Source organism: Beta vulgaris, chromosome 7, assembly GCF_026745355.1.
Source record: "Beta vulgaris subsp. vulgaris cultivar EL10 chromosome 7, EL10.2, whole genome shotgun sequence".
NCBI lineage: Eukaryota > Viridiplantae > Streptophyta > Magnoliopsida > Caryophyllales > Amaranthaceae > Beta > Beta vulgaris.
Genome location: NC_079208.1, coordinates 50,177,666 through 50,248,994, shown reverse-complemented (window position 1 = coordinate 50,248,994; position 71,329 = coordinate 50,177,666). Strand labels below are relative to the sequence as shown.

The window sequence follows — 71,329 nt, the reverse complement described above, 5'->3', positions numbered from 1 at the left end:
ATAGAGAGAATAAAATAAAATAAAGTGGGTGTTTGATGAGTATGGATCCACCTCACTAACATATATTTTTCTTGTAAGATAAGGAGATCTTGACCAACTAAGGGGAATAAAAGGGATCTCAACTTGCCTAGGGTGGGAATCGATGCCAAGTCCTTTTGGAAACGATAGAGAAACTCTAATCACTAAGCTCTAATCATTAGACTAACCATCACTCTCACCTCACAAACGTATAGAACTAATATTATTGCTAATTTGAATAATATCAATACGACATTGAATAAAATAAGTAAAATAGTGAAATAATAAAATAATCAAAATGGGTTTTATGTATGTAAGAGTATTATTACTACTACATGATATAATCTTATAGAAAAATGATCAAATAAGAACAATTATCTTTTAAAAAAAATGCAAATACACTACGGCTATGTTTAGTTCACCTGAAATTTTCTGATCTGAACTTATCTGATCTGATATGAACTTATTTTTTCTGATCTGATCTGATCTGAACTTATTTTTTCTGATCTGATCTGAACTTATTTTTTCTGATCTGATATGATCTGATCTGATTTACAAGATTTTATCTTTTATAAAATATATTATTACTATTATATTATTACTTTGTAATTCATTATTATGCAATACATTATAAGATCTTATTTATAGTATTACTATTATTATCATTTTATTTCTATTACAACTTTTACACAACTTTTATTAATAATAATAATAATAACTATTATCATTATTATAATAACAACAATAATTATAATCATAACAATAATAATTATTACTAAAAATAATTATATAACCCAAGTCATTAATTTATAAGAGCACTTATATAATGTTTCACACTTTCCCTTAAAAAAATATTTCACACTTGAGAAGTCGGCAGACTCAACTCTTTTTTTTCATATAAAATAACATAAGATATATAAACAACTATGACTTACGCAAGAAAGAAATAAATAGTGTGCAACTTCAAATAGCTTGAGAGATTTGGAATTCGGTAGGAAGGGGTTCGGATTCGATGGAGTTTGATGAAAACTCTACATAGTGGAGTTGAATCCTAACCTTATATTTTTAAATCAACGACTCAAATTTTATGGAAAGAGATAAGGAGGGGGAGGGTTTTTGGGGAGAATAGGGGAGGAGTTTTGGGAAAGAATATATAAACCATTGATTTTAAAATCAATGGCTATGATTTGTCAAACTCTACGTAGAGTTATATACTAACTCTACTGGATCTAAACTCGGTAGGAAGAGGTATACCGAATCTAAATTTATAATTTGTATCTCGCACTTAGCTTATTTTGAAATGTAATCCGAACTTAGTAGTTTCGTTGTCATGAATTTGAACTATCATATTTTATATATTTCTTATTTTTGCATCAATCCTATGTTCTTAACACGTGGCTTTTAATTTTCTATTATTTAATAACAACAAAATAACTTAAAATAATAATAGCAATGATATTTATAATAATAACAACAAGATTAATAGTAATTACCAATATTAATAATTAATAAGTACAACAACAACAATAATAATCCTTCTGAACAAATGTACTAGTAAATAATAATACTCCCTTTGTATTTTTTTTTTATCTTTCTCACTTAGAATCTTGATACTATTAACAATTAAAGAGAATCTTTTAGATTTTTCTCAATTTATAAGAAAAAAATATAGTCATGCAGGGTCTTGTTGGATTAGTCTCAATGAGTACTTTATTAATATTTAATTATTATAATTTTTACTAATATGTAATGAAAGATATTTAATAGTAATAATGAGTTATTAAATATAAGCATTATCTGATCTGATCTGGTCTGATCTGATCTGATCTGAACTTATTTTTTCTGATCTGATGTGATCTGATTAGATCTGAAATAAGGAAAAATAATGTGAACTGAACATAGCCGTAGCCATAATTTGGTAAAGTTATACTTATAGATTAATCCTCATACATTATGATGAGATATGTAGACTAAGGAGGGACACCAAAATATTAAAAGCCCCATTCTACCCTTACTAAATAAATCAAATTACATCTAATCTCTATTTTATAAAAAATACCAAAAAAAAGAAAAAAAAAATACATAATATAACTGACTCCTTAATATCACAAAAAAAAAACAGAAAACAAAAAAAAAAAATTATGACCTTAATTGCTGATCAAGAAAATAAATTCCTTTCCCGAGTCGTAAATAATGCACAGGTTACATGTCTGGAAGCAACATTACACAATAATCTGATTAATCTCCACAGCTTCAACAACAGATGGTTGTATCTTTGTTAGAGATATAGTCATAGTTCGTTATCGAACACACCTTAATACAATCATATTATATTTCTCTCGCTCCTCTCTTAAACTTGTCAATCTTGCATTTACTTTTACCCAAATATGTCCTTTGCCGCTTTGTTGAACATGTATTGGACCTGTGTATGTATAAACAAGTTAAGCTTGCAATTCTTCCTGTAGACTCGAGTAAAAGGCTATAAACATAGAGGTATATATTAAGAGAAAATTTGCCGACATAACAATATCAACCTGCTTAGATGAAAGACCAATCTTCTCTAGGTCACTCAGCTGCAACAAATTACATTGAAAAAGTTTTAAACTCCCCCTCAAGCATGAAGAAAACAATACAATCGAAGAGATTATGATCTTTTTTACCGATTGTAGTGGGCTAGATTCTCTAAGCTCGACAATGTATTCAGCTCTTTTTACTCCAATACCCTGAATGCACACAGATGGAAGGAGAATATCAGCCATGATCAGGAATCAGAGATAAGTAATTGACAATTTTTAATGTACTTCCAGACATACCTTCAGCTCCACCAGTTGCTCCCTATAATTAACAAATTGGTCAAACCTCAACAAATCAATAACCAGGTAATAATACTTCTATCAATCATCATACTTGAAGCAAATCGTACCTTGTTGCAGTATTCAGAAAATCAATATACTCCTGAGCCAGATAGCTCTGAAACATGAAGTGGAGATATGGAGTCAGCCAAGTTACTGGAAAATCTGCAAAATATGTAAGACTTATGTAGCTCCGTTACCTTAAGACTAGAACTACGTGCATAATATTTCTCCATTGGAGTATCAAAGTCGGACATTCCTCGGGTCACCATGAACGGGGTTTTTGGATCGCTCGACCCATGGAGTAGTGAAAGTACACAGTCTCTTGATGAGACCTCCTCAATTGGCATTCTAATTATATTGCAATTAACAGGAGATAGAGCTTTCCTCAGCGGACTCTGACATGGTTGTATTTTTGGCCTGTTAGGCGGAGACTGAATGAAATTTCCGACTTTATTACTTGTCGCCTCATCCTCCTTTGAAAGCTCATCTGTTCTAAGTATAATGTCATTCATGAGCTCAGGTGAACAAGCTGTTGATTCAGATCTTGTCGAATTTGTCATATATTGCTTTACATTATCCTGAGCAACAGGCTCTTTTGCCTGTCAGCCAAATTTGCAATTATAAGAAAGCTACTGACAAGTATACCTAAGATTTGGAAGTATTGTATGACAAACCAAGCAAACCTCAGATAAGCAACAGTAAGAATTCACAAAATATTGACTTGCAGATTTTCTGTCCGGTTGTCCATCTTCAAGAAACGTCAGAACCTTATTGGTTCGACTTAGGTTTAACTCTTCTAGACCCTGCAATGCTTGAGCACAATCACTCTGCAATAACCGTGCAGATATCAGTGAAGTACTACTTACAACTTCAAGACAGCAAATTATATGAGCATACAAACAGAATACTAATACAATTAATTTCCATCTTACTGCAATTTGCTTTTGCAAAGTAAAGGAGATCATATGAGTTGGATCTTGTTGAATTCCATTGATTAACACATGCAAGTGTCTCCATTGGATAAAGAAGAGAGACTAAACCACTTATAAGTTTTGGAGTTACTCCTCCTATCACCAATTGGTTTTAGGATGGAACCTCATTGGGCTTGTAAGTGGGCTAAACTCTCCACCTTATCAGGTTGCCTAGGCCCATTTCATATAATCTGAAAATTAACAGATCTGAAAGTTATAAAACTTCACACTTACATCATCTTTGCGAAGATCACATGTAGCTTCAGTATCAAACAGCTTCCTTTGAGGCACATACATTAAGCTGGAAAATGCAAATTATCAACTGAATAAGATAATGCAACATAGTTTTTTTAATCTTCCAGATAAGAAAAGAATACAACGAATGTCACCTGTCTTTCACTGTAGCTCCTTGATTTGCAGCTTTTGCTTTGACAGAGTTACGTGATACTGCTTGTTTCTTCATAGAGCTCATGTAACCAGGGGACTTAGGGAAAAAGGGTGAACTAAATGCTTCCTTTCTTTGAGCACTCTTTGCCTTTCCTTTAGATTCACGCCATGCTTGCAATTTCGCTTCCATATCAATCTTAACCTTTGGGGTTTCTTGTTTTACAGAAAGTACATTAGAGACTTGGCGTGAGCGAGCTGCTAAGCTAAGTGTATGGACTGCTTCTTGATAATCACCTGGATTCTGCCACAAATAGTAAAAAATTTCAAACGAGACTAATACTTCAACCGAGGACTGTAATACAACAACTACACAACCCAGTTTATATCCCACCTACAGTAGGATCTGAGTATGCAACCTTTCCCAGTTATCCGTTAAAAGGAAAACCAGTAGAGTTCATTTCTTATAGACCCACAAAAGAATCACTATCTACAATCGAAACTCAAAAACTGACTTTGTTATGCTTAGGACTAACTTCTAAAAAAAAATGCCTGATCATAGATTTAGCTTCGTACCAGACAAGCTACCATCAGCGCACGACTTGTTCCTCCAAGGGAACCCTGTAATATGCGAGTCAGTTTGGTTTCTCTATACGGAACCCAGGCTTTGTTGTTATTCAAAGCATAGATGACATTGGATAAAGCAAACAGTGACTGATTAATCTTAGCACTCTCTTGCAACCTGATTCCTTCATTGCCAGACCTTCTGTTGTCTTCATTACCTGAAAATAAAACAATGCCCAGTATAAATTTGAGGAAATTCAATCGCACTCACATCACTTATATCTTCAGCACACTTATTTGACCTGCTAAATCAATGAGGTTCAGCTTTCCTGTTATACAGGCCTCCTGTCCTTGCTCCGAAGGTCTAGACAATGTGACTACAAGCACAGCATGGCTCCTACTAGAATCATCATTGAGACCAGTGTGAGCAACTTTACGTCTCTTGATTCCACGAGCAAACACATCATGGAACTCGGACATTGAAGTCACCAAGACTCGGGACAACCCTTTTAGGTGGATTTGTCCATCTCTATCATCTAAAACCGAGATCTCTTTTGCTTTGAGCTCCAAGAGATCATAGCACCTATCTAAATACACTTCATAATATGATATCTCAGCAATGCTTCCTGTTGTTTGGCACAAAGATAAGATTCTTGACATGGCTAGTGGCATTAACCCTGTCTTCACATCAGTCCCCTGCAACAATCTCCAATGTCATTAATTTCAAGAAAAAAAATATAAATTATGTCCCTTTAAGACTACTTTAACCTATTATATTGACCTTTCTTTTTCATTTTTGGGGGTTGAGGGAAAGGAAAACTATTTCCATCTCAAGTTGCTTCAAAAAATTTCTCAGTTCACAAAGCATTCATTAATCTGGCCTGTTCTTCCCAGCTTATTTTCATTTCAGTTCAGATCAGATCAGATCAGTTCAGTTCAGCTCTTGACAATACTTTTACTCTCACATATCACTATTCATTTCAGTTCAGTTCAGTTCAGTTCAGCTCAGCTGTTTTATGCCGAGGAGAACAGGCCCTAATTCGATAGTGGGAGAATAATAACTTGGGGGAAAAAACAAAAGATTAATCTTATAGAAAATCATACTTCCACCTTCATTATGTCTCAATTTGTTTTCCCCCATTCAAAACAATAAATCATTATAACATTAGTATTCAATCAAGAGGAAAACTTAAGGTGAAGGAAGTTTCGAATGAAAGTAACTCAAAAGTGGAAAGAATACTGCTATTTCACATTTTCACTTTGAATCTAGAACTCACATTTTGGTTAAATTATATTTACAGGATAAAATATAGACTCAAATTTTCGGTTAGCAGTTGAAATACCTGCATAGTGTAAGTCTTTCCACTACCAGTAGCGCCATAAGCAAAGACAGTAGCATTGCACCCATGAAAAATTCCAGGAATTAACGGCTTCACTTCTTTCTCAAAAATGCTTGTTACATTGTTATCTTCTTCACCAAAAAATCCATCCAATTTGTAGCATTCTTGTCGACTAAGCACAAAATTTCCACTACATCAAAACTCTAAACTATATATAAAAAAAAAAACAAAAAGAAGACTGAACTAAAACTTCAGAATTTCAAGAAATTGACCGTTGGGCATCACCGTCAATTTCCAGCATCTGGTTTCAATGATGTTAAACCCTGACCTGGATTGCTGATCTTTGAGATAAACTGAAATTTCATCATCAAAGGCACTGTCCGTGGCGAGAATCGAGACGCACGAAATTGGTTCTTCTGTACTTAAAGCAATTTCATGAGGGAGAAAAGGGCGTACTCGGACAATTACTCGAACATTTGATGTGGTTGTGCTCGATCTTGAGGGTATTGCAGGGATTGAAGAGTTTGAATTGAACGCCATCCTCAATTTCTATTTGCCGGAAGAAGATGAGTCAGGGAGGTAAGAGAGAAAGAGGAAGTGTTACAAGAGTTTGAATCAGGTAACCGTTTGGTTTTTTGAAATACTAAAGTTGTTGGAATTCTTGACGATGAATAAAAAATGGCTCATGACGTTCAACCATTTAATTTTTTACTGATGCATGCGAAAACAAACAAAAGGTTAAATCACTCGTAAAATTGAGAAAATTACGTTATAAAAATCATGCAAATCACTCAAATAATTAGAAAACTTTATTAAAACTTAAAATTAACATATAAACTAAAACTAATAACCTAGAACGTCAATACGTACAAAAATATTTACAAAAATTTACTTATAAATCACTATTCTAAAAAAACATTCACAATTAATGCTGGGTCATGATAAAAAATAGAGGTGTATTTGTAGTCAAATAAGAATTTAGAAGTTAGACGAGGAAAAAAATTATTTACTTTTTTATAGTGTTTCCTATATATAATGAAATTTTTACATATATTTTGACCTATCTTTTTCTATTATATAATAGCGATTAATTATCAAGGTAAAAAGGTTTATGTAAGATATTATTCAAGAATTAAAGTACAACATATCTCTATTATATAAGGGAAAGGAGAGCTATGGTGTCCCCGAATAAAAAGACTATGTTACCCCCTTCCCATTCTTAATTACAAATGCACTTACAAATCGAAGGGGACTTCAAACAAAAATACCAAAAATATAATTATAACAATCACTCACAAGTCAACTAAAATCATAAAATTTCATAATTTACGTTAGCAAATCACTAAAATGAGGAAACTTTACAAAAACTTAAAAATTCACTTACAAACTACAACCTATGAAAATTGACTTGAAATCAAAGTGTCCACTTTCCTTACAATTTATGAAGTACTGTACTTAATTCAAAAATCAACTAAAAAATTATAACATTATAAATCATAAATAAATTCAATAAAATTTCTATTTTGTTCATAGAATATAACTTTGAAAAGTAAAAAAAAAAAAAAAAAAAAAAAAAAAAAAAAAAAAAAAACAAGAATGGTGAGAGACTTAAGTGACAGAAAACCAATCAAATTTTGCAACTAAAAACAATTATACTTCGTATGTCTAATGTTCAAATTTTGACTCTTATGCCGAAGAAAATCGAGTTTCTGTTTCGAAAAAATTCAAGCACACATCGCGTGCAAAATATTCTAGTTGTATATAAGTTCACTATATCTCTATAAAACTCATTATATGAAGTTAATATTAATTACTGGCCCTAGGCACACTAAATATTGGTGTGCACCGGGTCCATTTAAATTTTTTAAAGAGAAAAAATAGCTACCTCCATCTTATTGGTAACTTTTTATCTTAAAGGGGTCACTCTTACCCAAGTGATCCATTTAAGTAAAAAAGGTACCCTCATTAGTTGTTTTATAATAAAGGATATTTCACTTGGTATCACTGTACTTTGGGCTTTTCCATTTGGTACCCAATTTTTTTTTTTGAATTCTATATGATACCACTGTAGTTTAGACTTATTCTAAACCGTAACATTATGTTAAATAAAATATTATTTGGGGGTTAAATAGTGTTAGGGGTTTGTCTAATTTTGCGTAATTTTGGGAGTCATTTTTTTTTCTTAACGACCAAATTTAAGGTCCAATTTGGTAGCAAATTAAGTAGACATTTTCTGACACGTAAAACGAGGTTCTAGTTGTTTGTCTCCTATTTCGACTTCAATTTTAACCCATAAGAACCAAAATGACTTCCAAATCTTAGTTGAACTATTGTCGATGTACAACGCACGTAGACGAAGCAAACTACTAACCTTATTTTGTTGGAGTTTAGAGTTCAAACTCTTAAGTTTTGCTTCAAAAGAGTATGAGAAATCTTTATTTTGCCTTTTGTCCCACATTGAAAAAATAGATAGGAAGAGTAAGGTTTATAACCATTACTCTTAGTTCCCCTTTGAGTTTAGTAGCAATGAGGCTTTTAGTGGCCTTGTGGTGATGTGTGGTTACCACACGCGCGCCGGATCAGGGTTATGGACTTTAGGGAATAAACTTAACTTAACTATTGTTTTTTGGGTAAAATATCTGTCAGCATTTAATGACCGTTTTGGGTAACTAATTAAGTTATTGTTTTCCCTAATTTCTCTCCTAATTTGCTGCCATTAACATCCCTATTTTCTCCACGTTTTTAGCCTTGATCTTATCACATTTGATTCTCCATTTTTTCCTATCTTAGACCTTTTAAAAGTAGGAGTTCAAACACTATTCAAATAAATAGTGTTCTGAGTCACAAAATGGTGAAATTCACTATTCCTTTTGAAGTCACGTGCTGCTCACATGTCCTACCTAAGTTGCATGGCACGCATCAGGCACGTGGTTGCTGGCTTCTCATTCTCGCAGCTTCTCTAATTTTCCCGCACCAATTTTTTCCGCTGTTCTTCGCTTCTCTTTCTTCTCCACTTCTAATCTCTCACACTCACAACTCCACAAATCTACAAATCTACAATCTACAATCTACAATCTACAAATCTACAATCTACAAATCTACAAATCTAAAAAATGGTGAAATTAACTACTCCTTTTGGGTTTCGATGTTTGCTGTTGAGTTTTTGGTTCTCTCGGATTTCTGGGTGTTCTCAAGCAAGACGCTGGCGGTGTGTTCGGTGTGCAGGTGAAATGGAGCTCGAATTGTGTTTAAATGGTCAGTTATACAATCGCTAATTGTTTAGTGCTGATTGTTAAACCATCTCAATTATAGTTCGATAATTTTGTTCACTATTTATGGTCTTCTGGTGGGGGGGGAGGAATTAATTTTGCATTGTTAGTTTAATTCTGTATTTCCGTATCCGTATTCCTCATAATTATTATAATTATGCTTATTATAATTATAATTATTAGAATTATTAGTTTAGATTTGTTTTTCAAATATAATCATGAATTTAATTTGCGCTGGGGAGGTGGCACAGCAGGACTTCAGTTAGCTGGTAATTGTTCCCCTTGTGTTCTAACCAGATTCTAACTAGGCAAAAAGCGAATTAGTTCCTCATTTTGAGGGTGAGGCCATACCAGGGCAAAAGGTTGTAGTACAATGCTCTCTATATTAAAATTTTTAAAAAACCATTGCCCTAGGGTTTCATCTTTCTTGCTCCACTATAAATAGCTCACTTTAGAACAAGCTGCCTCTTGGTCTGTGTCTTCTTCCTCACAGCTTGAAATTTCGTTTGAAAGTGGTAGGTCATTGCTCTGCCTTTTCTTTCTACTAGCAACATTCTATGGCTGAGCATTGCTATTGCTTCTGATTATCTAATCATCTAATCATCAAGTCAACAAACACGCAGACAAATTTGAACTTGGCTCAAGCACACAAACAAATAGAACTTGGCACAATAAATTAATGGATACTCTTGGACAAACGAAATAATGTGTATAAAATGATCAAACTTTATTAGCTAATTACAAAACTGACAAGAAACAAGCAAAATATACGCACATGTGTGTCGGTTGAATCAAACTTCCCAAGATTTGGCTTCCATAGACTCTGTTTTTTTTGGTGTTTGCCTTCTATAGACTGTGTTTTTCTTTGTAGATGATATTTGAGTTGCATAGATTGTGTTTTTCTTTGTATTCAATTTAAAGAGGGATTAAATGACAGATGCTGTTTGCATTCTGGTTATTGTTTGCTATTTCATGCTGTTCTCCTTCCCTAAGGAATTAGATTAGGAGATTCAATTATCTAATGTTTTGCGCTTTTCAAAAACAGCTTTCCCGACCTTGGAGGTGTTGATGTGGAAAATCCTCTTAGTATATGTTTTATTGGCTTGTTCAGTTATCTAAGCTTCGGGAGTTGGTGTGGAAAATCTCAGCTTTGTAACAAACTCTCTAATGCATGTTTCCCGCTTTTTAATAACATCTTTCTCGATCTTGGGGGTGTTGGTGTGGCAGATCCTCTTAGTATATGTTTTTCCTTTGCTTGGTCAGTTATCTAAGCTTGCTAACAAACCATAAGGTTGCTAACAAACTCTCTGATGCATGTTTCCTCCGTTTAAAAAACAGCCTTCTCAACCTTCGGGGGTTGGTGTGGAAAATCTCAGCTTTGTAACAAACTCTCTAATGCATGTTTCCCGCTTTTTAATAACATCTTCCGATCTTCGGGGTGTTGGTGTGGAAGATCCTCTTAGTATATGTTTTTTCTTTGCTTGGTCAGTTATCTAAGCTTGCTAACAAACCATCTGATGCATGTTTCCTCTGTTTTAAAAACAGCCTTCCCGACCTTAGGAGTGGTGGTGTGAAAAATCCTTTTAGTATAATGTCTGATTGGTCAGTCAATGATCATGTAGCCAGTATGTGGAGTGCTCTAAGTTAGAGGTCTGAAAAGTGCATGCTCTCTTGGTTTAGACAGGATGCTATAACATGGCCAATTGCTTACAGTTTTTTTTTTTTTTGTAAACTGACAGGCTTTGTTTTTAACTGTAGGGTCCTATCTGATCTCCGTATATCAGCTGTAGCTAAACTGCAAGGCAATTCCTGGTAATTGCTTGCTTCATACGTAGTATTTTCCTCCTCTTAACAAGTTGTAGTTGTGTGGTAAATATTATTTGTTCACCGTACTTTGGTGAAGCTTGTGTGCTGTTGTGGTGGTATTTTGTTGGTTTGTTGTTCTGCTTATTAGGTAGCTTCGATGCTACTTTCCATTCGTTGTTTGTTGTGCATCATTTTAATATTAGTACCTTGGAATTAGAATCTCAGTCTTAGAGAGATATCAGAAGTAGTTGTTTTTGCTACCTTAGGACATATGGTAGAACCTTATTTCCCAGATTAGTCACAATTGACTCTTAACATGTGATTTCGTCAGGATGTAGGAAGAGTTTAGAATGTAACGCTGTGCCTTTTCTGGTATGGTTGCTGTGCGTGAACGCCATCTGTCGTAAATTCCATTGTTTTGTCTTAACAGGTTTTAAGCATGTCGCTCAGTTCAATGCGCATCCCATTCCAGCCTCTGCTAAAGCAGATTACTGAATGCCTGAGCTTCCAGGTCCCTGCCTATGGTGTTCTAGACTCATCTAAGAACAACGCTTGTTGTAGCTGTGAGGCCGGAATGTGCCCGATTCTTTATGTGTATGTTGGTGGTGAGGCTACTACCTTAGATGAATCGTGCGACAGAGCTGCTGAGAAAGCTTGCATGACCTATTAGTAAATATGGTGTCCATGTTGAGGACTTCACAGCTGGGAAAAGCGCATGTTTGATAGATGTGGCCACTTTATAGACTTAAGAGGGTTGAACTAGAAGGTGTTGAGAAAGGGTTCCCTTCAGGGATGCCATTAGAAGTTGAACACCTAAATGCTTCCAGTTCTGTTTGGCACACTCACTTGACTACATGAGTGTCTTACCTATGGTGGTCAAGCACACTCAAGCTCTGTTAACTCCATTAGAAAGCATATGCTTTGATGGTGTTAAGCACACTTCGTGGCTGACAATTACATGCCCTCACAGTGCACATGGAACAGCATGTATCTTTGGAAATGCCTGTGCTTCGTTGGCTGAATCCAAACAAAGTGTTGCAAAGAAGGCAATCACTTTTATGATGCATACATATAACTTTTCTATAATTGATGCTAACTACCAAGCTGCTGACTACGCATCTATTCTGTGTGCTCTTGAAAGAGAAAGCTACTTAACTACCCAAGAGCGTGTGCTAAACATCCAAGAACCTATACACCCTAGCCCTCTGGTTGTAGATCAAGATTGCTTGACTCCGCGCGGCAAACAGTTCCAGATACCTACGATGTATCACTCCTTTCCACCTAAGAAGCGTAAAGCCAGGTCATCATTCGGCAGCGTGGCAAGTACTTAGCAAAAACTCTGCAGTCCCTCTCCTTTGTATTCCCTCTGAGCTTGAAACTGTATGAAGCGCATCAAAGATGGATGCTAGGCCTCTCAGCTGTCTATGTTGTTTGGAATTAGTTTAAATGGGTGCTTGTACTTGCTCTTTTGTATTAGGGAAAGGAACTCATGTTTTATGCTTGCCACTTTAACAGTTGCTTAGAGACATGTCTTAGTCTTTGCCACTATGTTAGTTATGGCTGCTTAAGAAGCATATGTATTTTCTTGTAATGTGTACTTTTGTCCGTGTGGCTCACATGGGTTGTATTATATTTTGCGGATTTCTATGTGAGTAATGGAATCTTATCTATAGTATTGTTCTTTTCTTCATTGCTCCTTCTGTTCTCAGTTTAAGTTGCCTACATAGTACGAAGTTTGTCTTGCTCATAATCCCAAATGAGTGTGATTAGCATTCGAAGTTGGAGTTCTTGATACGTTACGCTTTCCTATGCAGTGATCAAGTACTTTAGCATAACACGCTGTTCACCACAGCGCTTGCCGTAATCTTCACACTCTTGCCTAAAAATACAGTGACTCATTAGTTCACTTTAATCACAGTTTGCACGACTTAAAACTTACACGAACCAAATCTCTTCGTGTAATCACCCCACAGACAACGCAAGTTTCGCAAAGGCGTGGTAGATCTGATTACACTGTCCAATTTGGCACGTGCAGAAATATACTCCCAAAATCTTTTAAATCCTGCATAAAAAAAAAAACCTGATCTAGGCTAAGCAGGTTTGTAGAACCATATTCTTGTGTACATGAGAAAACCAGATTACAAGTGTTATGTTTATTTATGTGGAAATCAAACTAGCTATTCGTTATCTATCTTCGCATTGCCATACTTTAGATTTAATAATCATCCTGTTTCTCTGTAGTATTTCACAAATGCAGGCGTGCTCTTTTCCAGCTTGGCAACGATGCAGCTCTCCATCACGATGTCACCTTCACTCTAATCGACTATAGGAGCCATTACTATGGGTATTTCTACATAACTCTCTTTTAAGAATACTACTTAGAATTGTTAGCTATTTATGGTTCATGTGAATGTATGATGTAGTTGTCTATTCGATGGAAATTAGTATGCCTTGTTTCATGGTGCACTTAATTGTTTACAACGCTCTCTTCTACGAATGTTACTTAGCATGATGTAGTATGAAAATAAGTTTGCCTTGTTCCATAATGTATTTTTTTTTTCCAAGGCTTCCTTTTAAGAATGTTACTTAGAATTGTTAGCTACTTATGAGTCATGTGAATGCATGATGTAGCTGTTTATCCTATGTAAATTAGTTTGCCTTGTTCCATGATGCGCGCTATCTTTTACAATGCTCTCTTTTAAGAATGTTACTTAGAATGATATAGTTGTCTATCCAATGGAAATTAGTATGCCTTGTTCCATGATGCCTTTTTTTTTGTACACGGCTTTCTTTTAAAAATGTTACTTGCAATTGTTAGCTATTTATGGATCATGTGGAATGCATCTTGTAGTTGTCTATCCGATGGAAATTAGTAAGTCTTGTTCCATAATGCATTTGATCTAGCTTTCCAAGATGGAAGTAGATCTTATGCGCTTTGCGCGGTAGTGAGGTTGCAGTAGATTGTCCGCTCTAAGCTGATCCGCTCGAACTACCCTACAACACGTAACTCTGCCTGTCGAATGCACATAAAATCTAACCACCTTTTCTGTGTTTGACAGCCTACTTAATAAGCGTAGCATGTATGTTTAAAGGCTTATCAGATCCATCTGAACAGGTAATATGAAGGTCCCTAGAACGAATGTTACTAAACGTATGCGAGCGTTACAAGAGAATGCAACCGGTGCCAGCTCTCAAGGTTTTCTAAGTTCAAACGTTAACACTAGGCAGTATAACATAACCCGCATGTTAGCTAGCACACCTGAATGTGTGGCACTGCCCAAGCAGCCTAGAGCCAAAAGGCAGAAAAAAAAACAGAAAGTACATGGCAATTCTCCCTACCTTCTGTGTTATGAATTCTTACTTGATATATATTATATGTAGTCAACTAATAGGTATTTTCGGGTGAATCAGTTGGGGCTGCTATAAGTGTTGGCCAGGAGATGCCAACAGCAGCACTGACTTTGCCTCCAGTAGAATGCTGTTCTAAGTGCTCTGCAATTAGATTTTTTTTTGAACCGCTTGGATTTTGTTGTTCAGATGGTGAAGTTGAGATTGCATCCAATTCATTCCCATCAGAACTCATTCGACTCTTCACTTCCCAAGATGATGATGCTGTGCACTTTAGAACATATTCACGCCTTTATAATAACCTCTTTGCTTTCAGTTCTCTCGGTGGCGACTTTGATTCATGCACTCAAAAAGGCATTTACGTATTCAAGTTACATGGCCAAATCTATCACTTTATACCAAATCTGTTACCTACAAACGATAACCCAAAATTCTTACAACTATACTTCTATGATGCTCAGCATGAATCAGAAAACCGTCTGAATCTGTTCCCTGAATTGAGGGCTGATGTGATCGCTATTTTGATGGAAATCATGCAGCACAACCCATATGCTAAATTTTTCAAATCCCTTCGCGAACTTGATGTTGTGGAGGATACAGAAATACGATTAAACAAAGATCCTGTGCTTGACCAGCGCGTATATAATGCTCCAACTGCTGAAGAGGTCGCTGTAATATGGGCCGAGGATTCTGCAACCAGCGTGACTGGTGGGCCCCATATTATTGTCCATGGCAAGGCCGAACGTGAGCACAGGATCATGCACTATTATGGCTGTTATGATCCGCTGCAGTATCCCCTCCTTCGGCCCTATGGTGATTGTGGTTGGCATCACGGTCTTAAAAAAACAGGCAGTGGTGGACGTAGGCAGCGTGCGCTTGCTCAGCAAAACTTTGCTGCAGCATTAGCGACGGATGTAGATACCTTCTTAGCTGGTGAAGCTTCGGGTTAGCTTGATTACTTTGCCCCCTTTTTCTAATCAATCGTCCGAACTAGCTACTTGAATCAATAACCATTGTAATCTATTGCTTTCTTAGTTGCGGCGCAGGTTAAAACGAGTAGAACCCAGATTTCTTGCAGGGCATATTATGCATATCTTCTGCAAATGCGTCCTCGTAACTACATTCTGCGAGCGTGTCGGTTATTCCAACAATTCATTGTTGATATGTATGTGAAGCTTGAAAACACCCGTCTGGATTTTTTTAGGCACAACCAAGCAAAAATTCGGGCAGAGTTGTATCAAGGCATTTTGGATTGCTTTGAAGGTGGCGAGAATAGTGGAGCTAATATGGGTCATAGAGTTATTCTCCCGCCTACCTTCCTTGGTGGCCCCCGTGACATGAAGCGACGTTACTTAAATGCACTGACTCTGGTGCAACGATATGGCAAGCCTGATCTATTTATTACAATGACATGTAATCCAAACTGGCCAGAGATAAAGGCCTGTCTTGCTCCTGGTGAACTTGCCCAACATCGTCCAGATATTGTTGCCCGTGTTTTCCGTGCGAAGTTGCTCAAATTGAAAAAAATGCTTTTCGAGGACAGTGTTTTGGGTGAGGTTGCAGCATACACGTATGTTGTTGAATTCCAAAAACGCGGTTTGCCACATGCACACTTATTGCTTATTATGAAGCCATCTTACAAAATCAAAGAACCTGATGCATTTGACAAGTTTATAAGTGCTGAAATTCCTGATGAGAGCAACTCTCACTTGCGGAGAATAGTTTTAAGCCACATGATGCATGGCCCATGTGGAAAAGCTAACACCGAATGTCCTTGTATGAAACACAAAAGTTGCCCAGGAACATGCAAGTATGGGTATCCAAAGGCATTTAGAGAAGAAACGAGTACACATGAAAATGGTTTTCCGCTTTACAGGCGGAGAAATAGTGGCCAAAATCCTATCATCCGCAAGTTCGCCATGGACAATAGATGGGTTATCCCATATAATCCTTACCTCTCCGCTCTCTTTGATTGTCATTTAAATGTCGAAGTTTGCTCAACCATCCAAGCAGTGAAATACATATACAAGTATGTTTACAAAGGGCATGACAAAATTTCATTTGCTGTGTCAAATCAAAAAGAATCAAAACCAGTTGATGAAATTACACAATTCCAAACTGGTCGTTGGGTCTCGCCGTGTGAGGCTGCATGGAGAATTTTTTCATTTGATCTGTTTGAAATGTATCCTCCTGTGCTCCCCCTTCAAGTTCATTTGCCCAATGCACAAACAGTCCAGTTCAATCCCACGGAACAACTTGCTCGCATTGTGGCAAGTGATGCAAGGTCTCGAACATCGCTCACCGAGTTTTTCAAAGTAAATGCAGCTGAAAGCGGTGCAGCCCAGTTATTATACTCAGAGTTTCCAGAACATTATGTGTGGACTGCTTCTGCAAAAACATGGACTAAAAGAGTCCACAAAAGATTTGTTGTTGGCCGTTTAATATTTGTGGTTCCAGCAGAGGGTGAGCGCTACTTCCTACGCCTTCTTCTAGCTAATGTACGTGGACCTAAGTCATTTGATGATCTGCTGATAGGTTGTCGTACACCCGTCAAAGATAATTCCTGCAAAACCTTCTAACAATGTAGTAGGGTAAGTAGGGTCGAATCCACAGAGAGATGGTCGTTTTAATCTAGTTTTTAAGGTATAGAGAAACTAAACAAGATCAAGAATATGAATTAAAGTTATAAACTAATTAAACTATGAAAATCAAACTAAAAAGGATCTAGGGTAATGGTTCACCATGTTTATAACTATAATCTATCAAAATATCATCAATAGTTCAATCAATCAGATATCTAGAGCACAGATTAATCCTTGGTCAGGCATTAACGCTCTCAAATCAACATATGCTAGTACGGTCGCTCAACATAATCAGATTTGCTAATTGTAGGTAAGCCTCTAAAGAGTACTATCTCTCGATCTATGACTCGATATTAACAATATTTAATCACACAATTGATCAGGTTGTAAGATTAACAATAAAACACTAATCAATTAGAGAAATCAATAACTAATCAAACTACAAATAAATATCAATCAAATCATAGCATATAAACATGGATTCCCAAACCCTAGAAATAAAAACTACTCTATCATGAAATCTAAATCTACCAAGAAAAGCATAATCAAAGAAATAAAGAAGAAAAGAAACTAATAAAAATCATAGATTAATGAAGAAGAAATAAAACTAGGGTTTACAACTAGAAACGAGAGAGAAAAAGAGGAAGAGAAAACTAAAACCTAAAGATGAAAAATAACGTGAAAAGGGGGCGGAGAGAGAGAATAAAAACTTCTAAATAATATCTTTTAACCTAATATGACTAGGAAAGTAATTTACAAGATAAGGAAAGTCTTAATTAAATCATTAATAGGCGGATTAGTGATCCGCGCGTACGCGTGGCAGATTCCAGCAGAAACAGTGCAATCTTCCGGAAAGCATAAATCCTTGACTAGAAGTCTCCTCGGGGCGTGCCACCTATCGTTGGAAAGCTCTTCAAGTCTAGTTTCCAAATCTGCTGGAATTACTCGATTTTAAGAATCACTTCAAAAGTTATGATCAGAAGAGTAGACGTGACTCTTTTTCACATTTCTTCTAATATTTTCCGCTTCGTTTTTGCTCAAACTCGTACTATGACATATCTATGACGATCCTTATGCATTGTAGCTTCCTTCCAAGTGCTCCTAATCCTCAAGCTTAGCTAATCATACTCCAAATACGTTACTCAATGCCTGAAATTCATCAAAAACAAGAAAACATACCGAATAGGAGTAGAAAATCATAGCTTAAGAATATAATGCAATACTGAACCTAAATATGAAACTAAATGCTCTATAATGCAACCTAAATGCACCTAAAAACTATATATAAATATGACTTATCAAACTCCCCCAAGCTAAACCATTGTTTGTCCTCAAGCAAAAGACATAGACATGAAAAGTTAGACAACCTACAATATAGGACTACAACAGGGCTAAACACTCAATTGAAAACACAAGAGATATAATCACTACATAAACCAAGCATCGAAACAATCTCGAACAAAGCCGCATAGCATATCATGTATCGCAATCGACTCTCCAATCATACCACAAACCATCTCTCCCAAACTGGATTTCACCAAAAATGACAGACCTCACTATAATTATGTGCACTCAAATTTCTCATGTGTTTAAGGGTAAAATGACTCTCAACCTAAATCAGTCGACTCAGTGAAGCAAATACTCTTTAACTTTGACTTTTTGACTCACTTAATACTCAACAATATAATACATATGATCAAGAGGATTTTAAGGGTTGTAATGGGGCTGAGGTTAAAGGTATGGAAATAATTTGGGAATTGTGGTGGAAAAACCAAGAAGGGGGAGCATCATATAACTGAAAACATGACCATAAAAGATCACAACAACTCCTTGCAACAACCAACAATCTCCAAATATAATCAACAACCTTTTTCACTCAAGAAATTCAATCATAACCCTTTTTATTTCACTTTATTCACAACTCTTTTTCACTTCTTTTTCATTTCATTTTTCACCTTTTTTTTTACAGACTTTCATTTCAATTTCCAAGCTCACTAAACATATTTTTCATTCTTCTAAACCACAAATAGAGCACTTCAATTCAATACAAACCAAACCAAAACTAATACTCGCTCCCCCAAGCTAGGCTTGGGACAAGAATCAAATGAGGCCAATGGCTTGTAATGTAGGTATTAATCAAACAAAGTCAGAAAAGGCTCAGCGGGGCTAGAGGAAGGATAATATGAAAACAAAAATAACTCTGGAGTTAAGATCATCAAATGAAACGCCTCAATCATATCAAAATGTATGCACTATCAAATATAAGGAGTACCAAGTCAAAGTCAAGATCAATGCAACAACGAGGAACTAATCACACATGAAAAAATATTACTGACATAGATACGTCAGTTTATAGGCACAAAAGCTCACTTAGGTTAAGGTGTCTGCATAGTAATGTTAAATCGAGCCAGAGAGAGATCAATCAATCTTACCACAAACAATCAGTTGCGAAACAATCGTGCTATGAAGTATCATGAACAAGATGAGTGACACTTAACAAATGTAGTAAAATATCAACAAGGTTCTCAAAAAGTCTTAGCAGTAGTCCCATAGATGCAACTAATGAGATGAAATCTAATATGAGATAAATATGCTGATGCAACTAAGAAAGCAGTACAATTTTTTTGGTTACACGTAAACTCCCACTCCTAATAAGCAGTACAAACCGTGCAACATCCTACAAAAGCAATGAAGTCTACACTAAAAAGCAATAAAAGATAGAATATTACTCCCCCAAACTAGAATTTGCCGTGTCCTCACTGCAAGAACCAAAATAGAGAAGGAACAAAGTTGAACCCCAACAATCATCCAACACCAAAGTCACCCACCTATCACCACAAGTCACCAATCACCACTAATGCCACACATGAATATGAAACCCAACAATCGATGCATCATCAAAGTTGTCACAAGAATTCAACAAGTATGTCATCTCAAACAAAAATCCAAGCAAAAATTGAAAAGTCATACCAAGAGTATTAACAATAGGAAATAGAGAGACTTACAACCCAACGAAGAGTCGTATAAGCTTTACAATCACATAGCATTACTCTTGGAAGACCAACTTGAACTATTTGGTTGCTAACTTGCATAAATCCTATAACACCATTAATCAAAATGCAAAGAAGTGTTAAGAGAGTGGGAAGACTAATTAAAAAGAAAAAACAAAAAAAAAAGGGAATTCAAAAGAAAAAAAGGAATAAAAAAAACAGAAAAAACAAAATAAAAAGAAAAGAAAGAGAAACGAGAAGAGAGAATCAGGGGGGATTGGCTGCTGTTGTGCGACGGATTTGATGGTGGTGCAGAGCAGCGGCAAGAAGCTAAGCCGTAAGAGGCGAAGCGGATTGATGGTGGTGAAGCGTAGGTGTGGTGTCGTCTGAGATGGGTGAAGCGTCGGGGGAAAAGAGGTTGGGCACTGGATGGTGCGAGGCTGAGAAAAACAGAGGGGATGGTGGTGCGTGTACAGGCGCCGGGAAAGGATTCCGGTGTGGGTGGGATGTGCCGGTGATTTGTGTGGTGACGATGGTGAAAGATGCAGGGTTGGGGAGGAAAGATCGAAACAGGGATGATGTTTTTTTTTTTTTTTTTTTACTTGTTCCACCTACAACAAACACACAAAACACACCAAAGTTAGCAAAAAACTCAAAAAAGGAAAAAACAAAGACAAAAATCGTAATAAAAAGTAAAGTAAAGAAAAGAAGAGAGAAAATAAGTTAATGTTCGGGTTGCCTCCCGAGAAGCGCAAATTTAAGGTCTTGCATGACCGTTGAAGACTAGTAGATCACTCATAATAGTTCAATGCTCTAAGAAGCTTATCATATGTTCCTGTAGACATCTCAGAGCATATTATATAAGAGTAAAAGGAAAAATGAAAAAAATTAGTACTAAAAATTACTAAAACTACAAAAAGAAAAATCAAAGGAAAATTATATTTACAAAAGAAGTAAAAGAAAAATTGTTAGTCTTTTTACATGACTCAAAAGAAGGAAAAGAAACTAATTGTACATTATTTACATTATCATCAAAGTCATTCAAAAGGGGAGAAAGAAGAAACGATGGAGGATGTAATATAGGAGATGAAGGTATAATGCCAAGTTTTTGAGAGAATGGAACATGAGATCAAAAACAGTATCAGATGGAACCGACAAAGACTCATGCACTATTTCACTCTCAACTTTAGACTCATATGCAGATGAAAAGTTTATCGAAAAAGTGTCAGACACTTCACTCTCAACTATGGATTCGTCAACATAGAGACACAAACTACCAACTCCACAATTACACCCTTACCTTCTACCAAATTATCGTGAGTCAAATCAATGCCTTTCTCTTCGAATTATAATTCTCAACACTAATATCAGTATCATCAAGTATCACCTGTTGGTTAGTAGATTCTGCACAACAAGAAATTCAATAGATTTCGCTATGTTTTGGTAATCATGAGCTAATTCATTTAAATCTTCATGTTGTTTAGCAATATACTCTTTCATCATATTAAAAAGTTCCTGACGCTCTGATGTATTAAGTTGAAAACGATTATTCTCTTCAGGTTGATAACATTGGGTATAATCAGGCACATAAGACTCATTAGGGTAATGAGAATATTCATAAGAATTCATGCACAGATTTTGTAAATTTTGACAATCATATGATGCATCATAAACATAATCATTCGCATTATAATACCCAGAATAATCATACTGCCCTTGATAATTAGAAAAAACATCCCATCTGAACTATAATTATACGACTCCATAACAACACACTAAAACAGAGAGGGAAAAAAAATTATTCACAAAAGGAAGAAAAAAATATATACAGTTTAGTATCACCAACAATAAAAACTAAATAAAATAATACCGTCTCCCCGGCAACGGCGCCAAAATTTGATAGGTTGTCGTACACCCGTCAAAAATAATTCCTGCAAAACCTTCTAACAATGTAGTAGGGTAAGTAGGGTCGAATCCACAGAGAGATGGTCGTTTTAATCTAGTTTTTAGTATAGAGAAACTAAACAAGATCAAGAATATGAATTAAAGTTTAAACTAATAAACTACGAAAATCAAACTAAAAAGGATATAGGGTAATGGTTCACCATGTTTATAACTATAATCTATCAAAATATCATCAATAGTTCAATCAATCAGATATCTAGAGCACAGTTTAATCCTTGGTCAGGCATTAACGCTCTCAAATCAACATATGCTAGTACGGTCGCTCAACATAATCAGATTTGCTAATTGTAGGTAAGCCTCTAAAGAGTACTATCTCTCGATCTATGACTCGATATTAACAATATTTAATCAACAATTGATCAGGTTGAAGATTAACAATAAAACACTAATCAATTAGAGAAATCAATAACTAATCAAACCAAATAAATATCAATCAAATCATAGCATATAAACATGGATTCCCAAACCCTAGAAATAAAAACTACTCTATCATGAAATCTAAATCTACCAAGAAAAGCATAATCAAAGAAATAAGAAGAAAGAAACTAATAAAAATCATGATTAATAAGAAGAAATAAAACTAGGGTTTACAACTAAACGAGAGAGAAAAGAGAGAGAAAACTAAAACCTAAAGATGAAAAATAACGTGAAAGGGGGGGAGAGAGAGATAAAAACTTCTAAATAATTTCTTTAACCTAATATGACTAGGAAAGTAATTTACAAGATAAGGAAAGTCTTAATTAAATCATTAATAGGCGGATTAGTGATCCGCGCGTACGCGTGGCAGATTCCAGCAGAAACAGTGCAATCTTCCGAAAGCATAAATCCTTGACTAGAAGTCTCCTCGGGGCGTGCCACCTATCGTTGGAAAGCTCTTCAAGTCTAGTTTCCAAATCTGCTGGAATTACTCGATTTTAAGAATCACTTCAAAAGTTATGATCAGAAGAGTAGACGTGACTCTTTTTCACATTTCTTCTAATAATTTTCCGCTTCGTTTTTGCTCAAACTCGTACTATGACATATCTATGACGATCCTTATGCATTGTAGCTTCCCTCCAAGTGCTCCTAATCCTCAAGCATAGCTAATCATACTCCAAATACGTTATCAATGCCTGAAATTCATCAAAAACAAGAAAACATACCGAATAGGAGTAGAAAATCATAGCTTAAGAATATAATGCAATACTGAACCTAAATATGAAACTAAATGCTCTATAATGCAACCTAAATGCACCTAAAAACTATATATAAATATGACTTATCATCTGCGAACCGTCGATGGTCACCTATGTGCAACATTCCAAGAAGCAGCATTAAAATTAGGCTTACTTGAAGAAGATGATTCCATTATCGAGTGCATGGAAGAGGCATCTGGTGTTGAGATGCCAAGTGCATTGCGCCGTTTGTTCACGACAATCTTAATATTTTGTAAGCCTAGCAACCCTCTAGCCTTGTGGCACCAGTTCTACAGTAGCCTATCTGAGGACTTCGCGCGGAAGTTCTCACACGAAAAGGCTAAAATTGCGCTACTAACTATAAAAGCAGTTGAACAGCTCCTTGAAGATATGGGCAAAACTTTGGAAGATTTTGATCTGCATGGTTTGAAGGGGTCTGAAAGTGATGAGATCAGAAGAACTAAAGATATTGTTGATGCACTTGATGCACCAATACCAGAGGAGTACAAAGAAGCACGCGTGCATTTGAATTGCAAGCAACAGGAGGCATTTAATTCTATTATGGAACACATTCGAAGGGGGGAAGCTGCCACCTTCTTTGTAGACGGCCCGGGAGGAACGGGCAAGACGTACCTTTATCAAGCACTGTATGCAGAAGTACGTTTGATGAACAAAATTGTACTACCTGTAGCAACGTCAGGTATTGCTGCAGCAAACATAGTCACTGGACGAACTGCTCATTCACGGTTTAAAATACCTCTTGATCATACTGTTTCGAAGGCTTGCAACGTGTCCAAGCAAAGCGGACTTGCAGCGCTTATAAAAGAAACTTCGTTAATCATTTGGGATGAGTCTTCAATGGCTCGGAAGGAAAACATAGAATCGCTGGACCTGCTGTTGCGAGACTTATGTGATCCCAATGTTTCATTTGGAGGAAAAGTTGTTGTCTTTGGTGGTGATTTCCGTCAAGTTTTGCCTGTCGTGCCACAAAAAACTCAAAATGAAGCTGTTGAAGCTAGCCTTGTGTCATCTGCATTGTGGTCCACATTTACGCGCTTTAGCCTCACCGAAAATATGCGTGCACGAGAAGATCAGGCATTCTCTGAATTCTTACTTGATCTTGGGAATGGATCGCTTCAAACTGCTGAAGTTGCATCTATTCGAATACCGCCACAGATTGTTCTTCCATTTGATGCGAATCCCAATTGTGTGGATGAGCTTGTAAAAAGCGTCTTCCCAGAGATCAGTGTAGGTCCATTTCCTGACAATTTCTTTACAGATCGAGCTGTTTTAACTCCTATGAATGAAGATGTTGATGGAGTGAACAATGATCTGATAGCCAAGTTTCCTGGAGAGTCAGTTGTCTACAAGAGTTTTGATATGATTCTTGATGATGCTTGCAACATGTATCCAACAGAGTTCCTAAACACCCTCTGTCCAGGCGGTATGAGTCCGCATGAATTAGTCTTGAAAGAAAACAGCCCGGTTATTCTACTGCGAAACCTTGCTCCAGCTGCTGGTTTGTGCAATGGTACACGATTGATTTGTAAGCGCTTTCTTCCAAACATTATTGAATGTGTGATAATCACTGGTCATCACAAAGGTGAGTATGTGTTCTTGCCCCGCATCAATCTCAGGCCATCCATATCAGCTAACTACCCTTTCCAATTCCAAAGAAAACAGTTTCCTATAAAGCTCAGTTTTGCAATGACTATTAACAAGTCACAAGGACAAACACTAGATCAGGTTGGCTTGTATCTGCATCGACCTTGTTTTTCTCACGGTCAGCTGTATGTAGGCTTGTCTCGTGCACGGAAATCAAGTAAAGTTAAGGTGCTGTCCAGCCTATCTCCACAGGTCCAAGCTACCACTGTTAAGAATGTTGTTTCTTTTAAAGTGCTAGAAAAAGCGGGCATTATATAATAACATTTTGAGAACGGTGAGGCTCACTTCGTTTCATTTAAATGGTTGTATCTTTCTACGTTTCGCTACAACTCTTTTAGTCCTAAGTCATGCTTTTTTCCAGTACATCTGGCATCTAAGCTTAATAAGAGTACAGCCCAATAAACTTAGTCAGACCATGTTAGCTTCCATTGTTAATCTCCTGTGGTGTGTTTGCTTATTTAAACCCTCTTTGTAGCCATCTGATTGAACCATTCGATTCATGTTTGTGCCCTTATTATGCTACACTGCGCTTTACAGATTGCATTGTGGTTCCTCTTACGTAGCTATTTCACTGCCCTCTTAATAGCAAAGTGAAAAAGAATACCTCAGGTAATTCCTTTCACCAATATACAGTTTTCGGTCTTACAAAGATTTTAACAACACCGTTGTAAACGGCCTGTTCCCTTTGTTCTTTCTCCTGACAAACTATTTACTAATCACAACATTGCAAATTGCAGTGGAAGACCTACAGACTCCTTTAATTGACTGGTCCGTCTAGATGTACTTCTATTCCAGCTGGCCTTGAAGAACTACTCTTATGCACCAGCACCTTCACTGCTCTCCGCCAATATTAGATATGTATTTAGCTAGCCTAATTCTACCTAATAGCACACTCAGTGGCACGCTGTATTTCCAAATTGTTACATAACATAACATCTTTGCACTTTGTTTTCTTTAAGCTCTTAAAGAGTGCTTGAATTGCAAGCGTACACCTGCTGCTTTTGTTTCCACTGCAGGTTTACAGTTAAATAAGTCGCTGTTTTTCAGGTGTTCTGTAAAGTCATAGTACTGTTCATATTGCCTTGTGTGCTGTGCTCCTAAGCAAGCGCTGCTGTGATGACCTTCCTTCCTTGTCCAAATTTTCTTTTAAAATGAAATTGAGTTGATACTTGAAGGTCTCAATCTCACAAGGAATGTTATTCAATGTTTACAAGGCGTTTGGATAGAGTGGCTGTGTGATTGATGACTTGATGTGAATCTTAATTCTTAAACATCTAGAATTAGACATCTGCGACTCTTTGACAAGATGCCTTGTCGCTCTATGTGCTATTGCTTGAGATCTTGGAGAAAAAGCCAAGTAGCTTAACATTGTTGATATTACAAAAGTAAGTGTCGAATATTTACTTTGGTAATCTATATTATGCAAGGATATATACCTATTCATGTTTGGTATATATATTATGTTAAAGTAGCTTGACATCCTAATCCTAAGCCATACAAAAACAGAGGATCGAAAGAACGGTTGCTGACTTAATTCATTCATTAGTTCTTAGAACAGTTCCAACACGTTCTCTTTTAACAGTTGAGGGGATTACAGATGCATAATTTGGAATCAGAACTTTAATGTATTGTTTTTTACACGTCTCATTTCTCATAGCCTTCTGTGTGAATGGTAACTGAATTTTCATCTTGACAGGTTGAGAATATTCTAATTATGGGCCATAGTTGCTGTAGGGGAATCTGTGCTCTCATGGGTATGCAGGATGAAGAAGAAGATTAAGAGATCCAGGTCTGTTCAGTTATTATTAGACATGGCCACACTGTGGACTACTAATTTTTATAGCGGTACAAAGTTTTCTGATTCGATTCCTTGATGCTTACTAGGAGCTGCATTAGGACTTGAGTAATTGTTGGCAAAAATGCAAGAATTAGCACCAAATTTGTGGTTTCCAATCTCAGTTTTGACCACCAATGTCGACATTGTGAAAAGGTGCACATCATTGGCAAACTCTAAACTTTGGATAGCAATAAACAACGGTTTAAGTTTCATTCTCTTCGTTATGCATAAATTTCTTCTGCTTCCTTCGTTCTAAAATAGTTTTCTTGCATCATTCAAATTTTAGGGTTTGTTCTTAAGAATTTTAGCTTTTCTCTCAAGAACACATTTCAATTGATCGAGCTCTTTCGACGAGATTTGGAACTCGAATTTCTCAAAAATCACTAGCCATGGCTTCTGTGGAACCTATATGGATGGTTTATATTCTCGAACCATCTAGATCTGTAAGTTCTGATTCAAAATATACAATTGATTTTCATTCTCAAAATGCGCTCCTTTAATCTTAATCATTTTATGCTTCTGTTTGTGTAACAGGATTTTGTTCTGAACTAATAACATTGACTGACCCGACATATGATTGTTTTGCATAGCCAAAGTGGATTAGTATTTTGGAGGAGATTTCAAAATTTTGAATTAGTTGTGTAAAAAACTTGATATAGTTTGTTTCCCATGTGTAGCTAAAGTGGATTAGTATCCTTTCTCATGTTTTGTGCCTTTTCTAATGGACTAGATTTAATAAGATATTAGTCTCATTTCTCAAATAAGGGCAAAATTATTCTGGTGATGATCAATTCATGAATCATATTTAGAGGGCAACTCCTAGATCAATTATCGTGAAATAGGTTTTCTCTTTTTTGTGGATAGCCTTTGGGATAGTAGTTGAGAACATCCAATCTAGAAGATGAAATGCAGAGCATACCCCTTCATGTCTCATATCGCTACATTAGTAATTACGGTGGGAGGACTCATGTTTTATTGAGACTTTCTCCATATGCATATGCTTGAATTTCTCTATTTTACTTTTTATCTTTCTCCTCATCCTCTCTTTCTTGCTTGATTGCACCACTGGATTTATTTTGTTCAAATACAGTTAATGAGAGATTGTAATACTCTAGCTCAATATTTGTTACTGAATTTGTTGGTACTTTAGCTTGACTGACATCAGATTTCATGTCCAAGAGTATGGTAATGAAATTTGCATGTTTTTACATGTGAGATATGTTATGGAGGTGGACCACTCTAGAACAACTGGCAGGTTGAATGTTGTTATTGATGCTACTGTCATAAATGTTTGTTTTAAAATTTCTTATCATATATTCTTGCTGTAGATCATAGGAATCATCCGTTCTTTCCCTTAGAGTCACTTAAGGATTTTAGAGGAGAACTTCACATTTGGAGCTTTATGAGGTTTTCATTCATTTATTTCGTGAAAACTTACATCTTAGTAATCTTTTGTGTCTATCAAAAATCCTATTATTAAGTTCGAAAATTACTTTCACGAAAGTATCTTCATATTTTTAAAGAGTATCTTAAGATTTAAGATAGAATTATAAGAACTAATTATCATCATTTGATCTTGGATATCGAGAAGTCTACTGGGAACAATTGTATAGGAGATAGTACTATAGTCGTCAAGACCTTAGCTATTTCGAAGCTGCAAAGAGTCGGAGTCAAGTGACAGGTACTATTATATATATTAACGTTTGTATGCCTTTTATATGCAGCCAATTGCTGTCACCACATGTGTCCAAGAATCGTTGCCAGTTTTGGTGGTTACTCTGTCTTCTTTGCGTTTGCATTGGGCTTCTGTGAGTACCATTATTGATGTGTTATTCTTAACTGAAAGATTTTATGCACTGTATATTTGTGTTGTCATGGAACTATAACACAACGTATGCATACTTAAAGCTGAATCATATACTATGTAGTAGCAGCTGAATCATATAGGTAATAGCTACTAGGTTATTAACTACTGTATGCCTGTATCCTGGTGTAACTATAAACGCCTGACATATGCTTTTGTATGTCTTTTAGTGTGCAATTTGAGCTAATAGGTTGCAGGAATGCCACCATATACTTCAAGTAGAATCTGACCAGGAACTTCAATAAAGTGATTGTTTTGGCTTCCCTTGGTGCTTGCTCTTATTTTTCAGGGAGTTACTTATATATTGGGTAGCACAGTAGTTTTTCCATTAATATATCCAACTCTGTTACTGATCATTTTTTCTTATCAAAATGCTGGTGTTACGTTCTAATTTCTGACCATATTCCGTCCCACAATCAGAACTTCTTTTCTTGAAAGTTTTTCAATACCGGAAATTTCCCTTTTTTTCTTATGAAGAGAGTGATGGAAATCCCATGTTCCTGTTTACTTCAAACAATTTAAGGTAAGTCAAAGAATATCTTGAATCTGGAGTCCTTAGTGTTATTCTTGTGGAATTTGCTATTTAATAAATACGCTCTAGACTGGTCAGCATATACTCCAAGTAAACCTATGGAACAACGAAGTATATGCATTATACGTAAGTAAAAAGTATCCGTATAGCGCTAGCTTTTATTCTAGAAGAGCTTTGATGACAAACAATCTATGATTCAACCATCCTTAGCTGCATATTTCTCTCTAACTGCTTGTCTTCAATTTCCCTTTCAGCTTGATATAAATATAAATCCTCAGCTCTCTTTTGAGTACATCAATTATCTGGAGAATCCCATGGAATTAATAAATGATGCTCCTTGCAGGTGTTCTCGGCTTAAGTACGGAAATTCTAAAGCCTTTTGGACTCTTTAGTTAGACTATATGACACCATCAACCATGTAGTCGATTCTCATCACTAAGCCTTTTGGACTCTGCTTCTCTGCACTCAAAGAAAAAGGAGGAGGAAGTTAGGAAAAATATTTCAGAAGGCACTATATATCTTGAAAGGGTTGCCAATCCTTTTTCCCTTGTAGCAGAGGGCAGCATTTATCTTATGCATGGAGTATAGGTGTGAGCTATTCTAGGTTGTTGCCAGTGATAATAATAACCATGTAGTTCTCATCAGTCATCACTAATGGCAAATAAATCCTTTCTAATCATTGAATGTCGAACCATCTAACTGGTTCTTATTCGTTTTTAACTTGGAATGTGGCGAAGCCTGGTCAATTGTTATAACCACTCTGTCTCTCTGCACTCAAAGTCAAAGATGAAGCATTTAACTTATGCGTGGAGTATAAGTCTAAGCTAATGATTAGAAAAAACTACATCAATAAGCCTAAGCTAATTCCGAACTGTTGTCAGTTGTACTTGATTCCACAGATAATAATAAGTTCATTATCTTTTAAATTGAGTGAACCATGGAGAGCACCGTAAAATGTTAACCTTACTGGCTTTTCCTTGTTTGTTGTAACAGACCCTGAAAGCGATAATGCAAATGATGATTCCACTTGGAATAATTGATCTTAGGGGCTTGCTACTGCAAATGCAGATATGACTTTCTTAACATTTCTGGTAATTTCTTGACCTTTTCCAGGCGCCTTCAAGATGCCACGAATTAGGAGAAATTGCGCTCTTTAGATGTATTATGCACCTCACTCTTGATAAAAATTAAACATATATGTATCCCTAAGAATAATTCCTTCTTGACTTTGTCGTGGATTTGTAGGGGCATCGGATGAGATGCTTGCATCTGGTTCATTATATAAAGGTGATGTTAACTTTGTCCATAGAATGGTTGAGGTTGTTGCATGATCATAATAATGGTCGTACGCTGTGTGAATTCACAAATCACAGGTAAGAAAATTTCAGCTCATCATTGTAATTTAAATGTTATTAAATTCTTTCATATTCGTGCTACTTATTCCATAACAGAACTTGATATGAATTGTGAGCTTCTTGCACCTAGACTTGCGACTTTAGTTACCATTACTCTTCATTAACCTATGTCCATTTCTTTCGGGTCGCTCTCTGGAACATTTGTCTGCTTTATTGAATTGTTTTACTTTGTGTGCGCTTAAGTAACCATCCTAAATGGTGTCCGAATAATCTACTCAAGTGCTACTCGATCTAGCTAATATATTGGCTTCGAAATTGAGCCACCCTATTATTTAGCTAATAAATATACATTCATGTATACAACATTGTACTAATTTCACGTTTAATATTATTATGTTGTATTGAATCTATGACTGATACAGAAATGGCTTGTACATCTACACCAACCAATCTTTGTTCTTCTCTCTACAGATTGTATCAAAGTACTACGCTACAGTCCTCTTCATTTTAATATACATACACTTACAAAATGTTGTGCTGTATTCACTTTAAATATTATTATGATCTACCTGTACTGCATCTGTTCTAAAGTTACCTTTTCTAACACACTATATTGTTTAAAGTACACCAACTTTATGTGCTGGTAAAGCACAACAGTGAGAAGAACAACTCCTGATAGTGACATGTCTGTTTGAGAAATCTAGGTGCTCACTCAATCTACATTATCCATATTTCTTTCCAAAAAAGGACACAGGGAGTCCCTATTGACTGTTGCAAATCGCCAGCCTGTTTTTTTTGCTTCTTCTTTCACTCCTCATCTAAAAGTTCAACTGACCACAATAACTCACTCTAAAACTAACTACTTTCTAACGCTCTACCTCTCAGCAAAGTTAAGCATAGCTACCAACTCAAGGTAAGTTTGGTTTTCAATGGCTTTTCTCTAATTTTATACAGTCCTGTTGTCTTCAATAAATGCTCTTCTCCTGCTTTATTCCATTTTTTGTCTTATTTTGTATGTGCATATAAAGCTTCCACCTTATGTTTCTCAGTTCTTTGCATTTATACATCGAATTCCCTTCAACCTGTGCAAATCACTCAGCTACAAAGTATAACTCTAATATAGGCATGTACAAAAAGTTTCTCAACCCTAACTATTTGCTCAAACAATTAAAGCACTCACCTAACTATTCACATATTTTTAACCAAAAATGCTATTTTTCCAAATACTTTGCATCCTTGCTTATGTCTACATAATATGCTTTTATGCTACGAAAAAAAACAACTCATTTAGCTAATCCCATCACCTACATTTGTATATCTACTGTGTAGCTAAGGCTCTAAACTATAAAAATTAAGAATTATATTTACATAGTGTGCTTCTACGTTTAAAAAGACTTCGGCTAACTGATTTAGAAATTTGCAACATTACGCTTTTGTTTTTTAGTACTATCTTGCTGCCTTAAGGTTTACAACAGCTAGATTTAGAAGGGTTGCAAAAATATGTTCATTATCATGTTACACTCTACCTTCTTTGTTAGCTAAATAGAATTACAGCTATTCAAAGCTTACAAATAATTAACTGGTGTCACATAGGAGAATCATTATGCTAATTTGCGTAGCTCTATTATCAGACTTAGCATTCTTGCTTCATAATTCTCTGCTATATCTTGCTAGCATATCAGTTTACTCCGCAATTTAACTAGCCCGTTCTATATCTTTATTATATGCACCACCATAAGGTGTTTTCCTAGACTAGCCCACGCCGCTAGCGATCTATACAGAAAGCTGTTCTATTTACCTATGCCTATTTTTTATAGTGGCCCTCTGTAAAAAAGTCATCAACTAAGCTGCTGAACTGGAATTCACATATTGATTATGCCTAACACGTGTGTACGCACCTTCTTTTGCAGCATGAAACCTGAGAAAACTTACCTCGATAAGTTAACTCCCACAACCAAAGCATACAAGGTAAAAGTGAAGCTCAAGGAAAAATCACGTACATTGGTTTCGCCTCAAAAACAGACTCGCTACCAACAACTACTCTTTGAAGATGAAAAGGTAATGAACTTACTATACACTACATTTCTCTACGTTTAGATTTTCAACTGCCAATCGATAGTCTTGCTTTCTTTTCCTTCACCAACAATAAGTTTTGAATCACTATTTGACCTTTGCTCATTAACATTGCGCTCATTACCATTAATGCACCTGTACATTATAAATAGCTACTTGACATACTACTGATTTTAATGGTAGGGTAATACAATGCGTGGAGCATTGTTTGAGAATCAGATTGAGGAATATGAATCTGTCTTCAAGAGTAACCATGAGTACGAGATTGCAAATGCACCCCTAAAAGCAGTGCTGGGTCGCTACGCCACGCGGGAAGATGATTGTCAGATGAGCTTTGGAGGTCAAGCCATGATCCAAGACTTAGATCCTGAAGCAAAGCCTGCGGAACCTGAATATCAACCAATAGCTGCTATTCCGCGCACAACTGATGCCAGTGATCGATACGGTGCGTAGTCCTGTTCTTTTCACTCGCTTTAACATTTGCGCTAATCTTAACTGTGTCTCTTCCGCTTTTTAGATGTGCTGGGCATTGTGCTCTTCGTTGAGGATACCCGAGCAATCACAACTTCAGCTGGTGTTGCACATGAAGTGCGAGAGATTGTCATTACTGACCATAGGTTTGAACTACTTATTCACATATTTATATCTTTTGAAATCTGCACGCAACCACTAATGACCACCCTCTTTTCTACTGCAGCACTGAACAACCCTTGACCATTTCAGTGTGGGACGATCTTACAGGAACAGAAACAAACTTTCTAAAATCATGGGCTGGGCCAACTCTTGTCGTTGGCTTTACATCTCTTAAGCCATCTACCCACAAAGGTAATCTTTCCCATACTATGCACCTAAATGAAAAGCAACTTTTAAACCTACCTGAGAGCTTTAATGCATACATAATTTCATCTTTACGCCTTTCTTACATATGGTGTGTTTCACTTATCTAAATATTTACATTCCTAAATAACCTATCCTGCATACATTCACAAACTCTATGTTATTCCTCAGAGGCCTAATAAATACGAGCTTGCAAAATGTTGCCTTACATACACATTTGTACTTAAACTTTAACTCACACATCTCTCTTCCAGGCTTTTCTCTATCAACTACTATGACAACTGTGTTTGACCGAAATCCAGTTGGAGATAGAGCAAATGCGTTGCGCAAATGGTTTGACCGTTCAATACATAGTAGCTCACATCCACTACTTCAACTACTCTATACCTTACGTATTCCTAAACATGACTATAGGTCTGAAGAGAAGCGTGCACTGGTGCTTGCAAGGATGGACCGCATCCGTGAGGTTCGAGATCCCTCCGAACAAAATGAAATCCACTCCATTGAGTCGATCAAGCTAAAACAGGTAATTCATTCTACTCTTTATGCCCAGCTGGTCTGTTTGTTGAGAATCTGCACTGCCATGTGTTCCTTACTGAATTAAGCCACCTAATTAGTAGCCGGAATCGTTCTCAAAAACACAGGTTGGAAATACTCTCCAAGAGGAAAAGCATTGGATTAAGGTTACCATTCCAGAACCCACACAATCTAAAATTGTGCCATATGTCGGATGTAACAACTGTGGTAAGAAAACTGAAGTGGATTGCAACACCTCTTTCACATGCAAGTTCTGCAACAAAGAAGGCTGCATAGCAGCACCTAGGTATTTCTTGCATCAATGCACCATTTCACAAGTACCATTTACTTACACTTTTTAATCTATTTGCCCTATTGTCATTGTACAGAATCACTTTCAAATTCACCGCTGCTGATGACACTGGAGAGATGACCTTCACAGCTTTCACACAAGAGTGTGAAGCTCTTTTCAAGATGACTTCATCTGAGATATACACTCAGATTACTGATGTGAGTACAGCTGCCTTGCATAATAATTAGTTTGGTTTCATGGCACCCTACATCATGGTCGTTCATTTCTCTACTCTTAACGCTTGAACTCCTTGACTTTGCTGTTCCTCTATGCCCAATGGCCTGCATGCACCGGTGCGTGGCACCTGAGGTAAGGCAACAGAATGGTTCATAGAACTAATTTGCACCCTCACTAAGACCTTTTAGTATTCACTTGAACAGGAAAACTGAAAACACCTCATGTGTGAATACAAGTCCACTTCATTTTGGACCAACCTATCTATAATTTGCTCAGCCTAACTAAGAAATAATCAACCTAATCACAGGAACTTAGGTATGTTTTCCCTTTTTTTCCCCTTTTCTAAAACAATTACTTCATAATCTCAAATGTTAAATGTTTTTGTTAAGGTATTCCACCTTGTAACAACTATATCAACATGGTTGAACCCAGTACTATTTAGTTATTTACAGCTCTTCATAAAAACATAGTGACCTGCTGTAATTAACACACCATTCCACTCACCGCTGTAGCTAATTAATTGTTATATTCAGGTCATATACTACAATATAATTTCCATATTCATTCAGATTTCTCTGTGAAACTAAACACAACACACTTAAACCATGTTTCATATTCTGATGCAGAACATGTTTGACTTTGCGCCGATTGCACACCGCCTCAGCTCAGAACCATTTTTCCTACAGATTGGGCCGGGAACTGCGCTTGCTCGGAACAAGATCTTGACTTGGGTTCCGAAGATGATCAGCTGGAATTAGTGCATCTCAGATAACCAGGCTGACTTTTTTTGCATAATGTGGGCTTCTGATAGGAACAAGGACCTTTTGTCTGCCTAACTTCTACTCATGTTCTTTGTTCCTATACGACACCCCTACTACTTGCCGATTAATATTTAGTTTAGCTTTGTAATAGCAAGTGGTATGTGTTACATTAATTAGGAACTAACCTTTTGTACCGGGCCCTTTTGAGTGCGGAGACACTTAACATAAACTCTAGCAAAAACTGACTGGATTTGTAGCTTTCCTCTTTTTTGTGCAAACATCTTGCATCAGGTCTAGCATGATATTAACAGGTTTGTAATATTACTTGTGCACACTATCTTATCAAGCTTGCATACTTGATCTCTATAAGATGTCTCTTTATTTATATTTCTTTGTTCTTGACCATTTGTTTAGATCCATATTCTTACTATGCCTTCAATTTCGCTAAGCAGTTGCTCACATTGTCACTATTTATCACTTTAGCAATATTTCAAGAAAACAATGCATCTTCACGTTTTAAAAAACATCTAACTCATTCTATAGATTCCTATAGTTTCCTATTGACATGCCATAACATGACTTACAGCTCATTCCACCCACTGTTACCTCCATATTGGCTATTATCCTTTTTAGCCTTGTGCTCAGTTCCTATGTTCTGCAAAAATGACCTTAACTGTTGCGGTTACATCCATGTTTCAACAATGCTTACAATTTAGCTAAGAGATTTAGATAAGCCATCGCTTACTTTTTAAAAAGGAATCACCTGATTCGTTGTATAGATTTATACACCTTTTCCACTCACATATCATCGTTATTAGTAAAGTTTCTAGAAAACAAAAATATCTCTAAGGTATACTTATTAAGTTTGTACGTCCAACCGCTCCACGCTAATAAGGTTCCTTTTAAAACTATGTGAAAGAAACACAAGCTTTTACAATTACATCACTTTAATCTAAAAAAATAGCTTTATTCAAACAAGTTGTATCAATATTATTATTAGCTTCAAATCAAACATTTGTTTTACTATGATATGTTCAACTTATGTATAGAGTGTCCAAACATCAGTTAATGTATAGAATTCTTAATACTTATAATAAAAATAATTATAATACTTAATAGTCATGATATTAAACTCACAACTTTTTTTCAGTCCAGTTCAGTTTGATTCAGTTCAACTCTAATCAGTTACGTTCAGTTCAATTCAATTTTGTTCAATCCAATTCAATTCAATTTAGGTTCTGTTCTTTTTAGCAAAAAAAAAAAACTAAACTGAACAAAACTAAACTAAATTACACATACTAATATGTAAATTCAAAATTCATCAGTCAGATTGTTGTTGAACAACTTAATTTTGTTGAAAGGAACTCTTCGGGCATGTTCTCCCGACTTTATTTTCAATTTAATTCAGTTCAACTTCAATCAGTCCAGTTCAGCTCATTTCAGTTCAGTTCAGTTCAGTTCAACTCCAATCATTTCAGTTCAGCTCCATTCTTTTATAACCATTTTGTTTATTATTATTATTATTATTATTATTATTATTATTATTATTATTATTATTATTATTATGATTTTTATTATTATTATTATTTAAATATATACCATTACTATTAGCTTTTAATATTATTATTATTACTATTATTATTATTATTATTATTATTATTATTATTATTATTATTATTATTATTATTATTATTGTTGCCTTTTGATAGGAATGATGTAAACAAAACTTTTCCCTCATCACCAAACTTTACAATTTCGATATTTTGATAGAAAAGGAGTTATGCGGTAAGTACAAGACTGATATTTGTTCAGTTCAGTTCACAAGCCTAAACTCTCACCAAGATTTTTCTTTCTCTCTCTTCACCTTCCACACCTCTCTTGTCCTCTCTTCATCTTCTACCTCTTTCTTCCACCATTTCTTTTTCCTTGAATTCTAAACTAAAAATGGCACCTTTTTTAAACACTGACCCACTCAAAAAAGCAGCCACTGCTGCCACAACAGAGGACGAGGCGTATCTTTGTAGATTCCTTGCTAATGCAGTCTCCGACGGCAGCCCTCATGCCTGGAAGTTGTTCTACACCGGCGAGGCAAGTCAAAGACTCAGCAAGGAAGCGTGGGAAGCACTGCAAACGGTCATGAAGGACGCTGAGAACATGTTCCCCGCTCCTGCCTGTAGAGCTCCTAAACCCCGCCTTGCAAAAAGAAGCTCTGCCATCAAAAAACCAGTTATGGGTAAGAGCAAAGCAAGAGTGTTTGAAAAGCCACCGCAAATTTCACCGGATGCAATTGCAGACCGAAAATTACCATGGGCAGGCCTACGCATTGGGAGTGGTGCACTGGAGGATTCAAGCAAAGCTCATGATATGTACATTGAAGGTATTGACGGGCGATTCCAACTTGCAACGGTGTGTAAAAAGGAACGTCGGTACACTGCCTTCAATTACCATGCCTATTATGATGCCATAATGAACACACCTCTTATGCCTCCGATGTCTGATCAAGCTTAGGTACGCGTCTAATCCCAGATAATGTTCTTGATAGGAATAGATTATTGAACATGATTTAAACTAGACAGCATAATTATTGAAATTATTTAATCAACATGTGTTATATATATGTGTGTATATGTTAGACAATTTGAAGAGGTAGCCTCTACTCCTCTAGCTTCTTTGATAATAATAATAGAATAAACTTAAACTTTTTTCAATAGAATTGAACTTTTCTAGCATCACAAACATCATGATCATTGAAATTGCAATAGAATAATCTGAAACTTTTTTCAAAAAATTCATCCTTACTATAGTTGCCAAGTTGTGTTAGAAACTACTTGTGTGAGTGGTGTGACTTATTGGTTGTTGGACAGAATTGAACTCCCAGCCGAGGTTTCAGGAAAGCTGTGTGTGAGGCTGAATTTTGTCTCTTTTCAGCCTATTTAGATATTTGATCCTGATGCTTCCATCTTCTCATGGCTATCTGTGGACTATTCTTCTCCTGTAGAAATCAGTGGAGAGTATTTTTTTTGTGTGTGATTAGCGGGTATTAGAGTAGCCTTATATGATAGACTGTTGCTATCCTTTACCCGATCTTATTGAATTTTATCTTGGTGAGAAGGATAAGAATTACGAAGGATTGATTAGTTTTGGCAATCCATTGTATAAGGAGGGGCCATATGATTATACATTGGTTAGACATAAGGTACACATGATATATTTGTTCTGTATCAACTCCAAAAGAAGAAGTAGGACATTTTGAGACCTTGTTAGATAAGTGCTACTTAACTTCAGCTTTAGTTTAAAGTGATGTTTTAGTCGTGCAAACTCTAGGTGTCAAGTTTCTTTCATCCAAATAACTTCAGCTTTAGTTTAGATGGAATAGCTTGAAAATGCAGAAGTTGTATAGATGTATATATTTCAATTTAAAGTGATGTTTAGAGAGATGATTAGAGATGGACACTTCAAATTATGTTCGGTATTTGAAGTTTTAGTAATATTTGTTGTATATGTTAAGTGATTAATTTAATTGCAATATCCTTTCCTACGTAATCTGTCTTGCTTAGTATGTGCTTCAGCAATAGAACTTCTATGTACTTTTCACTAAATGGAAAAACTTATTTGGTATATTCATAATGCCACAGTCATTTGAGTATGGGCATATGGTTTTTTTAATGGGATTACTCATGTTTTTTTTTTAATGATATGCTAAGCTCAACTCTTAATTCTTTCAAATCTTTGATTAGTAAATATTGCCACTTTCTAACAGAAGAGTAATCTTGACTACATTTCTAATAATCTTTGAAAAAATCAAGAAATTCACTACATTTTATAGTTACTGCTCTACTTTACTACTGTAAATTAGAAGAGTAAAACTGAAACCTGAAAATCTTGAGGTTTTCTTCATTGAATGAGTAGGAGTGGCATACAATAGAGAAGAAAATCTTGAACTTGTGTCCACTTTTGAATGTTACAGTGAGACGTCATGTTTAGAGTTGTTGCACCATCTTTGAAGGAAGGAATGCTAAGCTTCTGTATACAAGAATATTAGTGTCGGATTTATGCTGCAAGTTATTTGTTAGAGATAGATCTTATTATATGTACTCTTCTTAGATTGATTCCATCAAATTTCATCATCCTTAGCATTTGTCTTCCTGTAGCTTGAAGACTAGCTACACCTGCTTTTGAAGAAAGAAGAATGCGGAGTATTGCTTTTGCCCACACACATGCTCCTACAACTCCAAAATTGCCAGCTCTTATGCCTATTTTGAAAACTATGTTATCATGCAAATTTGTATAAAATTAGGTGGTGTATGCACTTTTTTGGACAAGCTCAACTAACAGAGCAATCTAATGTAGGAAGGAAACAAATTTACAAGCATTAACATCTTGCCTGCATTGCTCTAACCAGGAACATTAGTCTTATAGTCTTAAAGTTATTATAGTTTAATGTGTATTAGATATCTACGTAAGCGCATCCAAATTGCGCAAATTCTACAATATCCGTAACACAACAAACATACATCTACACTTCGTTTCATAACGTGCGAAACCACTTTACTACTTTGAGACACCTAAACGACTACAAATAGCACCATTCTACTATTTCGGAAAATAATACAATGCCTACAAAAATAGTATCGAACTAATAACACCTAAGGAATTACGAATAACAATAACGCTATTTTGGGGTGCCGCGCGCGTAGGCGCGCGGTGCAACAACTAGTATATACAAGTGTTCTGATATTCCTTGGGGAGAACACAAAAAATACAACCTCTCCTCTCTTCTGGGCAATACTCAAGAGCGTTCATAATCTGCTTTTCTGTCAACACCGGAAAGGTAGAAGTCGTGTATCCCTGAAGGTTGATTGCTGTGAGTCCGTGTGTTGTAGCGGGGCAAATTCAACTTTAGGGCAGTGAGTTCTTCACACCACGGTTATCAGATAAGTTTAATTAATGTTCTTAGCAGTTTTAGTTCCTACATATTTAACCCAAAACTTATGTCTAATTTAATGGAATGTTATGATAGAGAATAAGTGTAAACTACAATGGTATCATATAAAATTCAAAAAAGTTTGGGTACCAAATGAAAAAGTCTAAAATACAGTAATACCAAATGGAATTTCTCAACAATAAATTACTACACAACCATCCCATACAAGAATTTGTGTTATTGAATTAACTCACATTACTAACTATAGGCATCAACCATCAAAAGCCGTAATTGTTTCTATAAAAAGGCCATGGAACCAAACGATCTTAACCGTCATCAATCTTTGACAACTACTATTTCTAATTTTAACACAACATTACTTGTGCAAAACTTCAAGAAGTCTGTTATGTGGTTTGTTTGGAATTTGGTGTTGGAGACTTGAGGGGTGTACTGTGGAGTTGTGGACGGCCGGGTTTTATGACTTGTGACTTGTGTGAGTCGTGCGACTACTTAGGGGTGGAATTGTGAAAATGAATATCAATGCACAATAGCGTGTTTACTACACTTCTAGTAAAAAAAAAAGATAATATAAAAATGAAAAAAAAAAAATTGTTTGCAAATTTTTATTTACCTTGTAATACTACCTCGGTTTCTTTTTAATTGTTACATTTTGACATTTTACACTATTCATAAATTGCACTTTAACCCTCGTTTGTGATTTATACGTGAATAAAAACATAGTCATGTGGGATCTTGTTAGATTCGTATTAGTATGTATTTTATTAATATGTAGTTTTTATATTTTTTACAAATACAAAATTAGAGATATAAAGGCTCAAAGTAGTGCATCGACATGCGTGAAAAGTGTAAGTGTAACAATTAAAAAGAAACGGAGGTAGTATATAAAAACACCCGTTGGTTTCATAAACACTACTTATCTTTTATGAACACAACCTGTTAGTTGTATAAACACTACTTACAATACTTTGACACTATTTTTAGTTACATGAACACTATTTGTTAACATCGCATTTTTCGAGGTCAACCTTTTTATTAGACTGACAACTTTTTGTTAGACTGACGCTATTTGTAAACAGTATTTATATTCATGAACACTTTGTAATTATATAAATACTATTTGTAGTTGCATGAACCCTTTTTTGAGCATCATATTTTTCGAAGTCATCTTTTCATTTGACATACTACTTTTTTTTTTTTGTTCCATATATATTGACGATTTTATCTTAGCTAGATGTTTTTTTTTTGAATAGTAAAATTAATTCATTAATAAAAAGTCATACGACATCTACATAAGCAATCGAATCAAACAAATACATAAGTTGAATCAAACAAAAATTTCCTTCATAAAAACTACGATCGTCAAACAAATCTTGCAATGTGGAACATCTCCCGCTTATATCGTTGGAAAATACAGCCTTGTTGGAGAGACAATCTAACGATGCCTTGTAGTCGTGAGGATGATTTCCGTCGGATTCAACTGACTGTATTCGAAAAAATGATAACCTTTGTGATCCCGCATAATTCTTCACCAACAAAATAATTTCACGGCAATCCATTAGATTTAGTATCCTGGATTGTAACCTGTAGAAATTCCCCCTCTAAAAGAGGAGAAAAACCCTGTCTTTCGAAGGAGGTCGAAAAACCTTGTCTTTCGAAGGAGATCGAAAAACCTTTTCTTACGAAGGAGATCGAAAATCCTTTCTTTCGAGGGAGAAATCGTTATTGGAAACCTAAAAACAAATAAAAAAACAAAGATGGGGGCTTTCCAACGGTAAAAACCGATGAAAGCCCCTTTAAAAATCAACAATGGAGGCTAGGGTTTTTGAAAGTAGAGATGAGAGAGGGGAGAGAGGGGAGAGAGAAAAGTTGGTGTGAACTCCTAGCTAGATGTTAACATATAGCAATTAGATGTTTATCATAATTCATAGCTCATGGAACATGGTGTGAACTCTTAAATGAAATGATGTGTAACTATTGGAAATAGGACTGAGGTGTCTAAAGCCCACCCTCTGGCCACTAATCCATCCATATGTCAAAAAAAGAAAATTATTGGAACTGGAAGCTGCTACGAAGGAAGCAAAAAACGCTTTAATTAAAAAGACTAGTTTGGGCTTTATCTCAAAAAAAAAAAAAAAAAGTTTGGCCAATTCGTTCTTAAAAGACAAAAGAGTCCCTCAAAAAAGAAGTTGAAAATCTTCGTATAAATACCCACAAGATTCAGGAGGTGAAATCACAAATTAAACCAAGCAAGAAAGAAGAAGAGGAAAAACATTTTTGAAAGCTCAAGTTTCACAGTCGACTTTGCCGCATAAATTCAAGGTTTCGATTTTTCCACCACACTTTGTCTATAATTTCTCTTTTCATTTTTTTAACTTCTCGCTATTATAATTTGGGATACTTTGCAATTTTATGATTGTTCTATATTGAGTTACAAATGTTGTATTTGTTTATGAAAATCATGGAATCAACATCATCTATTCATCTACTAAAATGGTATACAACAACATTTGTGATCTGATATTACATCATGTATAACATTTGCATATGTTATGTTCACAACTATTCTGAACTAGGTATAAATCGGGGTTTGGGGAAGGGGGTTGTTTGAGTTATGTTGAGCGAGGAATGAAATTATGATAATACTAATTTGATTAAAGATGCTGAATTTAATACAGGTAATGGAGGTCATCACCATGTTTTTGGAATTTGTGGGTCTGTTGGCCTTGTTACTTAGGGGACATTGCCTTGCTGAGAGGAAGAGAGTTCTCCAGGGTAAACTTGAGTACTTGAAAGCCAGAATGCAGGACATAAGAGATGTCTGTAGTACTCGAATTCGGCGAGGCAAGAAGCAAAAGCTAGATAATGACCAGTTGGACTGGATGGATGAAGCCAGGGAACTAGTAAAGAAAGCTGAATTTGTGTTAGGACGGCATCATGTTGGAGGATGGAGGGGATTTTTGATGGGTGTGAAGACATGGGATGTTGAAAAATTGGTTGATGCTTTTGAAATCCATGACAACAAGGGTGATGAGCTTTTCGGACTGACCATGTCTAATGCACGAGTCCTACATCGTGGCTATTATATACCAGTGAAAGCGTTAGTTGGAGAAGTTGCTTCAAGTACTTTGAATCAACTCGAGCTTTTATTACAAGATGATAATGTTGGAAGGATTGCTATTCATGGGGTAGAAGGAGTTGGTAAAACCTTTTTGATGAAGCACCTGCACAACAGTGCAGTGAAGTGGGATGAGAAATTTGAGCATGTTTTCTGGGTCACTTTCTCATATCAGTTCACTATCGAGCATGTACAGGATGTAGTTGCTGCAGTTGTGAATTGTCATTTCACTAGTGATGATGACTTGAATATAAGGGCAAGTGAACTCTCGAATACACTTGCGGGTCTAGGTAGTTTTGCACTTTTCTTAGATGGTGTACCGGGGGCTGAATTTTCTTTGGACCAGGTAGGAATTTGTGTCCCTGCAGAAGGGAGCAAATGCAAGGTAGTTTTAACTACTGTATCTAACTTGGAATGTAGATTGCTGGATCTTTTTGATGCTGTCAAAGTTGATCCTCTTACTAAGGAAGAAGGATACCTGTTGTTCATGCGTGAAGCAAATATTGATGAAGCATTTGGTTCTTCCCTTGATGGCATTTCTAACTCACTTGCTGATATGTGTTCTGGACTGCCACGTACAATTGTGAACATAGCTACTCACATGTGTGGCATAGATGACTCATGTGAATGGAGAAATGCACTATATGAATTTGGACGTCTGGGGATGAGAAACAAATTACTTCCCATTGAAGATGTAACTTATGATTCATCAACTCTTGTGTGATCGTAAAAAAACTAAAGATGAATGTGGTACCTTCTTCTGAAACCTTCCAGATTTTTTCGGATTAGGTTGACAAGGAACTGAGTATAGTAGTATTTGGGTCAATGTAGAGGGAAATCGACTAACACGTTGATCAGGGTCCTTAGTTGTGTCATGTACCAGGATCCAGGTTTAATGATTGAAAGAATTGGTTATGAATGGTATCCTTTCTAGCTGATGATTTCATTCAATCAGAAAGAGAAGCAGAGTTAAAAAGAGCTTGATCTCCGGACCTTCTTATATATATCTTCAATGATTTTACCACAGGAAGTGAAGTGATTTCCATGAGCGTGACAGGAAGATGGATTCGGGATTCAAGTATATAACTTCATGAGGCTTTTTGTAGTGGATGGGTGGGGGCTCTACATGTGAAAAATCGATAATAATATGTATCTATGTATATATATAATCAAGTTTATCCTTTACGTCTCTGTTGCACTGTGATTTAGTTTAATTGGTCAGGTTGAATGTAGGCATCTTGTTTCAGTTCTCCCCTGCTTTTTATTTGAATGTTTGTAACTCATGTATGTACCATACGCTTAACCTGAACTACTTGAGACTAACAAGGGGATGTCTGAGACATCCAAAGTTTTTATGTTTTAAGAACAGAAATAGTACAAAAAGTTAAGTGGCAGCAAAGGTTTTGACAGTAGATATAACTGGTAGAATTTAGATAAATGTTGAGACTAGGAAAAATTACAGGAGCGTCGGGAAGTTAAAATTCTTGCCAAAGGGTAATGTTCTTCATGAACTCAGTGTCTGCCTAGTTGGCTACTGGCTAGTTATATCTCTTCAGAACAACAATTAGAATGTGACAGAATTCGATAAAAATATGAAGGTGTTGAGAACAAAATGTGTATCGTCTGTCTGTCTTGTTACTATCTTTGTGTTGGCTCTCATTCAGTCCCTTACTGGCGTACTGCTCTCTCCGTATATTTGTTGTCCATTAATCAGATTCTAAAGCATCCAAATTGCACCAAGCGAGCAACTTCATTGCTCGAGTTCCGGGAAACGAGTTTTGTTCAAGCTGTTGATTTGTAAGCAGTGGTAGAGTTTAGCCCACTTACAAGTTAGGAGGTTCCATCCTAAAACCAATTGGTGATAGGAGGAGTAACTCCTTATCTTATAAAGTGGTTTATTCTCTCCTCTTTCTCCAATGTGGGACACTCACAAGTGGACATTTAATGGGTTTCAACAGATGTCAAGCCACTTTGTGGGGAATCGGGGATGAATTTGTCGAGAGCTAACCGTTATGGGCAACCGTTACCCATAACCGGTCCATTTTCTCTTTTCTTGGGTCCCTTCTCTCTCTTGCTGCATCATTCTTGGAAAAAAAAATTATCTAATTTTGTTGAACTTATTTTACTTAATTTATTTTAATGAAACTCTAGAGTATTAAAAAATTATAATTTATAATAAAATAATTTTTTATATATTTTTATTTGAAGTTGTTACTTAAATCTAGTTGATATATAAAATGACTAGTATATTATATATTGTACCAACTTATCATATCAATTGACTATACGTTGACTGCATCTTATCATTTTAAGTGAATGTTATACCCCATTTGTCCCAAAATATAGTTCTTGTTTCTTTTTGCACAATTGTCAAGATCTACATTAGTGAGAGTATTTGGTCAAACATTTTAAAGTTTTGACCCCAAAATAGAAACAAGAACTATATTTTGAGACGGATGTAGTATTATATTGTATTTGTATTAAGTTATTACTCTAAAGTTTTAACTTTAAAATAAATTTAGTAAAATAAATTCAACAAAATTAGCTACTTTCTATTTTTAACAATAGCGTATATCAGCAACACGGAAAAGGAACCCAGAGAGAAAGAGGGGTCAATTATTCTCTTGTCATTTGCTCTTGCATTTTATTACCAAGATGTCCTATTATGGGCAACTGTTGTCCACAATGGTGGATGTATAACACCATGGTGCACGTGCTCCAGCATTTAAAAAAAATCTCACAACAATAATTTACGGGTTTCTCACATCTAAAAAAACTCACTTTTCTCTTACATCTCCCTTTCTCTCTCATACAATGTCAAATCTCAATCACTTTCACTTCTTCCAACGCGTCACCACCTCACCGAAGTGACGACCTCACCAATCACCGGCGCCGCGAACATTGAACCCGCGTCTCGCGAACACATGTAGTCCTGCTCGCTGCTACGCTGCTCGTGAGTTTGTGACTCGCTGACTCGAAAATCCTGTCTGCAACTGCAGCCAGCAGAGCCACTTGGAACTCTGCTCTAAAGTCAGAACTCGGTGGACAGTGCCACGGTGGACGTTCCGTGTTCGTGACTAGCCACTAGGTACTTTTCTTCTTTATTTCTTGTTTTACTTTACAAATTAGGATTTCATCAATTTCTTTATAATTGGAAAATAAATTGTTGTTTCACTTGTTATGGGTGTTTATATTTTAGATTATATAATTTAGAATTGTTATAAATGTTGATTTTGTTGTTGTACTTTGATTTGAGTGTTATTGGTGTTTGAAAATTGAAATGGCATTATGTTTGAATTGGATGTCATGTTGAATTTTTTGATTATTCATGATCTTAAACAAAGATCATCCCACTCTCTTTCTAACTTTCTCTCTAAAAAATAACATCCCACAATCTTATCCTACATATCCTCTTAACCATGAACAAAAAAAAAGTTATCCCAACTCATTTTTCCTCTTTTTCTCTTATTTTTTGACCCCACCCAACTACTTTTACTCTCTTACTCTTTACTTTTTATTTTTTTGAAGTGTAAAAATGAAAGATATTTCATATAAAATAAGCAAAATTAGAGAAAATAAGTAAATAGCTGAATTTTTTTTTATCCAAAATATAGCAAAATGGGTCTCTATTTATAAAACTCGGAAAAATAGAGCTATTGGTATTTTTTTTTCACTTTGTATTTTTTAAAATAAAATCATTGGAAATTTTATAACAATTACTATATTTTAAAATCCAGTCAAAATGTGACATTTGGCATCACTCATCCCACAATCTTATTCACCATTTCACTCACCCCATACAAAATTTTCATCTCAATCAACCCATGATCTTATTTTCATTCATTATTAAGAGCATTTTTTTTAAGATCATCCACTTGATCTTTGTTTTCAATCACCACTAAGAGCACCATTATTCATGATCTTAAATAAAGATCATCCCACTCTCTTTCTAACTTTCTCTCTCTAAAAAATAACATCTGACAATCTTTTCCCACATCCTCTTAACCATGAACAACAAAAAAAATCATCCCAACTAATTTTTCCTCTTTCTCTCTTACTTTTTGACCCATCCAACTACTTTTCTCTCTCTTATTCTTTACTTTTTATTTTTTTCAAAATGTAAAAATGAAAGATATTTCATATAAAATAAGCAAAATTAGAGAAAATTAATAAATAGTTGAAATTTTTTTTATCCAAAATATAGCAAAATGGGTCTCTATTTATAGAGCTCGTTAAAATAGAGCTATTGGTATTTTTTATTTTTTTTCACTTTGTATTTTCTAAAATAAAATTGTTGCAAATTTTATAACAATTACTATATTTTAAAATCCAGTCAAAATGTGACACTTGGCATCTCTCATCCTACAATCTTATTCATCATTTCACTCACCCCATGCATTTTTTTTCTTCCAATCAATCTCATTCACCTCACAATCTTTTTTTCAATTATGATTAAGGGTGATCTACGTTACTCCCTCCGTCCCATAATATGTGCCTACTTCATTTTTGGTGGGTCAAACTTTAAATTTTTTTACTGAATATTCTCATTTGTATATATAAAAAAAACGTATTCATGTGGGATCTTGTTAGATTCGTCCCAATGTGTAGTTTCATAATATCAACTTTTTATATTTTTTATTAATACGAAATTGAAGATATTAAAGGTCAAAGTTACGTCTTGGAGACCGTTGATAAGAGGTTTTTAGTGTGTCGTTAAGGCACTAAGAACCGCTTTCCAAACAATATTTATAAGTCCTAACAAGCAATTACTAAGAGAATAGTAAGGGCAAGTAAGGGTCGATCCACAGGGAAAATGGGATTGATTAAAGTCTATCAAGTTCCAGACTACCTATTGAAAGGTATTTGGGGGTTTTGAAAGATGTTTGGTAACAATTAAGACTAACTATCAACTAGAACAAGCAAATATCATGAGTTTAAATATCAAATAAAAGACACTAGAGTTAAGGTTACTAGTATGAATAAGAACGGATAATGATTGTTAATGCGATTGTGAAGTAACAAAGACGATTATGCAAGGTTTAGTTCTCCTCTAAAATACTCGAGTCCTCTCTCGAATGGTCCTCAAGAGTAATCACTTAATCAATCAACTAAATCCTCTCTCGAATGGTCTTTAGTTAATTGATTAAGAATTCAATAAGTTTGGAAAACCCTATGAAGGATCCCCTTAATTTCCATCCAATATCTTGGTATAGAAATTAAGTTGATTCTTGGGATGATAAAAGAGTTCAAAATCCGGTTTAAGAACGTTTGAAATCAAAATACCAAAGTATAGATGTGATCAATACCTATCCTAAGGTCTCAAAACACCAAGATCAATGCATAATTTTCTCTAAATAATCACAATCACATCAACATCATATTTAAAACCCTAATTCATACTTTCACCCTAACCCTAGATTATGAAACTACTCACTAATCATGGAGTTAAAGCAATAAAACAATAAATCTATGACCAATCTAAGGCTAAATATGATTAAGTAATGATTAAACTAATGTAAATCGCAATTATGAAACTAAGAAAATGAAGATCTAGAATAACCAAAAAGTAAGAACAAAGACGGAAAGAATGAAATAAAAACTAAAAATTTGAATTAAATTGAATAGAAAGTACCTTGAATGTATTCGAAATCACAAACTATGATTAACAATTCTCAAATCTCAATCAAACTAAAGTGTTTTCTCTCTAATACAAAATCCTAGAATGTTGTGTGGAAACTAGAATGAAAGCGTAAGTCTAAAACTCCTCTCGAAAAGAGGGTTTAATGATCGATTTTTTTCATTCCGGATCGTAAGGTGCGGGCGCACCAAAAGGAGGTGCGGGCGCACCTTGCTCAGGTGCGGGCGCACCTTGCTCAGGTGCGGGCGCACCTTGCTCAGGTGCGAGCGCACCTTGCTCAGGTGCGGGCGCACCAAACCTCAGGTGCGGGCGCACCAAACCTCAGGTGCGGGCGCACCTGAGTCTTCTGCCTCAAGGTGGAAATCTCCCGTCAAATGGTGCGGGCGCACAAATGGGAAGGTGCGGGCGCACAAGATGTAGGTGCGGGCGCACCACATGTAAGGTGCGGGCGCACCACATGTAAGGTGCGGGCGCACCTAAGTCTCCTGCCTCAGCCTGAATTACTCCGTCAGAATGTGCGCGCACCACGGTTTGGTGCGGGCGCATCTTATGCTTTGTGCGGGCGCACCAATGTCGTCTGTTTTGTGCTCCAGAATTGGTCGATGGTGCGGGCGCACCATCGTGTGCGGGGCATACCAAGCGCACCTCAGGCTACCTCTCAGCCTCTAGCTCGTTCCCTTGTGACATGTCTCGCATTTCTCGGCCCCGAAAAGGGTAATACCTGCAATAGAAACGCGAACAAACATGGTGAAAGCATATGTGCTAGAAATTCGATCAAAATAGATCGAAAATCTAGCAAAATGTCACTATGATCAAGTATAACCGTGTAAAAATGAAACAAGCACTATATTATGAGACGGAGGGAGTAGATTTTATATTATTTTTGCATAAATTATATGTTAGATTACATAAATGTATGATTGGCCTGATTACTAGTACATTTGTGATTTTCATGAAATGACACTATGGCAAATTGGGAGCACGTTTAATGTTTCATTTGGTGAGATACATCTTGACTGCCGCTGTTTCATTTGGTGAGATACATCCTGAATTCTTGACTGCTGCGCACACGGTCACTTACCCAGAGGCCCAACAATCTTATGTTATTTTATTTTTACTCTTTTTTCTCGAGAAAAACTATTTTCTTACTTTTACCCATATTCTCTTTACGGGTTCGTTCTCTTCGGCATAAAACAACTGAACTAAACTAAACTAAACTGAACTGAACTGAACTGAATTGAATTAAACTGAATCGAATTAGATTGAATGTAATAAATATATAATTAATATTTAAACAATAATAATATGATTATTAAATAATTATTATAATGATAAGTAATAATAATGAATAATAATAATAGTATTTTTGGATATTTTTAAATGATAGTTATAAATAAATAATATTAATAATCATAAATTATTAATAATAATCATAATCAATGATAATAATGATAATTAATAATAATTATTTTTATATTATTTGTATTAATATATTAATACTTGATGATGATAATTAATACTTGACGATGATTATATAATAACAATAATATCTAAAAAGTAAATTAATATTACTATTTTAATAATTAAATTTAATAATATAGTAATATTTATTAATAAAAATAATGATTGGGTCGAACCGCGCAAAATTCCATCATAACCCATTTTGACGCGATTTGATTAGTTTATGGGATAAAATCGTGATTTTATTTGTGCTTTTGACCTAAATCATATTCCTCCTAATAATAATAGTAATAATAATGAGTAAAGCTATAATAAACAAAATAATAATAATAATACTTAATAATAATGATATAAAAATAAATAATAATAATAATAATAATAATAATAATAATAATAATAATATAATAATAAATAATATAATAATAATAATAATAAGAAGAAGAAGAAGAAGAAGAAGAAGAAGAAGAAGAAGAAGAAGAAGAAGAAGAAGAAGAAGGTTATAAAAGAATGGAGCTAAGCTGAATTGAACTAAACTGAAGTGAACTGAACTGAGCTGAACTGAACTGAGCTGAACTGAAAATAAGCTGGGGAGAACAGGCACTTTACTAGTTATTTCTCCTTTGTCTTAGATATATATATATATTCCAAATAATAGTTGTTCCTAATATTTACCAATATTAGTATAAATAAACATTTAAATGATCGTGTAAAATTATTTGATAGATTGACAAAGAAACGAAAAGAGAGTCTAATCGCCAATGGATGACAATCTTAATGGTTGTTTCCAAAGAGACATATTGGTTTCCTGTTTCCTACAAACTCCCCATACCGTTGTGAATATAATGGTCAATTCAAAAGAAAATTAAAATTTAAGTAGAAAATGGGAATTGCTTTGTAATCGTGGTTTTGGAGTTTTCTTTTTGGTTTCTCTACTCACATTCATTGAATATATTGAAAAGTCTCCCATGCAAAAAAACAAATTTCTTCACATACCACTCTACATCAACAATCAACATCAATTTGCAATTCACGATTCACAATCTACCATTAATATCTCGCATGCAAAATAATTATATCACATTAAAAAATTAAAAGATAAATCATCTTCTCAATAAAACTAGTTATTAAGTTTGGACTATACTTTGAATTATTAATATTTTTATATCAAAAAATATTATTTAATACCGCATAATTTCACCTCACCCTACAGGTGAATATCCAGAGGAGACATGATACATTGATACACCTCCATTAACATCCTCGTTAATCTAACCAAAGGGCAGTAAGAAAGAACTTCCCTCACTAGATAGCAGTCTAGGGATGGTAACGGGCCAGATCCGGACCGATTCTTGGTGGTACCAGATCCGAATCCGTTTTTTGAGCCTAGTCCCAAATCCGGGCCGGATCCTATGGATCTCAAAAGGCAATACCCAGATCCGAATCCACGGTTCTACGGATCTGGATCTGACTGTTTCCCCAAAAAGTTGTACAAACAATGCCAATATTTTATCACTAAATGATATAATTATTATAACGTTCACCAAACTACAATCCCAACATTTTAAAATATTCAATCTTGTATGAAAATGAGATAAACAGTAGCCTTAAGTTACTAATTAAAAATTAAAATATTCAAACTATAAAAGACAAATCTACGGGTCGAATCTGGAACATCTCCATAAGATCCAGACCCGTATTTTTTTTGTGTGGGATCCGGATCCGACCCAGATCCAGATCCGACCCAGATCCTTCAAAACGAATCTGGATCCACGGATTTGGGACGGGTCCAAGATCCATTGCCATCTCTAGATAGCACCATAGAAATCTGTTTTTTGTACACCATCTATTTATCTAAGAAAAACACTAAGAAAAGCACAAAACTGCCAAGACTTGCAATGCAAGTGTATTTTACAAATTTCTAACCCTTACAATTAAGTCACCATCACTAGCAGGATCATACTCTACCATAACGGCAACATCGTCTTTGCACATTTTTGAACTTATCACTCATGTTGCCGGAAAAAAAAAGGACTTGTCACTTATCACTATCACTATCACTCTATCAGGGCAAGTAACCAGAATACGTGACTAAAAACTAGCAACCAATTTTAACGCGCAGTTATGCTGATGCAACTTGCAAGTGTTTCTTCAAATAAAGACTTACAAATAAGGTTGTTCAGAGTGCGGTTTGGACTGCACGAAACTGCAATCCAAATCGTTTTTTCATAGTTTGAGTTGGGTTTTAATTTTTCTAAACCAAAATCGCACCGATAAATCGCAAATTTATATGTTTTAAAAAAAAATTAAAATACACTTGACAAGGTGAAATAGAAATATAAGAGCACCATTACTCATGAGTGAAAAACTCAATCATCTTACTCTCTTTTTAACTTTCTCTCTCTAAAAAATAACATCCCACAATCTTTTCCCACTCATCTCCTTAACCATGAACCTTTTTTCAATCATCCCAACTACTTTTTTACACCACCCAACTACTTTTTCTCTCTTATCACCATCACCATTATATAATATTTTTATTATTTACTTTTTAATAATATTAAATATTCATTACTAATTGATAAAAAAATTAATTTATAATCAAATAATTAGTGTTTTTAGCATTAACTAAATTAAATGTACAAAAATATTGTTTATTTTTTAAAAAAAGTGTAAAAGTGGAACATATTTCATATAAAATAAGCAAAATTATAGAAAATTAGAAAATAGCTAGAAAAAAATTTTTATCCAAAATATTACAAAATGGGTCTCTATTTATAGATCTCTGAAAAATAGAGCCATTGGTATTTTTTTTATTTTTTTCGCTTTGTATTTTTTAAGATATTGCATTTTTAATATTTATAATTGTGTATTTCTCTCACCTGTCAGAATTGACAAGTGTCAAATTTGACGCGCGCATCAGAAAATCTGACACACGCGTCAAAATCAGACTAAAGTCAATTTTTTTTGGCTTTCCCCAAGCCAAAACGACGTGTTTTGGTTATTTTTCAGCCAAAACACGTCGTTTTGGCTGGGGGAAAGCCAAAAAAAATTAATTTTCCTCAGATCAGGCGTGGGTCCACTCCCACGCCTGATCACCATTTCACTCGTCCCATCTCTTTTTTTTTTCCAATAACCTTCATTCATCCCATAATCTTTTTCCCAATTGTGGTTAAGGCCCATTTTTTCATCAATCACCTCCATGATCTTTTTTTTCAATCATGGTTAATGGTGCTCTAAAAATGAAAAAAGAAGTTTGAGGTAAGAACTTTAACACTTTTGATAAATCATTATTTATGTTTAATTATGAAGTCAATTTCATATCTATTTGGACTTTTATTAACAATTTTTTCTCTTAAATTACAATATTAATGTCGCGGAGGAAAAAATGGTTAAAACGTAAACCAAACCGCACCAATTCGTTTTCCACGGTTCGGTTTTGGTTGGTTTGGGCAAAAATACAGTTCGGTTTTGGATTGGAAAAATTCAAACAGTATATTTGCGATTTGGGTTGGGTTACATCCCAAACCGCAATGCGTAGATGGTGCACCAAGGTGTAGGATGAGCATCCTGCACCTTGTCCAAAACGCAAGGCAAGAAGAATAAAACGCACAATTCAACATGCAAAAAGTAATTGATTTGACAGCCAATGTACATTCCCCTTACATCCAATGTACAAAATCGAAAATTCAAAAAGTAAATGATTTGACATTTACTGTTCACCATTTAATAACTGATTTGATGTCCCCATATACTGTTCACACTTCTCTCTTTTCCACACTCAACCTCCTTGTACATTCTTGGCTTCGTGGTTGTTCATTAACAAAATCAAAATGTACAATGACAGCCCCCAGCGAAGTAAGTAACCCAATTCCTGAAGCTGATGTCAAGTGAGTAATTTGCAATCTTTGTACACTAGGTGTGTTGATGTTTGTTCACTAATGAAATTCAATATGTACAATTACAGTCTCATACCGAAATTCACCACTTCTCTCTTTTCCACACTCAACCCCCTTGTACATCCTTGGCTTCATGGTTGTTCATTAATAAAATCAAAATGTACAATGACAATCCCCCAGCTGAAAGTAACCCAATTCATGAAGTTGATGTCAAGTGAGTAATTTGCAATCTTTGTACACTGGGTGTGTTGATGTTTGTTCAGTAATGAAATTCAATATGTACAATTACAGTCCCATACCGAAATATGTCAAGTGAGTAATTTCCATTCTTTGTACACTGGTGTGTTTGATGTTTGTTCAGTAATGAAATTCAATATGTACAATTACATTCTCATACCGAAATTCAATAAAATCACAATGTACATTGATGGTCATTGCTTTGATCACTGAAAATCCCTAAATGTACACTCGTAGATTATTGTACACCAAACCATATGCATTTGTACATTAAAAAAATTGTTTCACGTGATGAGAAAGAAAGAGCTGGCCCACTTTCAAAAATATTGCCAAAAGTCAGCCACATGGACAAGGTGTAGGATGCTCATCCTACACCTCGGTGCAAGATCTAATTTGCGCCCAAACCGCACCACCCAAACCGCGAACACCCTCACTTACACATTCCTTCTTTCTCGGCCCACGAATAGCAACCCGTCCAATGTTAATAACACGATCTACATTGAAGAGATATCCAATTAATAACAAAAAAAACAGATAATAATTGATCCTTAATTCTAGGGGATATCTTGTTAAAATTTTGAAATATTTTCCTAAATTATTATCTTCTTTCTTACCCCATCCCACGATCTACCATCTCTCCGAAAATTTTATTTTCTTCCATTGAAGAGTTCAAGAGATCATGGATGAAGAAAAAGGTAATATCAACTCCTTTTGATTTTTTTAGATATCATGCTTTATTGTCTAAAAATCCAATCAATTGGAACTAGTAATTCACTAATTCGAATTGAATGTTTGTATCAAAAAATAGACTTTTTTTTTCGAATTTTTTTGTGTGTTGATATTAGATGGGCAAACTGAATGATTTTGTCCTCGATCAAGTGTAATAAACTAAATAATATTAGGATAAGTTATGGAGATAATATATTCAATAATATTATATGATCACAACGTTTTGCTAGAAGCTAATTGTGGTTTGTTGGACTAATATGATTAGGGCCAACTACTAATATCATTGAGTCCTATGAGGTCACACAAGTAATGACACTTGGATATTTATCCAAATCCATTTGTGAAATGGGTTGCGCGGTTTGATGATGGATGGGAAGAGTTGTAACTCATGAGTTTATTAGCTCATAATGTATGACATTATGAGGCAAAATAAAGCCTCATGAAACACCTCTTTTGTAACCACCTTATATATTGATATGGGGTTACAAAGGTGTGATATACTTTACAACTTCTAGAGTGAAAAATCTGATTTTTCCCTTAGTCTTTTCACACTCATTTTCGGCCCTCACCACAAAAGTAAGAGAGTGCTTTTCTCTCTTCCGTACTAGCATACGTGGTGATCCAAGTGTTGTTCGTGGACCAACATTAGAGGAACGGCGCTTGACGTTCTAAGGTGATCTCCACTAGAAGTTTGGTGAAAAGAGGAACATACGCATCAAAGGTATAATTCTATACTATGTTTGATTCATACTAATTTATGCAATGATCTTGGGATAGATGTACAAGTATTTGATACTTGATTTTCCGCATTATGCATCTAAGTTCCTACAGTGGTATCAGTTAGCCTATTGCATAGATTAATATGATCATGTTGATGCATGTTTTATTTCATTTTTTAATTCAATTAAGGGAGGGCTTTATATATGAATTTATTTGCATAATTGATATTATGATATTAATTGATTGGAAACATAAAAATTGGATTTTTATGTATATATAAATATATATTATACTCAAAATTGAAATCTCACATCACAAAATATCAGATTTTGTGTGTTAGTTTATGTTTTTTTTTTTAAAAAACAAAATAATATGAACCCTAATTTTTTTCCCCAAATCAATTTGTTGTAACTTTCATTCAATTATGCACAAGGGTTGTGATAATTGAAAGGGAAAGGGGGAAGGGCCGCCGGAATTCGACCGACATGGTGGCTGGCGTGCCGCCGGACTGTGGCCGGCGTCGTGGTGGCTCGCGCGGCGCGAGCTTCCTGCGTGGGCGCTGCTGTGCGCGCTGCTGTTGCGCGGCCTGCTGCCTGCGCTGCGGTGCTGCCGGTGCTGGTCGCCGTGGCTAGCGACGCGGTGGCAGGTTCTGGTCGGTCTGGTGGTCGCGCATGGCCGGCGCTGAGGTGGCAGTGTACACTGCTGCCTTGGCAGCCTGTTTTTATTTTTTTTTTCCTTTTTTTTTTTTTTTGAGTATATTCCAATTTGCAAATAAATTAATTAATGGTGATTAATTTTATATTTAAGTCATAATTGAATTAAATAATGAGCTTTAATTTTATTAGTTAATTATATGTGATAATTGACTAGTTAATTTTAAAGGGGTTACTAAGGAGTTAGTAACTATTATTATTATTTTATGATGTTAATTACATGTTAGGATTGTTAGTATTAATAGTTGATTAATTCTTTCATGCCCCTTTTATGTGGTTAGTCATCATGTTAAGTTTTGTTTTTAATATGATTAAATTATATGTGGTGCCTACAATTGCTTTAATTTTTCTTTAAGTTTAATATGATTAAATTTGTTAGATTAATATTTTAAAGCCTTTGTGAGACGAAATTCTAATATGATTAAATTTTGTCTTAAGGTACCAACCATAGGATTTAATGTGTGATTAAATCTTCATGGTGTTATTATGTTTTAAAGTTGTTAAAACATGATAATTTATTTTAATAGTTGATTAAAATGCATGTTTTATATATTGATATTATGAATGCATGCGGTGACTAGTATGGCCCAAAACTTGGATAGAAAATACGATCTGCGTATCGTTAATGTATTTTTGTAATCTAAATACGATCTACGCATCGTTGGTATTTTTGTAATATTTTAGTTTATAATTCCAAAAATATTTATTCAAGTATTAATAAGAAGAATGGTGATTCAATCTTATCCTATGAAGCACAAGGATGGAGATCCATGGTGATTCAATAAGGGAGCCTTAAAGAGTAGTCTTTAGGTTTAGGGGCCATACTAGGATCACATTTTATTTTATGCATTTAAATATTGCTTTTAAATGCTTTCTAAGTTTATTATGCTTGTGATTTAATTATTTAAATGTTCACTAGTAATTAAATCAACATAATAATTTACTTAGGTCCCTTAAATAAAATATTGGGTTTTTGCTATTCCAAATAAACACCTACTAAAACTTGATCGTTAGTAATAGGTTCTGCCAAAGCAGAGTATTACTTTCAATCTTGGGCTAAGTAGAGTAAATTTCCGAAATTTGCAAGTTTAGTTTGGTTTGGCCCAACAAAATCATCAAAACGGTTTTGGATTTTGTAGCAAAGTTTATGGGTTTTGTGTTTGGGTGACATGCTCTGTCTAGGATTAGGAAGGCTCTCCCCAACGTTGTGGGTAACTTCCTTACCTGGGAGCGTAATCACCTTAGCAACACCCATTAACTAAGAGTTACAATTGTTGTAATTAGTAAAGGAGTTTACTTACCTTTTAAACTTGGTTTTAAGTTGAGGCCAAAGTCCACTTATAAATCATGTTTGATAGGATCTTAGAACCACTTGATTCAAAAGGGACACATTAAAATTGGTCAAGTGCATAGCTTTTATTTTAAAGTGTTTAAAATTTGTTAAAAGCTATTATGATAAACATACTTATACTTTTTGCATCTTCTATGTAGATATCATGTCTGGTAACAACAATAATTCACCTTTTAACTTACGTTCAATCCTTGAGAAGGATAAATTGAACGGGAACAACTTCCTTGATTGGGAAAGGAATCTAAGAATTGTTCTTAGGTCCGAAGGTCGAGAGGATGTTCTTGAAACCCCGATCCCAGTTTTAACTACTACCTCTACTGATGCTGAGAAAGAGGCCCATAAGGCCGTTGCAGAAAGGTCAGTAATTGTTACTTGCCTTATGCTAGCGGCTATGGAACCAAGCCTTCAAAAGAGGTTTGCAAGCTTGGATGCCTATAGCATTATCCGACAGTTGAAAACCATGTTTCAACAACAAGCTCGGATAGAGAGGTATGAAACTCACAAGGCTATTCTTGAGTGTTCGTTAGTTGAAGGCAAGCCGGTCGCCACTCATGTCTTCGAAATGATTGGTTATTTCGAAGCCATGGAGAGGTTGGGCTTTCCTTATAGCCAAGAGTTGGCTACTGACATCATTCTGCACTCACTTCATAAGGGGTTCAATACGTTTCGATTGAATTTCAATATGAACGGGGTGTCGAAAACCCTTGCTGAGTTACATGGGATGCTCATGACTGCCGAGCAAAACATCACTATTGCACCTAAGAAGGAAGTTCTTATGGTTCAAAAGGAAAAGGGTTTTAAGAAGGAATGGGCTGGCAAGAAAAAGCAAGATAAGGGCAAGCAAGTTGCCACTAAGACTGCTATTAAGCCACAGGCAAAGGCAAAGCCAAAGGTGGCCGCAAATGCCAAGTGCTTCTATTGTGATCAAATAGGTCATTGGAAGCGTAACTGCCCAAAGTACTTGAAGGATAAGAAGTCTGGGGCTTCTTCTTCAGGTATCTATGTCATTGACATTAATTTAGCAACCTCTACTTCTTGGGTATTTGATACCGGTTGTGTTTCTCACATTACTTCGAATGTGCAGGGACTAAGAAGGAGTAGAACCTTGGCTAAAGGAGAGGTGGAACTGCGAGTTGGAAATGGTGCAAGAGTTGCCGCCGTTGCAGTTGGGACTTATAGTCTACCTTTGCCTTCTGGATTAATATTAGAGCTTAATAATTGTTATTACGTTCCTGCTATTACCAAAAACATTATTTCTATTCCTGTTTTGGATAATGAAGGGTTTTCATTTACAATTGAGAAAGGTTGTTTCTCTGTTTATTTGAATTCAATGTTTTATGCCACTGCTAAGAGGTCTAATGGTCTATATTACCTAGACTTAGACAAAGATGTCCTTAACATAGACAGCAAAAAACATAGATCAAGCGATACTAATCCTACTTACTTATGGCATTGTCGTTTAGGACACATAAACGCGAAACGCATTCAGAAGTTGCATAAAGATGGACTTCTAACATCTTTTGACTTTGAGCCATTTGATGTGTGTGAATCATGTTTAATGGGTAAAATGACAAAGTCACCTTTTACTGGAAAGGGTGAAAGGCCAGTGATCTATGGGCCTAATACATACTGATGTATGTGGACCAATGAGCACAAAAGCTAGGGGAGGGTTTGGATACTTCATTACTTTACGGACGATTTAAGTAGATATGGATATGTCTATTTAATGAAGCATAAGTCGGAATCATTTGAAAAGTTCAAAGAATTCCAAAATGAAGTCCAAAACCAGCTTGGCAAAACAATCAAAGCACTGCGATCCGATCGTGGTGGTGAATATTTGAGCCAAGAGTTTAATGATCACTTGAAGAGTTGTGGAATTCTTTCACAACTCACTCCGCCTGGAACACCTCAGTTGAATGGTGTTTCGGAAAGGAGGAATCGAACTCTACTTGATATGGTTCGGTCTATGATGAGTTTTGCTGATCTTCCAATATCCTTCTGGGGATATGCTCTCGAAACTGCTACTTTCACACTTAATAGAACTCCATCAAAGGCAGTAGATAAGACACCATATGAGATATGGAGTGGAAAAGTTCCAAACTTGTCTTTTCTACGTATTTGGGGATGTGAGGTTTATGTAAAGCGTTTACTTTCAGATAAACTCGCCCCTAAATCAGATAAGTGTTTCTTTGTGGGTTATCCCAAGGAAACCAAGGGCTATTACTTCTACAATCGCACTGAGGGCAAAGTGTTTGTTGCTCGTCGTGGTGTCTTTTTGGAAAAAGATTTTATTTCCAAAAAGGCAAGTGGGAGTAATGTATTTCTCGAAGAAGTTCGAGAAGAGCAACAAATGGACATAGTTCATCCTATGTTAGAGACAACGACACAAGAGCCAGATGTTGGGCTTGAAGTAGTTCCTCCTTTGGAGGAATCTTCTCCCATAACTGACCAAGTGTTGGAGGACGTGCATCCCGTACACGAACCTCCTATTGTCCCACTCGAATCTAATTCGTGCGAAAATTCTCAAATTGTTGAGAAGAAAATTTCTCCTGTTGCAGCCCCTCGTAAGTCTAGTAGAACAAGAATACCAACCAAGAGGTTTGTTGATTTCTTGTTAACTGAAAATTCTGAGATAATGATTTTAGAATTTGAGGAACCTACTACTTACAAGCAAGCTTTGATGAGTGAAGACTCCGAAAAATGGCTCGAAGCCATGAGGTCCGAAATGGCATCCATGTCTGAAAATCAAGTATGGGACTTGGTAGATTTGCCCGATGGGATCACACCTATTGGTTGCAAATGGGTTTTCAAAGTGAAAACAGACAAGGATGGTAATATTCAGGTTTACAAAGCAAGGTTGGTTGCAAAAGGGTTCAAGCAAGTTCATGGTATAGACTATGACGAAACCTTTTCACCGGTAGCCATGCTTAAATCCGTTCGGATACTCCTAGCGATCGCCGCCTTCTATGATTACGAGATTTGGCAAATGGATGTCAAAACCGCTTTCTTGAATGGGTTCTTGAAAGAGGATGTGTATATGACACAGCCGGAGGGTTTTGTGGATCCAGAAAATCCTAGGAGGTATGTAAGCTTCAAAAATCCATTTATGGATTGAAGCAAGCATCACGGAGTTGGAATCTTCGTTTTGATGAGGCAATCAAAGAGTTTGGTTTTCTTAAAAATGGAGAAGAGTCTTGTGTTTACAAGAAGGAAAGTGGGAGTAACATAGTCTTCTTGGTCTTGTATGTAGATGACATACTTCTCATAGGAAAAACATTCCCATGCTTGAGTCAGTCAAGGAATGGTTAAAAAGTTGTTTTTCTATGAAAGACCTCGGAAACGCCGAGTATATTTTGGGGATCAAGATCTATAGGGATAGGTCTAAGAGGATGATCGGACTTAGCCAACGAACTTATATAGATAAGATCGTCACTAAGTTCAACATGGAAAACTCTAAGAGAGGCTTCCTACCCATGCAACATGGAGTGTCGCTTAGCAAGACTCAGTGTCCTCTGGGCCTGATGAGATTAAGCGAATGAGTAATGTTCCTTATGCGTCAGCTATAGGGTCCATTATGTACTCCATGATTTGTACTCGCCCAGATGTTTCATATGCCTTGAGCATGTGTAGCAGATTCCAATCAAATCCAGGTGACGCACACTGGAGTGCAGCTAAGAATATCCTAAAGTACTTGAGAAGGACTAAGGATAATTTCTTAGTGTATGGAGGTGAAAGTAAGTTAATTGTTGAGGGTTACACAGATGCAAGTTCCAAACTGACAAAGATGATTTCCGATCCCAATCTGGTTTCATCTTTTGTCTAAATGGAGGGGCAGTGAGCTGGAAAAGTTCAAAGCAAAGCACTGTCGCTGATTCTACGACAGAAGCTGAGTATATTGCTGCAGCAGATGCAGCAAAGGAAGCCGTTTGGATGAAGAAGTTCATTCTGGAGCTAGGAGTAGTGCCTAGTGTTGGAGATGGTATTGTTTTACATTGTGATAACAATGGTGCCATAGCTCAGTCTAAGGAACCAAGATCACATCAAAGATGTAAACATGTACTTAGAAAGTTTCATCTCATTCGAGAAATCGTTGAGAGAAAGGATGTAATAGTTTGCAAGGTTCATACGGATAGCAATGTCGCTGATCCTTTGACTAAACCTTTGCCACAGCCCAAGCATGAGAGTCATACTAGGGCTATAGGGCTTAAGCATATAGGAGAGTGGGTTTAATTGTGTACTATTTACTTTTAATTAGTTCACAGTTATAATTACTCGCTTTGATATGTTATGTTTATGTTTATCAATAAAAGTTTTGTTCTTATTTAATCTTGGTTTAGTATTAAATAAAACGTTCAAAGTATTTTATAACGTTTGATAGAATTGTCAAATACGTGATTTGACAAATGGAACTCTATCCAGTGAACAGGAGTTATAATATACCTTAGTCCCTAGTTCGAATCATTAAGTTGAACGTAAATGATTCAATTTCATGGACTAGATTGCAAGTTGATTGATAGCGCAGTTTCATGGGCTATAGGGACATGGAGATGTCTAGTCATTTGCATAGGCTTGTATAGTTGATACACGCTGGGCAGACCTAGTGGGAGTTCTCTAAAAGGTTTATGAGACTCTTATTAAATATATTTAGTGGATTCCTTTGACATGAGTATGAAACTGTTCTTACTTAAGGATTAGTATGTTTTTGACGCTGCAAAACGCCGTGCCGTAAAAGGAGGTCATAAAAGCAGCGATCGGAACTGCTATGAATTTAGTGGGAGTTTTGGTCATACAAGATTGGATAAGTCCTCCTAAGAGTTAGGATTGGTGTCTTGGCCTCTTGAAGAGTGAGAACTGAAAATGCATGGCCGTGCTCAAATGGATTAAGAAGTTAATCATTTGTTTCGACAGTTCAAACTCAGATTTCAAGGAACGACTTGAATTTTTATGATGAACATATGATGTTATCATCATCAAGTTAGACATTAAGCGACTTAAGGAGTTTGAAGGTTACACACTTGTTCTTAGACAAGTGGGAGATTGAAGGATTTTGTCCTCGATCAAGTGTAATAAACTAAATAATATTAGGATAAGTTATGGAGATAATATATTCAATAATATTATATGATCACAACGTTTTGCTAGAAGCTAATTGTGGTTTGTTGGACAATATGATTAGGGCCAACTACTAATATCATTGAGTCCTATGAGGTCACACAAGTAATGACACTTGGATATTTATCCAAATCCATTTGTGAAATGGGTTGCGCGGTTTGATGATGGATGGGAAGAGTTGTAACTCATGAGTTTATTAGACTCATAATGTATGACATTATGAGGCAAAATAAAGCCTCATGAAACACCTCTTTTGTAACCACCTTATATATTGATATGGGGTTACAAAGGTGTGATATACTTTACAACTTCTAGAGTGAAAAATCTGATTTTTCCCTTAGTCTTTTCACACTCATTTGCGGCCCTCACCACAAAAGTAAGAGAGTGCTTTTTCTCTTCCGTACTAGCATACGTGGTGATCCAAGTGTTGTTCGTGGACCAACATTAGAGGAACGGCGCTTGACGTTCTAAGGTGATCTCCACTAGAAGTTTGGTGAAAAGAGGAACATACGCATCAAAGGTATAATTCTATACTAATGTTTGATTCATACTAATTTATGCAATGATCTTGGGATAGATGTACAAGTATTTGATACTTGATTTTCCGCATTATGCATCTAAGTTCCTACACAAACTTTAAGATGGATAGTCAGTATAGAAAAAGATGAATAAAATAAAGCAAGAATGGAGAGAGAATTAGTGTTTACCATATCTAATGCTTACAAGTAATTTTCGATTTTACTCAAAAATTTGGTGAATGTTCGTGGAATGTTTGTAATGGAAATAGTAGAGTTTTGTTTGACAGAAAAACAATTTGAGAGGTAGAAAGAGGAAAGAGAAAGATGAGAGAAATCACTCTCGATTTGCTCCAAGACTTGTCAAGATTCATTTGGATTCTTCTAGAAATAATACATTATTCAAGTGTCCTCTTTTGCACTTTTACTTGTTGTTTTGTAGGATTATGGCTATGTTCAGTTCACCTTATTTTTGCTTATTTCAGATCTAATCAGATCAGATCAGTTCAGATTATGCTTATATTTAAAAATCATTATATCTTTCATTACATATTAGTAAAAATTATAATAATTCAATATTAATAAAGTACTCATTGAGACGAATCAAACAAGACCCCACATGACTATATTTTTTCTTATATATTGAGAAAAATCTAAAAGATAAGATCTTGCAATCAGAAAAAATAAGTTCAGATCAGATCAGAAAAAATAAGTTCAGATCAGATCAGATAAGTTCAGATCAGAAAATTTCAGGTGAACCAAACATAGCCTATGTTACTCCACCTTATTGAAGTCAAGAGTTGATAGTTTGTTTAGTGTAGTTTATTGTTTGCTTGATCATGCATGTTTTTGTTTTGGTGTAGCATATTGTGTATTTGTTCATCTATTAATTATTGAAGTTTGTTTTATGTGTATTTGTTTACCTAATTTATATAATATGATAATAGAATATGTAAGTATGTCTTCATTAGTATATATATATATAGTATAATAATTTAAGTGATTTATGTCATGTATCCCGCAAATACAATATGTACACTATAAGAACTCATAAACGTAATTCATATGTTTTTTTGCAAACCCAAAACTTCATCCAAAGATATATTTTAGTATGAAAATCTATAAATTACTAGTTATCTGGAATATCTTGATCGTAGAAGGATCTTTATATTGATTCAACTTATAGGAAGCAAATGCAAATGGTTTCTGAGGAGGTTCACATGCCGCATAAAAAGAAGTTGCAACCATTCTCAATCCCAGACATACTGTTCGACAGTTTATGAACCTAATTAAGGGAGGGGACAAGATGATAAGTTGGAAGAGATAAAGGATATGGGATTCATAGGCCTCTTGCATCTCAACTTTTCAAGGAATGACACAATATTCGCAACGAAGCTTATGATGGATTTCGACCCTAATGGAATGTCCATACTATTAGATAGAAACAGAGAAACAAAGGTATATCTACATGTTCTTTTATAATTAGTATAAGGTTCTTTGTTTAATACCTACATGTTCTTTTCATGTATAGTTTCTTCTTATAATTTATTACTTCCTTTGTTCCATAATAAATGAAACACTTCTCTTTTTTATGTAAGAGGTTTTTTAGAGAAGTGTTTCACTTATTACGGAACGGAGGAAGTATTAGTTATTCGAATTTGTTATTATCATGTGTTTATTCATTTTTGTGTACCTGATAGTATAATACAAGCCATTGAACTTAAGTTTTAAAAGTGCCTATTTATTTTTGTGATACAGTGCAAATGTTCTTTTAGTATACTAGATGATAGTATAATACAAGCCACTGAAGTTTAGTTTTAAAAGTGCCACTACGACAACTAATTAGGGAAATTAATTGGTGTTCATTCTTTTATATGCCTTCATATTTTGTTCATGTTTATTTTAGTAGTTTTTTTCTCAAGATTTATGTCTACATGTTCTTTTATAATTAGTGTAATGTTCTTTATTTTTACACCTTCGTGTTCTTTTCATATTTTTTATTGTGGTTAGTAATATATGTTTTTCTCAAAGTCAATTAAGTACTTATTCTTTTATAATTACCTTCATGTTCTTTTCATGTTTTTTTTGGACTTGTATATTTTTGTTTATCAAATCTAATATGCACTTGTTTTTTACAATTATTATGGTGTTCTTCGTTTTATACCTTTATGTTCTTTTCATGTATATTTTTGTGGTTTTTAATAGCTTGTTGTTGATATAATTTTTGCGTGTAATGCACCTTATTCTCTCCTTTATTTCTATTTGGTGTCCATTGAATCAAGGTTGATGCAATTGATATTCATTTGGTATACAATTTTCCATTTGGAGGGGAAATAATAGTCGAGGGAAGAGATGAGGATGAAAAGTTCCATAATCTATTGGAAAATTGAAAAGTTTTTCATGGTGGCGTAATACCTAGTTTGAAAGACATTGGAAAAGTTGATTAGTTGTGATGTTCATGCTGATGACAACTAGAAGAGGAGTTTTTTAGTTTTAGTAATAAACACATGCATGAAATCGAATTCAAACACCCAACCATTGCACAAATTCCTTAGTACTACATTTGACACATCCCGTATCACTACATTCGACTGGTATAAATATACGCTGGACAACTTATCTGAATGGGCAATATAAAAGAACACTACAAGGTTTTTTCCAAGGCCACTTCTATTCCTCATGGTAACATACTAGTTATTCCTTCACGCATTATTGATCTATTTTTCTTATCATTTTTTCATGACATTTTTTCTATTACAGATCTATTATTTTGATATACTACAAAGTCAAACCTTGACTCATCTCAGATTATTTCCGTGATGTTTGGAGGACATTAAAAAAAAGATATCATCTGAATTTGAGTTTGCATTTGGTTGTGGGGCTTTGTTAGACACAATTGAGAAACTGGAATATTTTTGATATCCCAATTCCACTCAACCTATTGAGTGGAGAAGGACAAGTGTTACAACAACAACACCAAAAAGAGAAACACTCTCGGTTAGAAGAACATCCACCAGTCCAGAAACAACAAAAGCAGAATTCATTAGGTGTGCAGCAAGATTTGAAAACTCCCTCCAATTTACAAGTATGTATTTGTTCGTAAACAATTTTACTTATTCCTATATCACATGTCTTAGCAACAAGAACAACTATTAAGTCTATAACCACGTGTTGCTCTCAACGAGCCACGGAATTGTGAATAATCTAGAGAATCTATCTTTGCTCATGTTGTAGAAGAGTTAAAAAATAGAGATTTATCAAGTTGTTAGGTAAAAAAGGGAAGGGGACAAAAAGTAGATAAATGGTTGAACTAAAGCACAAGAAAAAGAATTAATATGTAAGAGCATGTAATGAACCATAAACTTTCGACAAATGCCACAAATAAGATATGTATATATATTTTCGTTTTGTATGTTTATTTAGTGGAAATTTTAATCAATAATAAGTGGGATAATATAGTCCTGCTTTATTGATATGATATATCATAATTCTTATTACTAAGTTATATTTCAATATCTATAAGACTCATGTTATATCACAATCACCATTGTTATCATTTGAAGGGTATGATGGTTTTGAATGAAGTGTAATATTTGCATCTTGTTTTTTATTTATTGGACATATTAGGAATTTAATACCTAATTGAGAGAGGCAGCGATAAATATTGCTTTGTGTTTTGTACGATTAACCAACCTTATAAGAGTTGATGACACATTTTACCCGACAATCTGGTAAATGATATCATGATGCAAAATGTTGCAACAATATGGTCAATGTGCTCTAGTTCGAAAATGCCTCCTGATATTCAATAGTTTTCCAAAAGTATGTGGGAAGTTCATTGTTCAGTTATGATAATGAAATCTATTCTTCTGAATGGTTTGGAGAAATGGTTGATGTAGTTGTAAAAAGGGTTGTTGGTGAAACTGAACTAATATTGCCACATTGGGGAGAGAAACAATCTATTCCGTTGCAGCCTTTTAGTTTTAGCTCGGATGTCAATTGTCCAATGAATGAAGCTAGACACATATTGCCAGAAAGAAACAATCTACTCCTTTGCAATCTCTTAATTTTAGCTCGGATATCAATCATCCCGTGAATGATGAAGCTGAACAAATATTGTCACATTAGGGAGAGGAACAATCTACTCTTTTGCAGCCTCTTAATTTTAGCTCGGATACCAAGATAAAATCAATGTCAAACATAATATTTTTGTTATGATGGTTTATCCCAACTAATGGACCACATACGTACCATATCATACTTATTAGTATGATATATAGTGTCATGTACCAATAAATCACCAAATGCATTATAATTAATCTTCATACTATAATCCTGAAAATAAAAGCACTGCTCAAGATAACCTTCATCGTCCAATTCAAAATCATAATAGAAGTCGACTTCATATGCTTTTCTTTTATTGAAATACTTAATAAGTTGCTTAGAATCACAACCATCAAGTTTTTTTTTTTCTTCTGCACAGCTAGCACATCATAAGCATCATCACTCTTAATTAATCCCATAATAGATTCACCTCCAACTTCCTTTTTCAACAATCGAACTGCACCCGCAATAGGTATTTTTGTTTTCGTCAAATTACTAAGTATAACAAGTTGATCCTGTGTCACTTTTCTATGAGACTTTACGAAGTGCTTTTTAGAAAAAGGTACCCTACAATGATTATGCTCCATAACATGTTTAACAAGAATATATAAACTATATTCATTGTCAATATCAAACTGGACAAGAGCTTTGCATCCACATCGAAAGTCTTTCTTACGATATGTCTTTGGCTCAACATTCTTTTGACTCTTAAACCCATAATGAGATAACACATAAGGCTGATGGGAAGACACTTCGACAAAACATGTGTTTAATTATATTCTTATTATGGGTTTAAGAGTCAAAAGAATGTTGATTCAAAGGCATATCGTAAGAAAGACTTTCGATGTGGATGCAAAGCTCTTGTCCAGTTTGATGTTGACAAAGAATATGGTTTATATATCTTGTTGAACATGTTATGAAGCATAATCATTGTAGGATACCTGTTTCTAAAAGGCACTTCGTAAAGTATCATAGAAAAGTGACACAGGATCAACTTGTTATACTTAGTAATTTGACGAAAACAGAAATACCTATTGCGGGTGCAGTTCGATTGTTGAAAAAGGAAGTTAGAGGTGAATCTATTATGTGATTAATTAAGAGTGATGCTTATGATGTGCTAGCTGTGCACAAGAAATAAAACTTGATGGTTGTGATTCTAAGCAACTTATTAAGTATTTCAATAAAAGAAAAGCATATGAGGTCGACTTCTACTATGATTTTGAATTGGACGATGAAGGTTATCTTGAGTAGTGCTTTTATTTTCGGGATTATAGTATGAAGATTAATTATGATGCATTTGGTGATTTATTGGTACATGACACTATATATCATACTAATAACTATGGTACGTATGTGGTCCATTAGTTGGGATAAACCATCATAACAAAACTGTTATGTTTGACATTGATTTTATCTTGGTATCCGAGCTAAAATTAAGAGGCTGCAAAAGAGTAGATTGTTCCTCTCCCTAATGTGACAATATTTGTTCAGCTTCATCATTCACGAGATGATTGATATTCGAGCTAAAATCAAGAGGCTGCAAATGAGTAGATTGTTTTTCTCCCTGATGTGCAATATGTGTCTAGCTTCATTCGTAGGATGATTGATATCCGAGCTAAAATTAAGAGGCTGCAAAGGAATAAAGTGTTTCTCTCCCTGATGTGGCAATATTTGTTCAGTTTCACCAACAACCCTTTTTACAACTACATCAACCATCTCTCTGAACCACTCAGAAGAATAGATTTCATTATCCTGACTCAACAATGAACTTCCCGCGTACTTTTGGAAAGCTATTGAATATCAGAAGGCATTTTCGAACTAGAGCACATCGACCATATTGTTGCAACATTTTGCATCATGATATCATTTACCCGATTGTTCAGGTAAAATGTGTCATGAACTCTTATAAGGTTGGTTAATCATACAAAACACAAAGCAATATTTATCGCTGCCTCTCTCAATTAGGTATTAAATTCCTAATATGTCAAATAAATAAAAAAAAGATGCAAATATTACACTTCATTCAAAAGCCATCATACCCTTCAAATGATAACAATGATGATTGTGATATAACATCAGGCAATTGATTGTTTATTTTATTTATGCAATATTTTTGTTATTATTGTTGATTTTTTGTTGTTGTAAAATGAGATTTTTCAACACAATTGTTATATAATTTCTCCATTCTTTTTCGATTGCAACTTACCACTTTGAGTAGTTCTTTCTATTCGAATCACTTAACTTTTGGTAAAAAAAAACAACTACAGTTGTCAACATCGCATTTACTTTATGTTAATAAAACCATTATTAATTACTCAATTGCCTCATAAAGTTGTGGTTAGAATTTACTTATCCATTACTCTATTTTAACTTTCTATACTAAACTAGCCTTTTTTTTTTCTTACAAACCATGTCCAAACTCATTGTTGTAGTAGAAAAGACAGAAAAAGTATTTGTCATTATACTTTAATTTCTAGATTTGTTATTGTGATATATAAATTTTATATTTTTAATATTCAGTTGAGTATTGTATCTAAGTATATTATTAAATAGTATCTCAATAATTCATATGACTAACAATAGCTAACACATTTTTGACATGAAAAATACCCGAATGATACTTTAAGAAAGTAGAGGGTAAAAATTTAATAAATGCAGGACCAGAAGAATAGAGAAAAAAAATATAAATGTCAGCCACAACTTCAACTTTTAATTATTAGCACATAAATACTAACGCATATAGAATAGAAGATGAGAAAGAAAAAAATGAGATCGTATGATAATATCATGAATAAATTAAATTAAATATAAAATTAACCTCTATTAATAATCGAAAATAATATTTAAGAGAAAAAATATTTTCGTCAATCATGACTATATCAAGACTTATCAAACTTCCCTTGTTTTAATAATTTGTGACCTTAAATAGTCTATAAACTTGAACATTGATTTTCCAATTAGTTTTAGTAGAATTAAGTTGATTGAGAAAACAATAAGATCTGACATATAGATATATGAAAAAGAAAAACATAAATAATTATTTATAAAACAAATATTCTAGGAATAAAATAATTAGTCAATTGCATAATACATCTACAATGTCGTTGACAAACTTTCATTTGCTTCTTCGTGTAATGTTATCATGGTATGCTACAGGTTTAAAACTATATGTTTGTATTTTTTATCTTTATATAACTCAATTTTTAAAAGTATGATTTTGAAAAGCATAATTGTTGTTGTTACATATAATACTATTTTCATTTTTAAATTTATATGTATATAAAATAAATAATAAATAATACGTTATTGTTCATCTGATAAATATATTTGCATAATTTGTAAAATTATATTATATATGGAACTTATTTTATAACATATTTCAAACACTTTCGATGGTAAAAAATATAATATTGCAAATTATGTAGAAAAAGCTATATTCAATTTACATAATTGAATAATTTAATTTGTTTATTCAAAATCAGAGTGTAATCTTCATTTATTAAAAACACCTTATATATATTTAAATCTATGTTAAACATCATTTTCATTAAAATAAA

The 71,329-nt window shown here is 35.0% G+C and overlaps 6 protein-coding genes and 3 long non-coding RNA genes across 13 annotated transcripts; 7 read left to right on the top strand and 2 right to left on the bottom strand.

The window, feature by feature from the left end:
• Positions 1–1,923: 1,923 nt before the first annotated feature.
• On the bottom strand, positions 1,924–6,764 carry LOC104899613 (kinesin-like protein KIN-10B). Its single transcript, XM_010686828.3, has 13 exons — positions 6,461–6,764; positions 6,136–6,304; positions 5,095–5,488; positions 4,805–5,010; positions 4,234–4,532; positions 4,079–4,145; positions 3,557–3,700; positions 3,071–3,472; positions 2,942–2,988; positions 2,832–2,853; positions 2,679–2,741; positions 2,553–2,591; positions 1,924–2,440 (listed from the first exon to the last, which is right to left on the bottom strand). The coding sequence occupies exons 1-13, from the start codon at positions 6,670–6,672 to the stop codon at positions 2,396–2,398; spliced, it is 2,109 nt and encodes a 702-aa protein (XP_010685130.1). The 5' UTR covers positions 6,673–6,764; the 3' UTR covers positions 1,924–2,395.
• Positions 6,765–9,196: 2,432 nt separating this feature from the next.
• On the top strand, positions 9,197–11,742 carry LOC125497330 (uncharacterized). Its single transcript, XR_008970294.1, has 3 exons — positions 9,197–9,387; positions 11,160–11,213; positions 11,638–11,742. It is a non-coding gene; the product is annotated as an uncharacterized LOC125497330 (long non-coding RNA).
• Positions 11,743–12,061: 319 nt separating this feature from the next.
• Positions 12,062–17,547, top strand: LOC104900381 (uncharacterized). The gene is made up of 5 exons (XM_010687795.3): positions 12,062–12,530; positions 14,267–14,322; positions 14,600–15,500; positions 15,591–17,053; positions 17,521–17,547. The coding sequence occupies exons 1-5, from the start codon at positions 12,062–12,064 to the stop codon at positions 17,545–17,547; spliced, it is 2,916 nt and encodes a 971-aa protein (XP_010686097.3).
• Positions 17,548–19,005: 1,458 nt separating this feature from the next.
• LOC130592108 (uncharacterized) lies at positions 19,006–20,791 on the bottom strand. Its single transcript, XR_008970293.1, has 2 exons — positions 20,143–20,791; positions 19,006–19,965 (listed from the first exon to the last, which is right to left on the bottom strand). It is a non-coding gene; the product is annotated as an uncharacterized LOC130592108 (long non-coding RNA).
• Positions 20,792–23,345: 2,554 nt separating this feature from the next.
• Positions 23,346–25,190, top strand: LOC104900380 (uncharacterized). Its single transcript, XM_010687794.1, has one exon. It carries the CDS (start codon positions 23,346–23,348, stop codon positions 25,188–25,190), a length of 1,845 nt encoding a protein of 614 aa, XP_010686096.1.
• Positions 25,191–25,468: 278 nt separating this feature from the next.
• LOC125499376 (uncharacterized) lies at positions 25,469–26,952 on the top strand. The gene is made up of 3 exons (XR_007276231.2): positions 25,469–25,541; positions 25,670–26,721; positions 26,817–26,952. It is a non-coding gene; the product is annotated as an uncharacterized LOC125499376 (long non-coding RNA).
• A 374-nt stretch (positions 26,953–27,326) lies between these two features.
• On the top strand, positions 27,327–35,621 carry LOC104899612 (replication protein A 70 kDa DNA-binding subunit B). Of its 4 annotated transcripts, XM_048648043.2 has the most exons (12): positions 27,327–28,577; positions 30,159–30,256; positions 30,411–30,631; positions 32,431–32,578; positions 32,777–33,038; positions 33,111–33,210; positions 33,291–33,418; positions 33,685–33,763; positions 33,845–33,956; positions 34,075–34,253; positions 34,336–34,456; positions 35,102–35,621. In XM_048648043.2, the coding sequence occupies exons 4-12, from the start codon at positions 32,432–32,434 to the stop codon at positions 35,231–35,233; spliced, it is 1,260 nt and encodes a 419-aa protein (XP_048504000.1). In that variant the 5' UTR covers positions 27,327–28,577; positions 30,159–30,256; positions 30,411–30,631; position 32,431; the 3' UTR covers positions 35,234–35,621. The 4 variants fall into 4 exon arrangements, with proteins under 4 accessions (XP_048504000.1, XP_048503999.1, XP_048504001.1 ...); XM_048648042.2 differs by having other exon boundaries at positions 27,327–30,256; XM_048648044.2 differs by lacking the exons at positions 27,327–28,577; positions 30,159–30,256; positions 30,411–30,631 and adding an exon at positions 30,643–31,433.
• Positions 35,622–37,046: 1,425 nt separating this feature from the next.
• LOC125499450 (uncharacterized) lies at positions 37,047–39,612 on the top strand. Its single transcript, XM_048648267.2, has 2 exons — positions 37,047–37,744; positions 39,388–39,612. Exon 1 carries the CDS (start codon positions 37,181–37,183, stop codon positions 37,742–37,744), a length of 564 nt encoding a protein of 187 aa, XP_048504224.1. The 5' UTR covers positions 37,047–37,180; the 3' UTR covers positions 39,388–39,612.
• Positions 39,613–42,342: 2,730 nt separating this feature from the next.
• Positions 42,343–44,481, top strand: LOC104899611 (probable disease resistance protein At5g63020). Of its 2 annotated transcripts, none has more exons than XM_057396385.1 (2): positions 42,343–42,500; positions 42,839–44,481. In XM_057396385.1, exon 2 carries the CDS (start codon positions 42,839–42,841, stop codon positions 44,018–44,020), a length of 1,182 nt encoding a protein of 393 aa, XP_057252368.1. In that variant the 5' UTR covers positions 42,343–42,500; the 3' UTR covers positions 44,021–44,481. The 2 variants fall into 2 exon arrangements, with proteins under 2 accessions (XP_057252368.1, XP_010685128.1); XM_010686826.4 differs by having other exon boundaries at positions 42,347–42,500; positions 42,857–44,481.
• Positions 44,482–71,329: the final 26,848 nt, after the last annotated feature.

What these genes read in the sequence shown, in the direction of transcription:
- LOC104899613 (XM_010686828.3), bottom strand. Translation starts at nt 6,672, where the DNA reads ATGGCGTTCAATTCAAACTCTTCAATCCCTGCAATACCCTCAAGATCG. An exon ending in CGCTGATGGTAGCTTGTCTG is followed by an intron (nt 4,533 to 4,804) that starts GTACGAAGCTAA and finishes TATTTGTGGCAG; the next exon opens with AATCCAGGTGATTATCAAGA. An exon ending in AGCAACTGGTGGAGCTGAAG is followed by an intron (nt 2,742 to 2,831) that starts GTATGTCTGGAA and finishes GTGTGCATTCAG; the next exon opens with GGTATTGGAGTAAAAAGAGC.
- LOC104900381 (XM_010687795.3), top strand. Translation starts at nt 12,062, where the DNA reads ATGAGTGTCTTACCTATGGTGGTCAAGCACACTCAAGCTCTGTTAACT. An exon ending in ATCATTCGGCAGCGTGGCAA is followed by an intron (nt 12,531 to 14,266) that starts GTACTTAGCAAA and finishes TGTGTTTGACAG; the next exon opens with CCTACTTAATAAGCGTAGCA. An exon ending in TATCAGATCCATCTGAACAG is followed by an intron (nt 14,323 to 14,599) that starts GTAATATGAAGG and finishes GTCAACTAATAG; the next exon opens with GTATTTTCGGGTGAATCAGT.
- LOC104900380 (XM_010687794.1), top strand. Translation starts at nt 23,346, where the DNA reads ATGACTTATCATCTGCGAACCGTCGATGGTCACCTATGTGCAACATTC.
- LOC104899612 (XM_010686827.3), top strand. Translation starts at nt 32,396, where the DNA reads ATGCCTAACACGTGTGTACGCACCTTCTTTTGCAGCATGAAACCTGAG. An exon ending in TACTCTTTGAAGATGAAAAG is followed by an intron (nt 32,579 to 32,776) that starts GTAATGAACTTA and finishes TTTTAATGGTAG; the next exon opens with GGTAATACAATGCGTGGAGC. An exon ending in GGCTGCATAGCAGCACCTAG is followed by an intron (nt 34,254 to 34,335) that starts GTATTTCTTGCA and finishes GTCATTGTACAG; the next exon opens with AATCACTTTCAAATTCACCG.
- LOC125499450 (XM_048648267.2), top strand. Translation starts at nt 37,181, where the DNA reads ATGGCACCTTTTTTAAACACTGACCCACTCAAAAAAGCAGCCACTGCT.
- LOC104899611 (XM_057396385.1), top strand. Translation starts at nt 42,839, where the DNA reads ATGCTGAATTTAATACAGGTAATGGAGGTCATCACCATGTTTTTGGAA.